The 72,089-nt window shown below is 37.2% G+C and overlaps 2 protein-coding genes, 1 non-coding gene and 1 pseudogene across 7 annotated transcripts in view; all 4 read right to left on the reverse strand.

The window, feature by feature from the left end:
- Positions 1-1,126: 1,126 nt before the first annotated feature.
- Positions 1,127-60,014, reverse strand: LOC132143406 (interferon-induced protein 44-like). Of its 4 annotated transcripts, none has more exons than XM_059553592.1 (7): positions 59,463-60,014; positions 59,300-59,333; positions 58,484-58,688; positions 1,975-2,121; positions 1,722-1,893; positions 1,410-1,510; positions 1,127-1,304 (listed from the first exon to the last, which is right to left on the reverse strand). In XM_059553592.1, exons 1-7 carry the CDS (start codon positions 59,518-59,520, stop codon positions 1,134-1,136), a joined length of 888 nt encoding a protein of 295 aa, XP_059409575.1. In that variant the 5' UTR covers positions 59,521-60,014; the 3' UTR covers positions 1,127-1,133. The 4 variants fall into 4 exon arrangements, with proteins under 4 accessions (XP_059409575.1, XP_059409574.1, XP_059409573.1 ...); XM_059553591.1 differs by lacking the exon at positions 1,975-2,121 and adding an exon at positions 58,194-58,340 and having other exon boundaries at positions 59,463-60,006; XM_059553590.1 differs by lacking the exons at positions 1,410-1,510; positions 1,722-1,893; positions 1,975-2,121 and adding exons at positions 57,531-57,631; positions 57,932-58,103; positions 58,194-58,340 and having other exon boundaries at positions 59,463-59,690.
- Positions 16,026-21,525, reverse strand: LOC132142992 (monocyte to macrophage differentiation factor 2-like; annotated as a pseudogene).
- On the reverse strand, positions 27,014-27,099 carry LOC132144359 (small nucleolar RNA SNORD60). The gene has a single exon (XR_009434350.1). It is a non-coding gene; the product is annotated as a small nucleolar RNA SNORD60 (small nucleolar RNA).
- Positions 60,015-69,777: 9,763 nt separating the features above from the next.
- The window catches only part of si:dkeyp-9d4.3 (caskin-1), a 43,294-nt gene continuing 40,982 nt past the window's right edge, over positions 69,778-72,089 (reverse strand). For both annotated transcript variants that reach the window (XM_059553595.1, XM_059553594.1), the window contains exons 19-21: positions 71,488-72,089; positions 70,342-71,167; positions 69,778-70,229 (exon numbers count right to left, since the gene is read on the reverse strand). The exon at positions 71,488-72,089 is cut by the window's right edge and continues 32 nt beyond it. In XM_059553595.1, the coding sequence (XP_059409578.1) occupies positions 70,133-70,229; positions 70,342-71,167; positions 71,488-72,089 (1,525 nt within the window). In that variant the 3' untranslated portion in view covers positions 69,778-70,132. The remainder of the gene's footprint in view (positions 70,230-70,341; positions 71,168-71,487) is intronic.

A 72,089-nucleotide genomic window follows, 5' to 3' on the forward strand; every position in this document is an offset into this window, starting at 1 on the left:
AGACTTGGCCTTGAGTGGGCAACCGATACTGCGATGGCCTGGTTCACCGCAGTAGAAGCACAGATGATTTTGTCGACGTCTTGCTCGTTCCTCCTCCGTCAATCGAGAAACGTTAAGTTGCATGGGTTCAACAGATGATTCTTCAACTGTGAGATGGCTGATAGGGGAATGATTATAAACTGTTCTGTCAGTACGTTGCTTGGGAGTCTGTCTCATGAGATTATCGATCTTGATGGTGAGATTAATAAGTTCTGAAAATGATAAATCCCCTCTACGACAGGCGAGTTCAGTTTGCAAATCAATATTGAGGCTGTTGTAAAAGGTAGCTTTAAGAGAGACATCATTCCATCCATTCCAAATCGAGGGCTTTTCCCGTGAGCAAAGTCATGAGAAATGCACATCTCTTCTCAGGTTCAAATCGATCCTGTTGAATCTCAAAATATAGTTTTACTTGTCGAATGAATCCTTTGCATTGTTCAGCAGAGCCATCAAACTTATTAGGAAGAGCAAAGCTTACCGTTGAAGGCGTGGGAGGAGGAAGAGATCGTACGTAGTGCGTCAGGTGTTCGTTGATTGATTGTAGCTTTGCAAGTTGTTCCTGATAATTCTTCAGAATCTCGCTTTGGTAAGCGAATGCGGCTTGTAAGTTGGAAACCTCCGCTGGATTCACGGTAGGCGAATTATTCTGTAATGAGGGCGCTGATGCAGCATTAGAATCCATATGCAGAAGTTTATTGCAAATATCCTACAACAAACACGTAGAAACAGGCAGAGGGTCGAGCAGTCCGATCTTACAACAATCCAAGGGATAATCCAAGAGACGTTAGTGAGAAGCCAGGCAGAGAAGTCAAACCTTGAGATCAGTCCACACAAGCAAACAATCCAGAAAGGGAAATCCGTGGAATCAATGGTCAGAGAACGAGGCAGAATCATACACATGCAGACAATCAGAATAACAGGTAAATGCTTGGTAAGGCAGGGTAAACTGGCAATACTTCGCGATGAGAAAGCACATGGTTCCAGCTTAAGTAGTCCAAAACAGGAAGTGAATGTAGAAGCAGCAGAGGGAGCGCTCAGTCAGTACTCGGGTGATGGCTCCCTCTGCTGGCTTGGCATTACATATTTATTTATTGTTAGAAGCTTTCACTATCCTCCAATCTATCATTGGCAATATGAACAATCTGTTCAATTGCTTTAAGTATCAGAACATCAACGTCATTGTTTGTGTCAATCTCATCATGGTAGTTCTTCACTGGGAAGATGTGGCTCATTGGCACACCCACTTTGGCACTGCACAACTCCATCTGGACAGGAACAAAAAGTTAGGTCAGAAAACTGTGCATGGCTTTTAGACAAAACCTGATCAACATGTGGAATATGTAAAAGTATATATTTATTATAGCACATACCTTCTCTTTGATCTTCTTACTTTTGTAGATCTTCCTAAGATCATTTTTGACCAGAGGACATGCGTCATCCACTTTAGTCATGACAATAACTTGAGGAATCCCTACAGCACATGAAGAGACAGTGTGGAAGTTCTATAACAAGTTTTTTTCTCTCTCTCTCTCTCTCAATAAAATTGAACAAATCTGCGGAAGCGTTTTTTGAAAGACATGTTTATATACACATAACTGAACCACATAATTTTCTTAATTAATTTTTTTTTCTTAATTTCCTTATCTTAATATACTGTAAACAATCAAGTGGAAAAGTTTTACCCTTTTCACTGATTTTCTGGCGGATGATCCTCAACTTGTCAATGAGACGATCATCTGTGAATTGGACTGTATCCGCAGCTATAACGTAAACCAGGCAGAAACACTGGTCGGAGAGGTTGGGTTCACGGATGTAATGTTGATCATTATAACCGAGTGCCTGCTCCTGGTTGAACTAAGATTGGAAATTCAGCAAAATATGTTTAATGTTTCATAGAAACATAGAATTTTTGCAATTAATGTAGTGCTTTATTACTTTATAGCCATCCTTGACATGTCCATACAAAGCATTAATGATATCTTCTGTTTGTGACCCAGCCAATATTTCAGGTTCCAAGCCCATGATGTCCTTGAAGATGAAGGGCAAAGTTTTTTTCCCACATCTGATGGAGAATCCTTTGAGCTACAAATCAAGACCAAATACACTTTTGAACAGTTTTGAAGAAATCCTCATAATATTAACTAAAATGCTTACAATGCCCAAGAGTGTGTTGGTGGCAAACGTACTATTCGTGTGAAACTATGACTGTAACCATCAGCTGCATTAACTAGTGCTCTAGAGGTGATCCGTCCTTGAAAGGCACTATCGACTGAGTTAATAAAGCTGGACTTTCCTGCTCCAATTTGTCCAGCTACCAGGATATTGATGTCCTTTACATTTTCATGACTTGTAGAGAAGTTTTTTAGTTTTTCTTTTAAGGCTTCTTTTTGTCTGTCAAAACAGTTGACTATAGAATTTCAGTGAAAGATGATTTGTTACACAGTACAGTAGTATTTGGCACAATAGAGTCTTATTTGGAATGGCATATTACTACAATACACTTTTTTGTGCTGCGGTTTTAGATAATTTAATCCTGAATTATGAACATTTCTTAATTTTACCATTGTTTATATAAGCAAATATACACTTTTTTGGAATTTGACCACAGTACATATCAACACTTCTATAAGTTGAAATAAAGAAATTATGAGAAGCTGTTATGTATTTGGGCCAGATTGTTATATTTGGTTATAAAGAAAAATTAACAATGTTCAGGTCAAAACTATTTTATGACAATAATGGCCATAAACCGCGTTTCCACCACAGGAACTTTAACCAGGAACTAGGGACTTTGTTTTTGGAAGAGTTCATTTGCAAAAACTCTATAACTCCATTTATTATTTTTAAAAATTCATAGGAATCATGCTTTTTCATTATGCATTCCAAATAATCTCAATCAAATTGCAGTAGGGTTATTTTGATTAAGATAAAAAATAACTTAAAAAAAAAACGAACACAAGAAAACAATAAAAATCATGATAAAAAAAAAATGTTGGCTAAACGTCTGATGCATATGGGATACAAAAGTGGAAAAACTTCATGAGTGTCAAAGTCGTCATCGGATTGGTTGAATTCTACAGGTTTTCCCATAGACATGGAATTTCCTCAAGGCGTATGTGTCGCATTTTTTAAAGTTCCACGTGGAAAAAAAGATACTGTGGTGCCAGATCCCCTCACGAAGGAAGAAAGCCTTAGTGTTTACAACTGTGACAACAAGCCCTTATCAGTATCAATTAAACACTGGATTTTCAAAAGTATGTGAAATATTTAGAGTTCGCAGCATAGAATCTTTAAAATACATTCGAGAGTTTTACAGAGTCTGTTATTGTGGTGACATTTCCACCAGTGTTAATTTTGGCAGCCATTTTTGAATTAGTCTTAGTCTTAGTCTTGGGACGAAAATGCTTAATAGTCTTAGTGACATTTTAGTCATTTGAGTCTTTCATAGTTTTAGTTGACAAAAAGTAATTTAATTTTTGTCAACTTTTAGTCACTACATTTAGTAGTAGTTTTAGCATGACTAAAAGACTTACATAGAAAGACTGAGATTAAACTAAATTTTATTTCACGCTCTCTATGCAATATATCAAATCATATATGAGGATAGAAACAGAAACAGAAAACAAACAAACAAACAAACCTAAATCAATAAATACAAAAAAGAAAAAGTAAGCTTTTACAATATAGGCCTATAACAGAAATTATCTAATAAATGATGCAAATACCTTGATTTGGGACTTTTCAGGTCTCATTATGTCTCTAAATATATTAGAAATTCCTCTTTAAAATCTACCAAATCAACAGAAGAGGAACAGTAGAAACATATTGTTTATTAGCACTTAATGTTTTTTCTGTGTCTCAAACAGGCTATAGGGGACATGTTTTACCTGTTGTGGACATGATACTATGCCAAATTATTTTTTCTTATTGATTGACTGATTGATTGATTGATCTTCTCTTGGTATCCTTAATTCTTATGTGATGTGTCCTATATGTAGTGTAATATGAAAATTTAGTGTAATCTCAGGGTTTAAAAGTATTTCAGTTTAGGTATGCACAAGTCTTTCAGGATATAGATGTTCAGAAAATATTTTCTTAAAGGGGGAATTAATGTTTAAGTCAAGATAAATGTAGCCTTTACATCCAACTGACTTTCAGTTTTTCTTTCTGGTAAATGTAGCCCGAGTTTATGGATTTGTTATGAGGAGCTTGTGTTTCTGGAAGGGGATTTCATTTGGCCTGAAAGTATGTGACAAAAATAGTGTGCAAAACAAAAAGTAAATTTATATATAGTACCAATGATTGTGGTGCAGTTACTTTTCGCCTACTGTGTTTTGAATACTATGAATTCTGATATACTACTTTTGTAGTCCTACTACTTTTTTGCCATACTTTATTTCATAATTTTATTTCAACTTATGATTTTAGATCAGGTTTTGACACTTTTTTTTTTTTTACTGTGTGAGGTTACAGCCATTATTTTTTAATGTGGTGTGAAACACTTGGGGTGGTATTCACACCTGCAATGTTTATTTATGGACCAAAGTACAGTAGAAGTATAAAGGAAAGTAATGTTTTATTAAATTATCTAATTGGGCAAGCTAAGATGGCTATATGATTGTCAAGGAAATGTAAATTGAATGATAGGGGCTCAGTTGATGAGTAGAGGGGATGCCAGACGACAGTGGACGGAGGGCCAGGTGGAAGGAAGGGCATTTGTGAGCCTCCGGGTTTACATGCTAGAACTTTGGAACGGGAGCCCTCTCCTCTTCGGTGTGGCACTGTCGCTGTGCCATACATAGCTCAACCTCACCGCTGTGCAGGGGGTCGGGGAGCTCCTCTCCATGCTCACACCGTCCTCACACTTGCTCACTCGCAGTGGGCACAGTTGCCGGCTCTTGCACTTGGTCTAATGGGTTTAGGTCTACGTCTGGGGCAATCCTCTGCTCAGTTGCTCGGCTTCATGCTGGCTCATTGATTGTGGTGAGAAATGGCTCTCCGCCAGTGGTGGGCTGGGCTCTGGGTTTAGAGTGGTAATGGCGAGATCCTCCTCGGAACTGACGGTAAGCAGGGATCCATTTCTCGCCAGTATCCACTCCACAAAGGCAGTGAAATCTGCTCGGGATCATCTTCAGACGATGGTGTATGCTAAGAGCCAGAACAGTCTTGTATGGTCCTCGTGCAATCTCTCCCCCTGCTCTGGTAGGAGGAGGAGATATTCTGAGCAAAGGAGGGCATCCATGAGGGGAACAACGGAAAGAAAAAATGGAGGAAAAACACGGAGGTTAAGGTCTTGGTTTAGGTCTTCTGTCACATTACGCTGTTCAGGAAGAACACGGGAGGCAGGAGGGAATGTTTAGCAGTCTTTAAAGGTCCCGTTCTTCGTGATCCCATGTTTTAAACTTTAGTTAGTGTGTAATGTTGTTGTTAGAGTATAAATAATATCTGTAAAATTCTAAAGCTCAAACTTCAATCCCAAGCGAGATATTTTATTTAACAGAATTCGCCACTCTAGTTCCTGCAGTAATGACGTCTCTAAAACAGTTTTTTGACTAACCTCCGCCTACAGGAATACACAAAAAAGGGGGCGTGGCCTTGTTGCGTTCCGACGGAGAAGAGGAAGAGCTGCGTTTGTGTTTGTCTCCATGTCGTTGAAACGCTGTTATTTTCATCTCTGAGTCCAATCACCTTTGTTTGGGCTTCCCAGGGACGCTGTACTTGGAGATTAATGGTTAATCCACATGTAAAACTATGTGAAGCACATTTTGCTGAGGACAGCAAGCTTCCTCAAACTCAATCAGTTTAATGCCGGATTCGCACAAAGATTATTCTTAAAAGATGGAGCAGTTCCCTCTTTGTCTGGAGAAGGCATTGTTTATGGACCACAACCGGTAACACTTAATAGTGTTACCCCCAATTTCCATCAGATGCGTAACGGCTCCGCTGCGTGACAGCTCCGTGTTCCGTCGTCCGTCAATACCCACCAGGTCCGTATTTGTTGCGTAATGGCTGCGGTCATGACTGACAGCTGACGTCACGATGCCCCATGTAATCTCGCGAATTCTGGTGTGATCGCGCGATATGTAGTTTCTATAAACAGAACTACCAAACCAGGAACAGTTTTCCATCCGAAGGAGTATAGGATAGAACTCTTTTCTTTTCTCTTTTCATTTCTTCATCCATCGTGTCAACGGGGTTAAAACTTCAACAAGCCTGTCTCCGCCCATTATGATGTTTTCAAGGTGTTGTATAGGGAAATATGAGCGCGGTGTATTTTATTTTGAAAATTAAACGGATCTTTTATTTTGTTTCTGGCTGTTCTGTTTTGTCACTCGACTTCCTGTCCTGCGTACTCTGCCCTGTAGTGCTGCGGAGCGCTCCGGCATCCGGCAAAAATAGAAGCTCTGCGTATCTGGTCCGGAGGGCTGCGGATCGCCGGAGTCGGAACGCAGCTGTTACGCATTCAGTGGAAATACACTCATTGACTTTAATGGAAACCTATTGACTCCGCCGCCGTGACGGAGCCGTAACGCAGCCGTTACGCATCTGGTGGAAATTGAGGGTTAGTGACATTTTAGTCATTTGAGTCTTTCATAGTTTTAGTTGACAAAAAGTCATTTAATTTTTGTCAACTTTTAGTCACTACATTTAGTAGTAGTTTTAGCATGACTAAAAGACTTACATAGAAAGACTGAGATTAAACTAAATTTTATTTCACGCTCTCTATGCAATATATCAAATCATATATAAGGATAGAAACAGAAACAGAAAACAAACAAACAAACAAACCTAAATCAATAAATACAAAAAAGAAAAAGTAAGCTTTTACAATATAGGCCTATAACAGAAATTATCTAATAAATGATGCAAATACCTTGATTTGGGACTTTTCAGGTCTCATTATGTCTCTAAATATATTAGAAATTCCTCTTTAAAATCTACCAAATCAACAGAAGAGGAACAGTAGAAACATATTGTTTATTAGCACTTAATGTTTTTTCTGTGTCTCAAACAGGCTATAGGGGACATGTTTTACCTGTTGTGGACATGATACTATGCCAAATTATTTTTTCTTATTGATTGACTGATTGATTGATTGATCTTCTCTTGGTATCCTTAATTCTTATGTGATGTGTCCTATATGTAGTGTAATATGAAAATTTAGTGTAATCTCAGGGTTTAAAAGTATTTCAGTTTAGGTATGCACAAGTCTTTCAGGATATAGATGTTCAGAAAATATTTTCTTAAAGGGGGAATTAATGTTTAAGTCAAGATAAATGTAGCCTTTACATCCAACTGACTTTCAGTTTTTCTTTCTGGTAAATGTAGCCCGAGTTAATGGATTTGTTATGAGGAGCTTGTGTTTCTGGATGGGGGTTTCATTTGGCCTGAAAGTATGTGACAAAAATAGTGTGCAAAACAGAAAGTAAATTTATATATAGTACCAATGATTGTGGTGCAGTTACTTTTCGCCTACTGTGTTTTGAATACTATGAATTCTGATATAGTACTTTTGTAGTCCTACTACTTTTTTGCCATACTTTATTTCATAATTTTATTTCAACTTATGATTTTAGATCAGGTTTTGCCGATAAACGAAAGATCAATGGCAAGAGATCTTTGGGTAAAGTACCTCCCCCAAATGCTGCTGGAGGACCCTGCACAGACCTCCTATTGATAAAAGAAATGCAGATTTGCAGTAGAGGAATGTGCATGGTATGATAGCCACAGACAGACACAGAAAAAATCTTGATCCAAATGCAGGGGAGGGTTGTCTGTTTTGTGGACCACTAGACACTTTTTTTTTTACTGTGTGAGGTTACAGCCATTATTTTTTAATGTGGTGTGAAACACTTGGGGTGGTATTCACACCTGCAATGTTTATTTATGGACCAAAGTACAGTAGAAGTATAAAGGAAAGTAATGTTTTATTAAATTATCTAATTGGGCAAGCTAAGATGGCTATATGATTGTCAAGGAAATGTAAATTGAATGATAGGGGCTCAGTTGATGAGTAGAGGGGATGCCAGACGACAGTGGACGGAGGGCCAGGTGGAAGGAAGGGCATTTGTGAGCCTCCGGGTTTACATGCTAGAACTTTGGAACGGGAGCCCTCTCCTCTTCGGTGTGGCACTGTTGCTGTGCCATACATAGCTCAACCTCAGCCGCTGTGCAGGGGGTCGGGGAGCTCCTCTCCATGCTCACACCGTCCTCACACTTGCTCACTCGCAGTGGGCAGTTGCCGGCTCTCGCACTTGGTCTAATGGGTTTAGGTCTACGTCTGGGGCAATCCTCTGCTCAGTTGCTCGGCTTCATGCTGGCTCATTGATTGTGGTGAGAAATGGCTCTCCGCCAGTGGTGGGCTGGGCTCTGGGTTGAGAGTGGTAATGGCGAGATCCTCCTCGGAACTGACGGTAAGCAGGGATCCATTTCTCGCCAGTATCCACTCCACAAAGGCAGTGAAATCTGCTCGGGATTATCTTCAGACGATGGTGTATGCTAAGAGCCAGAACAGTCTTGTATGGTCCTCGTGCAATCTCTCCCCCTGCTCTGGTAGGAGGTGGAGATATTCTGAGCAAAGGAGGGCATCCATGAGGGGAACAACGGAAAGAAAAAATGGAGGAAAAACACGGAGATTAAGGTCTTGGTTTAGGTCTTCTGTCACATTACGCTGTTCAGGAAGAACACGGCAGGAGGGAATGTTTAGCAGTCTTTAAAGGTCCCGTTCTTCGTGATCCCATGTTTTAAACTTTAGTTAGTGTGTAATGTTGTTGTTAGAGTATAAATAATATCTGTAAAATTCTAAAGCTCAAACTTCAATCCCAAGCGAGATATTTTATTTAACTGAATTCGCCACTCTAGTTCCTGCAGTAATGACGTCTCTAAAACAGTTTTTTGACTAACCTCCGCCTACAGGAATACACAAAAAAGGGGGCGTGGCCTTGTTGCGTTCCGACGGAGAAGAGGAAGAGCTGCGTTTGTGTTTGTCTCCATGTCGTCGAAACGCTGTTATTTTCATCTCTGAGTCCAATCACCTTTGTTTGGGCTTCCCAGGGACGCTGTACTTGGAGATTAATGGTTAATCCACATGTAAAACTATGTGAAGCACATTTTGCTGAGGACAGCAAGCTTCCTCAAACTCAATCAGTTTAATTCCGGATTCGCACAAAGATTATTCTTAAAAGATGGAGCAGTTCCCTCTTTGTCTGGAGAAGGCATTGTTTATGGACCACAACCGGTAAGTGTATTTTATTATTGAAGTTGGTGCGTTTAACAGTTTCTGTAACTTATTAAACAAAGGGCAACGCTGTTTAGCTTTGTTAACTACATTTTAGGGCTGTGCAAAAAAATCAAATGTGATTTTATGCGCATCTCGTCAGTAAAAACGCTCCTGTGATTATAAGTACATCTCCAGCATGTGCGTTCTTTTACTGTCTATGGTTCAGATCAGCATTGCCAGGTTTTCAAAACAAATCCTGCCAACTTGCTTCTCAAAACTAGTCTGAAACTAGCCCAATCGCGTTTCCAGGAGGGCAGCGCGCGCTCAGCTGCTGTCGAATCACAACACAGGAACCACTGGCACAATCAAAACTCGTTACGTATTTCTGAAGAAGGGACTTCATAGAACAAGGAAGACATCAGCCCGTTTTTATGACAGTGAAAACAGCAGTATATAGATAGGTGAATTGTGTGAAAAATACTGTGTTTTATACACGCGAAACATGAACACATGTTATATTGCACACTGTAAACACAATCAAAGCTTCAAAAAAGCACGAAAAACGGGACCTTTAATAAATGAAACCCTTGGAAACATCACAACAGGAGCTTGAGCACAAATCCTGACACATAGACTGTAAAAGAAGTAATTTTTCATTAGTAATTTTTCATTCAAATGTCTGGACATTTAGATTTATAGTTTTCATGTACACCATATTGCAAAAGCAATGAGAACACAGGAAATCAAACATTTATGCCATGCAAAGTACGATATGCATAAAATTAAATTTTGGCAGAAACTTGTTAGATTTGTTGATATACAATTAGACAAGTTCCTCTAAAATATTCCTAAAAGTTAATGTTCAAAGTTAGCAGGTTTACAGTGTAGCAGGACATAAGATTAAAATGCCAGTTTGTATTAGTGTCCTACTGTAGTTCAGTGTATATTTTTGGCTTGTATACTTGACTCTTGACTCTTAATACTGTGGTTCTTCAAACTCCAGCGTAATCTTGATTTGATGAGCTAAATTTAATAATTTCTGTTGATTGGGAACAACACTTAAAATAATTTAAAACAATGAATATACTAATACAGAAAAAAATCCTAGAATTGTGTAGCAAGGAAAGGAGATTGTGTTAGAAGTCTGGTGGAAAATTGCACCATTAAATGGCATGCATTACATTTACAATTTCATTGTGTATCTGTGTGTTTCATCAAAAAATTGCTTGTTACATCAATAAATTTAGAAAGCACTTTTCCAACATGTCTTACATTAGAAAAAAAAAAAAATCAAATTCATAGTGAAGTAAGCCAGATTTATTAGAATAACAGACTGGTAAACAAGCTACAGCAGAGTTGAAATGCAAAGAGAAGAAAATCACTTTCAACATGAGTTTCAAGATAGTGACAATAATGTAGTGCTTTATTACTTTATAGCCATCCTTGACAGGTCCAAAAAAGGATTGATGGTGTCTTCTGTTTGCGACCCAGCAAATACTTCACTTTCCAAGCCCATAATGGCCTTGAAAATGAAGGGTAACATTTTTTTCTCCCACTTCTGATGGTCAACCATCTGAGCTACAAACCACGACCAAATACACTGAACAAATTTCTAAACGCAACATTTTTGTTTTTGTCCATAAACCAGTCGGTATCTGGTGTGACCACCATTTGCCTCACGCAGTGCAACGCATTTCCTCCATATTGAGTTGATCAGGTTGTTAATTGTAGCCTGTGGAATGTTGGTCCACTCCTCTTCAATGGCTGTGTGAAGTTTCTGGATATTGACAGGAACTGGAACACGCTGTCGTATACACTAATCCAGAGCATCCCAAACATGCTCAATGGGTGACATGTCCGGGGAGTATGCTAGCCGTGTAAGAACTGGGAGGTTTTCAGCTTGCAGGAATTGTGTACAGATCCTTGCAACATAGGGTGATGAGGTGAGGTGATGGTTGACATCAGCAAACCGCTCTTACACACGATGTCATATTCTGTCTGCCATTTGCCCTGTACAGTGAAAACCCATTCCCTCCAGGATTTTGCAGAACATTTTTTTTTTTTTGCTGTCATGATCAACAAAATCATGATTTTGTTGCTGCTTTTCTCAAAATTTGTCATGATATTTGAGACATTTCTTATTGTTTTGCAGTGAAAATATACCACATACATTTTATGACTTTTCTTACTTCGAGAACCACTGTAGCTCTCCAGACTAACGTTTGACTATTAAGTACTACACTTTTAGCTTTTATGTTATTTTTACAATACATTTTACGACAACGCATTGTATTCATATTTTTGTTGTAAATGCAAATGCAAGATGGGAAATTTATGGACAGTCCTGTAATATTCTTGCTACCATAGGTAACTACACCGTAGAAGCATTATTTTACAACCACCGCATAGCACTGTGGGATCGCTGCTGTTTGAATTTTGAAATTATGTGGCCAACGGTACCAGAAGTATTTTAACATTTTTGGAAGAAGGAACATGTCTCAGGTATGTAACATAAATTCTGTTTTATAAGTCTGTTTCATTTGGTTTATTTCCATTGAATATTTTTTGATTTCTCTTGAACTGACCGCGGTGAGGTTAGTTAAAATGTTTTATCTAAATTAAAACCACTGGAGCTTTACCCAGAAACTAGGGGACTTTGGGCTGGTACTCGGTGTGTTTCCACCACAGCTACCATGATCTAAATAAAGTTCTGGGTTAAAAAAAACAAAAAACAAAACTCCTGCTCGCGAGGTAAAACTTGTTCAAAGGTCTGGAACTTTCAGAAGTGGCAAAGCAGTATTGTAATTCAACATATCCCTATTGCATCCATAAAATGCCTAGCCCTAGTCTAAATTAGCAAAAACCATACAGTACCATAACTTTGTCTCCCACCTGATAAAATTGGTACTGTCAAGTTCTGATCTATTTCTTGCGCAATTCCCCACTTGAAAAGGACAGTCCCTCCACATGAAGCTTTTAACTGGATTTCACTCAATAAACAGCCATGGGAACAGTTGTTTGTCTTGTTTGTCTTATTTACCATTCCTTGATAGCAATAAACATGTGGAAAACCTCAAAAGAGATGACAAATACAAGTTATTATTTGAGTTGACAGCAAAATTAAACAATTCTTCACATTCACCTCAGATAAACACAGTACTGTCATTATAAAATACAAGGTTTCCACTTTTAAGAAGTATTTTCATAGTAAAAAACTATTCTAAGGCATCATTGTAGCCACACAACTAGATATGCTTTACAAAACAAAATCAATTGGGATTTTAATTTTCAGAATGTTCTTATCTTTTAACCAAGTATCTTTAGCCAAATAATTTTAGACTATACATTTTTAACTGAATTAAGAACTTGGTTTATTAAGACTTCTACAAAGTTTAAATTACTTTTAACCATTTCAAACACATTCTTTGTCAAACAATGGATTTGGCTTTTCTTCCATTTCCTTTATACCCCAGAAACAACATTTGAATTTACAAATACCACTGCAAAAGTCCTATCAAATTCAACAAGAGTTAATAGTTTGTATTTTCCAGAGTACCATTAACACTGCACTGCTTAAGTCAGTCTAGCCAAACATGTCCAATATGGCGCTTACCGGCTGTCCTTCACAGTATTGTAGAAGGCTTGGTCTTGCACACCTTGTCACCTTGATGACAAAGATGGTTTCCTTGGTCTTGTGGTGCTTTAAATGCTCCTTTGACTGCGGTCTAAAGACAACAACAGAGCCAGGTACTGGCACGCTCAGATTACCTGTTAGATTTGTTCCATCTGGTTCACCACTGAGGAGCTCCCAGGCAGTTTGTCAGCACAGGTACTTTTGCCCATCATGCCAATATTGCCACTCATGCATGTATGTATGTAGTGCAGCTTTCTAGTGCTCATTTAGCTTTCATATTGTGTTAATGCATTTCAGGAGAGACACTAAGCACAGACAAGTGGATGTCTTTGGAAGGAACAATTGTGATGGGGCCCCACAACAACCTTCTGAATGGAGTGGCAGCGACCTTCACTGCCTACTATGTGTTTAACATACAGTATCCTGAAGGGGCCTCAAGGACTAAAGGTATGTTTAAACTGCTTGCCCACTAATAAAGAAAATAGATCCATCATTCTCATATGGGACATCTCATTGATCACTTTCTTTTTGTTCAGTATTGTTAGGCCCTATGATATACTCTTGATATACGCATTGATGTCAAAAGACAGGTTTCCATCCAATTCCTTTGCATCTTTTAAGTGCATTCGAAAAATTTGGCAAAGAAACCCTATAACTAGATAGCATTTCCATCAGCTGTGTTATGCAAATTAGAAATGGACATGAAAGTTTTCATGAAAAGCTGTGGGTTCAAAACGTAAGGGGCAACTTATAACACCTGATACAATTGCAACAAATGTGAATCTCTGTCGCATTTAATAGCGAGTAAATCCACATAAAAGTTTTTATTCAGATTAGAATATTTTATGTGAATTTGAACCATTTGCAGTAAGGATTTTTTTTTTTTCAAATGGTTAAAATGTGCAATAAAAAGCTGGATGGAGACAAAGCTATTGCTATTAAGTGTCTAACCTAGAGTTGGTATTGCCCTGCAGGACATTTATGTAAACACAGAAAAGTCAGACAGACAGCGGTTTAACATTACAATGTTCATTAATTAAGTACATTTTAGGGGTTAAAGGGGTCATATGATGCGATTACATTTTTCCTTTCTCTTTGGAGTGTTACAAGCTCTTGGTGAATGAAGAAAATCTTTAAAGTTTCAAAAAGTAAAGTCTTAAATCCAAAGAGATATTCTTTATAAAAGATAAGAATCAACCACACCCTCCTAAAATGGCTCGTTCTAACACACCCTCACATCTCTACCTCAACATGAGGGTAAGTTATTAATGACATAATTTTGCTATTTGGGTGAACTATCCCTTTAAGCTGTTAACTTTTTAATGTGGCTGACACTCCCTCTGAGTTAAAACAAACCAATATCCCAGAGTAATTAATTTACTCAAACAGTACACTGACTGAACTGCTGTGAAGAGAGAAATGAAGATGAACACCGAGCCGAGTCAGATAACGAACAAATGGCTGACTCATTCTCGAGAATGAGGTGTGAGTTATTAAATACTAAATGTGTGTATATTTATTATGTATATATAAACACACATACACATATATATGAAGGAAAAATTAATTATATACATGTATTAATATATTTACATACAATTATTTTTTAAAAAAAGTCACAACCGCCTTTTTTCTAATCCTGTGTTGGAAACAAGCTTCCATAAAAAAAGAGCAGCCTGGACATTCTGCTAAACAGAAGAAAGATAAAAATGCAGGTAAGGAACTGAACAGGTGTGTGAGTAAATGCTGACAGGTTTCAGTTTTGGGTGCATTGTTTCTTTAATGACTCTCAGGTGAATCTGACTAAAGTGAGTACATCAGTATTCTCTCAAAATCTAGTTTTAAACCTTTAAATGATGAAGGCAAATAGCTGATGTTTTTAATAGTCTTAATAGTCATACACTATTAAGTTCTCATATAAAATAAACTGTAATACAACATCTAAAGCAGCTGTAAACTGAAATGAATAAATAACAACTAAAATAAAACACTTTATTTGCACTGAAATGGAATGCAGTAAAACAGGCAAAATTCTCAATGCTGTAAAAAAGTGAGCTATTTTCCACCCTTAAAATTATTTGTTGGTGTAATCCTTTGATGCAGTCATGGTGATTAAGTCATTTAAGATTAATTAAAATGTTAAATAATAATTTGACTTGATTAAAATCAATAAATAAATGTTACCACATGAAACACATTTTAAAATCACACACACACACACACACAAAAGCACAACCATAAATGTAATTTTATTAATAAGATTCGGGAGGAGCGCGTCAGATACTTAGCCTAATCAACACAGGTGGTCCATAATCAAGTAATCAATCCCATAGTATAAATATCGCTGACTTACCTCTATCCATTGACGGTTTATCAGCATCCCTCCTCCACCCCATCTCCTCACTTCAAGTTCACTTTATAAATAGACGGGGATTCCCGAGCTCTGAGCCCTTCCCCGGACAGAACGCCAAATACGCATTCCATACCTCAGCTAATTATATGTAAGCGTGAACTATTGAATATGAGAGTCTGAACTTTTCCATTAAACCATGAAATCAGGTGACCAATCCAGGCAACAGTCCCTGGACATAGTCATCAAGCACTTGTGGCATTTTCCCAAAGACATTGCATATCCAAAAATGCAACAGACCAGCAATAGACTAGAAGCATGGAGAATTGATACTGTGTACAGTAATATGAAATGTATTCATATTTCTGACAGAAATGAGACAATCTCCACACTGGCAGTGGCAGAATTAGTGGAATAATACAAAGTCGGTTTAAAGACACTACATAAAAATCTTTAAACGGTTTTCAAGTAATTACTATCCAGGATAAATGTTTTTACAAATGTCTGGCAGTGATTTTACCTTCAAATTGTAAACCTTAATGTAATATGTCTATAGTTTTTTAGAAACTTTCTTGTTTTGGATCCACACGGCCTCAGGTTCAAAATTACCCCTGCTGCCTGCAGACTCACAAAGGCTAGTTGTAATTTCTGTTGTATGTGCTAATTAAAGATCTATTAATAAGTGACAAGAATGTCATACTGGTTGGCCGTACTGGCTGGTTGATTGACAGGTGTGTACAGGTTCTTCCAGATGGCATAGTAATGGATGCCTGCTCCCATTGCATATAGCGTGAGCAAAGGGCACTATTCCATCACTTTTAAAGAACACTATGCCCAACACATAACACCCGCCACCAACCGAGAGCTCACACAGACCTGACCTGTCTGCCTATAAAGAAAACAGACATTTCATTGATTTCTAATTAGTCTTTCATATCAATTTCCATTAACAAGTGTTCATTTTCTTACCATAGAGAGGATGACAAGAGCAGGATAAACACCCATTGCTACTTAACAGATCAGCTGTACAGCTTTAAACCTGTAACACGAAGGACGCAAGCAGGGGCGTAGCACCAAATTCTGGGCCCTGTATACTCTCAATGTCAGTGGGCCCCCTACACATGCCATTGTACGATGCGGGTTAGCAAAATGAAAATTAAATTTTGAATGAAATTTTTTTTTTAATTATTTGAACATAAACAAGTATAAATAGTGTTTAAATCTATAATCAAATCAGATTATACTAAAGACTGGTTTTTTCATTCACCACCTCAATTAATGCATTTGGCCTACTTGTGCTCAAATACCTTTAAACCTTAGGCTACATCGGGTTCGTTTGTGTACTAACATTTTGATCCATGATACTGATGCAAGTTTTAAATTAAAAACATTTATTTTTGAACAGGAGAACACGAGACAACTGTACCCTCAGAAACCAATCAAATAAGCTAAGTCTGCCTTAATGAAAAAAAAAAATGTTAACTATAAAGGAATAACCTTTCAGTTTTGTAAATTCCCATTAATTCCCTTATATTCCTGTTAACTCCCATGGAAATTTTCCAACCCTATTCATTGGCTTTGATAACATCATGAATTTATTGAGCATTGACTATAGCTTTTAAGCACAGCACTGTTTGTTTCTGAAACTGGTTAATGTTGGCCACCTGATGTTAGGCCTGGCCGATAATTTACTTACAGCAACAAGCAGCCTGGTTGACAAACTAAGCTAAAGATTTAACATTAGCATGCATACATTAGCAGCAGCTGTCTGGAGTTGACTACGTTAACTTTAATTGGATGTAGGTGCATAACAAGCAAACTCAGTTCACCTTTTGGAAAGAAAGCAGTCATCAGCTGCTTCCCCTCATTCTGCCTCCTTTCTTTTTCCTTCCTTCCTTCCTGTCTTTCTTTTTTTTTTTGAAAGCCCGATTTGGGCTTTTTTTGCGCAGCATGATCAGGCTCCCAGGCTGTAGACCGCTCAAGACTCACTGCGTTACTTGTTTGCCGCCGGCTGCACCATTTGGGGGGGGGGGGGGGTTGGGGGGGGGGTCCAGAGTGTCTGGCACTGAGTTCATTCTCTCAGTTGGTGTTATCAATATATTTTGAAATTAATAATGACATCAATTGGAGGGCCCAATTAATTCGAATCAGGCTACAAAAAAATTTACAAAAAAAATAAATAAATAATTGATGGGATTTCAAAGGGCCCTCTCCCTAGACGGGGCCCTGGGTAGTCAGGTCCACTTTTCCCCCCACTACCACACCCATGGACGCAAGAAACATGTTCACCTTTAACACAGAAAATGTTCAAGGTGTTTTTGCATCTTTATGCAGCATGCATTTCAAATTATATATATTCGAGATTTTTCTAATGATTCGATCATGTTTAAGGGAATATTTCACCTAAAAATGAAAACTGCTGAAAATGTACTCCCCCAGCACTGCAGAGGATCATGTTAAATTTCTCCTAACCTGTTACAATCTACATATTGGATAGATTGAGAGTGACTACATTTTCAGCGAATTTTCATTTTTGTGTGGACTAATTCTTTATTTCACTTTTCAAAATAACAAAAGCAGTCAAAAGTCATTTTAATAAACAAACAAACAAAAAAAGTCAAAAAATATTATCTAACTTACAATTTGCAAAGTGGAAATGTGGTTTGGGCATAAAATTATTTCTTCAAAATCAATCATACATTTGAAAAACAGCTGAGAACTGAGCAAATAGCTGTAACTGGTTCAAAGAAAGACGGGAATTAGGTCATATTAGGTCATACGAGACTTCTTCACCTTGCAAATGGTTGTCAAAAGTTAAAAAAATATATATCAAAAGCACATCATATTTTGTAGAAAAATGTAAGGTGCCAAGCCAAAATAAGACACTAGTTTAGGAATCAGCACCTCTAAATTATAAAGAAACGTATTTGATTTAATTCAACAAATGTGACGCAGGGTACTGTGATCAACAAAATAGAAAGATCGATGCTATTTCTTACAAAATAAATCTAGAACTTCGAAATTAACACTTTTAAATCATTATTAATGATAACCTTAATACTCTTAGCACATGCATACCTTTCATGTAAGAAGAAAACATAGGCAGTTCCTCCAGAGGCCATCACCCAGACCACCCAACGCATGTGGGCAGCCCATGGACCAAGATCCCACAGTGTCAGCCTGCCATAAATACATTAGATTCTTCATTAAAGGTATTGTGAACATCAAACTATCTGTGAAAGTCTCACAGTTTATTTTTCAGGATATATAAATCATAAATGCACTGTACAGTATGTAAATTTGGATGAAGTTTGCCAAATAAATAAATAAAAGTAATATTGACATTTATAACTCAAATATATGCAGCTTTGTATCAAGTTAAAATGACTAAAACCCAAAGCATCGAAAATGCTGTTTATTTAACTAAATATGTGGAAATTGTTATAAACTGTATCAGTTTAACATTGCTCAGAAAATTATCTAAATTTCTAAAAAAAAAAATCTGTTTGGCTTTACATAATATTTGAAATAAAATAAATACATCTAAATACACTGTTGTAAGTTTAAGCAGCCAATTGTTTTTTACAACATTATTGGTGATCCAACATTTTTCTGTGGAATCAGAATCTTTGGCACCATCACTATTTCAGCTAAAATCTCCCCATTCACACATCTTAGTGGAAACAAACTGAAAACCCTCGGCCAACGCTCTTTACATTGTTATCCATCTCCACACCCGAAACTCAGTGTTAATTTATGAAAGCTATACACAAATCCATTAATCCCCAATCCAGACTCTAAACCAATTTCTCAAATTGCTGCAGAAACAACAATCACTATTGACATATTCTCACCAAGGTGTGTAGGACGGTGCAATGAGGAAATAGATCACCATCCTGTCACACATGTGGAAACAATTCTCAACCAATCTAAAAAATAAAGTAACAGAAATTCAATTTGGATTGGATTATCATTTAGGCCTGAAAGATGATGAGATTGCAAGTACATGTAGACATTTGCAGCTACACAAGCTTAATTTCAAGAAATTAAACAAGACATACACTTGTAACTCGTTAGACAGATATTCAAGTTCACAGTATGTACACAAACTGAAAATGAACTGAACCTCAAAAAGTTTTAGATCATACTCTTACCGGAGATGAGATTTTTTTCCAGGAGATAGTATGGAAAACTGTGGATATGATGAAAAGGCTTGATAGTCCTGCCCCATAGAGCCATGCTGAAATCTCCTCCCAGTGTTCATCAGATAAGAGGTACAACAAGATCCCACCCACAATGCTGGGAATGATCCAGAGCTGAGAATAAAATACAGTCACAGATCATGATCTCCTGTGTGAACTGTAGAGGAAATGATTTCAATATAATTGTAGATACATAATTATGATTAAAGGAATAGTTCACCCAAAAATGAAAATTTGCTTAAAATTTACTAACCCACAGGCCATCAATTTTATTTTAGTTTTATATTTCTGTATAATTTCCAGATTTTTCCACAAAATCCTAGAAACTCAAAAAATTTTAGAAAGTTTCCAGAAATTTCCCATAATGTTCTGCCTCTTTGCAACCATGTAGATACAGTAAGTTGTTTCTTCATCTGAACAGATTTTGAGAAAATTGGCATTACATCACTTGCTCACTATTGGATTCTCTGCAGTAAATGGGTGCCATCAGAATGAAAGTCCAAACAGCTGATTGAAACATAATAATCCACACCATTCCAATTAAAAATGTCGTTAAAAGTACAGGTTGTAGGACCTGCCACTAGAGGGCGCACTACCAAAACAATAACAATCGCGTGGTTTGATGATGCTAAGAAAGAGCATGGAATGATGGGATTTGTTGTCTTCTACCCAACCGCTGATGGCCATCAATCAGACAGAAAGATAAATAATGGATTTAATTGATTACTGTTTAGTCAGATTATATGAAAACGATTACAAATATTCAACAAATATATACACTTGTGTACAGTACATTCAAACACAATAATTGGGCATACATAGCAAACATGAGTTCAACGATTTGCGCGAGTGGATTACATACAAAGTCAATGCAAAGACGCGATCAGACTATGGATCAGACGCCATGTCCCGGGTTTGGCGTGTATTGCCCATAATAATAATCTTGTTGATTGTTATAATAGCATACGTTTTCTGTAAAGATACAAATCAGAACAACTCACCTGTCGAGTAAAACACAAGCGAGATCTCTTTCTAGTTGAAGCTTGCCGCGAAGCTCTCTCATCTAGAAAATGCAACACTGATATTGATCCTCGCTCTTTCTCTCCTCTTGTCCCAAACTCTTCTTGGGTCATTTGGTTGGCCCGTATGCTTACGTTTACGGGAGCTGTCCTTGTCGACAGAACCAGCGGCAGATGGTAAACAGTAATTATGTTCCATAAATAAGTAACACAATCCACCATAAAATGTGCAAGAAGTAAATAAGGAACTGCTTGAAGTAAGCTAGTGGTTTGCTGGACGCTAAACACTACTTCCGCATTTGTCCACAACACTGTTGTCATGTGGTTGCTTTGTCAGTAAAGGCGTTAACAAAGGGCAACTAATGTCATTGACAGGCGACTGCACTGCCCCCATGTCACTGTTTAGAATGGGAATTTTCTCATGATTTTCAAGTAGTTGAAAACATTAACCCTTCAAGCAGATACGCGTTTTGAGTCATTTTCTCCTGATAACCCCGAAAAGAACTTAAATTACACTTTCAGTTTTAATCGTACAGATAAGAGCATATTGTTAGTAATCAGCTGGACAAAATATATAACACTAGCCTAGTGGTATTTTTATATTTTACTGCAAAGATATTACAAATTGTACCTTTAAGTAATAAACTGTGTTTGTAAGAAACAAATCCATCAAGACGTTTCAATTTTACATCTATGTCTCTGTCCAAATTATAAGTCCATAATCCTGTTGTCCTCTCACATCATAACATATTAGAACTGCTTTTAGACTGGACAAGAGTTGTGTGGATTACTTAGTTATTTTGTCTTCTGATGGCAACCCTTTCATTGCAGAGGATCCATTGGTGAGCAAGTGATGTGATGCATTTTTCCAAATCTATACATTTAAAGAAACAAACTCATCTACACTTTGGATGGCCTGAGGGGCGAGTACGTTTTAATTTTTGTGTGAATTATTCCTTTAAGACTGTAAACACACAACTCACCGCATGTGTGGCACAGTTAGCAGCGTGCTCATATTCTGTTGGCTGATATCTCTTATTAGAGGGTGCACGATTGTTCATTAATCTAAAAAATGAAAATAAAAAAGAGCTAGAAAATACAGAATGAAGTAATGCTAAGTAAAATTTAAAAAACTAATGCAAAACTTACTATCAATCACCATCCTAAAGCATACTTAAAAGGACAAAGTGTGGCTCCTGAAATTTGTGATTGAATGTAGTTTAAATAAATCAGTTTTTTTTTTATTGGTAATTTCAATTAAAATCTTTCTGATAAATTCTAAAGTTTCCAGGGGATTGATGTACATACATATTCAACTGATGTATGAAAGAAAAAAAAATGTATGCATTTTTGCATTGCTGTATGTATTGTTTCAATGTAATTGCTAATTAACTAGTCACTATGTAGGTCAAAATATCATGTGACTGACAATAACTTTTGTTGTTGGCTGGAAGAGGCTATAACCACAGCAGTGGAGTCTTTCACCCTTACAAACATCTCTGCTCAGTGCTGATGTCACTGTTGTCATGGAAACAGACTGTGATGAAAAGAGAATGAGGCTGTGTGTGGTTTCTTTTTCTTCTTTTATACCACAGAGTGACACTTTGAATTCAGGACCACAATTTTACGTTACAGTGTTTATGCCAAATAAAGAAACTTTAGTAAAATAAAGATTCCTAGAAATGTGATGCAAAAATAGGTAATGATAGGTAAAAATTGATAGCCTGAACGCACTAAGTCGATTTGGATAAAAGCGTCTGTGTAATGCGTTAAATCTCCATAATCATCGGGAAGAAGGAGGCGGGAACCGGTGGAAAATCAAAATGAAACTTTAATTACAAAATAAACACAAAACAGCGCACCAGCCCCTCACGGACGACTGATGCACACAAAATAAAACCAAAACCTAAAATAAAGCCCAGGCCTGGTCCTCTCTCTTCCTTCACTGTCGTTGCTCCAGTTTTATATCCTTCCATCTCCTCCGTGGGCCTCGAGACCGGCGGGTCAAACAGGCGTAGCTCATCTCCAATCACTCCACCGGCCTCGCTCCCACGTCCCTCGGGCCCGCCCCACTCGTCACAGTCTGCTAAATGCATAAATTGAATTTTAATTTTTTTATTCAAAATGGACAATTCTGCTGTAGGAATTTATTACAAATAACTCCACTTTAATTACTAGAATGATTAGTTCATAATGTTCCTGAATGTCAGTCTCACGTGTTCATGATTAGAAGGGTTAAATATTAAAAAGAGTTTGGAATAGCTATTTGCAAAAACCAAAAAAAAAAAATAACAGTAGTAGTGAGCACACAGCTGCATGATAACGTTAAACAATATAGACTGATACTGCAATTAGGTCAAACGGAACTGATTTGACTTCTAATATGGTTGCTTCTCTTAATGACTAGGTCTAGTTCAACACATCTGTCCTAATTTCTATTGTTAGCAACCCAAATAACATGGCCTAAATTTGTTCTAGTATTAATTAATACTGGTCACTCAGTCAACAAGTGCTGAAACTTATGGACCCCACAAAAAGACAGTTGAGTTAATCTTTTATGTTGGCTTAATGTTTTCTGACAATCACTTGAGGAGTTTCTAGAACAAGAAAATGTCTAAATGGATTCAATCCAAATGTATGTACCGTATATTGCCTTTTCCAAATATCAATAATAGGCGAATCTGATTCACTCTATCGGGTCTGTATTATTATTTTTTTTTTATTAAAATCATATTTTGGGCAGTTTTTCAATTTTTTTCCCGCAAGAATATCAGGCTTTTAAGTAGATTGACAGTTTTACTTTAAAAAAAAAAACACATCAAAACCAATAAATAAATCAAGGAAAGTCACGTCGTCAAGCCATGAAGACATTAACTGAGCCTAAACGATGTTCATTTGAAAGCATTTGCGCCAGTCCAGCATCACTCAGTGTCTCTTCCCATAAGCACATCCTCACGAAGCCAGGAATAATTAACGATCTGATCCAGATGTCGACTGCACGTACACGGTTACGGTATTGAATCCTCGAGAGCTTTATCTCAGCCTCCACGTTCACGGTCGAATTTGAACCATAGTAGCAATTGTTCGTTAATACACATCAAAAATCCATCTTTTTCTACCACTCCGTATAACATCAGTCAGACAACACACCAATCTGTTCAGGGAACGTAGCGATTTTTTAAATTGATAATCCACGATGCTCGTTTATAGGAAATTACAATCGTATGAACATAATAGTTCCCAGATTCGACACATGTACGTTTAATGACAAATACATTACGAGACAACATAAAGCATTCTTTGTTGCAGCTGGATATCATGCACAACGCCAGAATGAGAGACAATAACTACGGCGTTATTTCCCTGTCAAATGTCGAGAGCGCATAATTGTAGCGCGTAAGTACATTAATATAATGCGCGAGCGTGAATCTTGGCAACAACCAGTGCCGGCCCGTCCAACAGGCGATATAGGCGGTCGCCTGGGACCCCTCTTTGATTTCAGGGCCCCGCGAATGTTGTCACGCATTCTTAATAGTTTTTTTTTTCAAATGATCACATTTAGTATGAATAATCATGTGTCCAAATTGATAAACAGAGGTTGTTACAGGTAATAAAATATACACTTAAATATTGAAATTGTATTTTATTTGCTCTCTTCTCACTGTTTTTACACCAGTGGGCTCAATTTTTTTTTATCTCGCCTAGGGCCCCACAACCCTTCGGGCCGGCACTGGCAACAACAACGAATCAGAAATAGGCTTCAACGACTGACCAATGAAAACGCGACATCGTACATGGAATCTTATTGGTTGATATTGAACCGCACATGGAACACATGGAATAAGTTCACTGAAGTTCAATCAAGACGATACATTTGACATATTTAACATCAAAACAAATAAAACTGGTTACCTGAGATCGTCGATTCGGCGGATCCATCTTGGCTCGTCTTGACTGAACGTCAGTGAATTTTTGCCATGTTATCATTGATGATCAGCTGACTTTCCAAGACCACATTGCTAAAACTGTCCGATTCTGCAGATTTGCTTTATTCAACATCAAGAAGATCAAGCCCTTTCTTTCAGAACATGCTGCACAACTCCTTGTTCAAGCTCTTGTTCTGTCCAGGCTGGACTATTGCAACGCCCTCTTGGCAGGTCTTCCAAACAGTTCTATAAAACCTTTACAATTAATCCAGAACGCAGCAGCAAGATTAATTTAACTAACTAATAACTAACACAAAAGAATACACGTAACACCTCTGTTTATCAATTTGCACTGGCTTCCAGTAGCTGCTCGAATAAAATTCAAGGCATTGATGTTTGCCTACAAAACTACCACTGGCTCTACACCCATTTACCTAAATTTGTTACTTCAGACTTATGTGCCCTCTAGAATCTTTTGTTCTGGAAGTGAACGTCGCTTGATTGTGCCATCCCAAAGAAGCACAGTCACTTTTACAGTCTTTAAAATTAAATGTTCCCTCCTGGTGGAATGACCTCCCCAACTCAATCCGAGCAGCGGAGTCCTTAGCCATCTTCAAGAATCGACTTAAAACCAATCTGTTCTATCTTTATTTCACCCTCTAACACTCACTATTCTAATTCTATTCTTAAAAAAAATCTAACTACTTTTCTAATATTTTTGTTTTCTATTTTCTTTTCATTTATTATGCAGTTGTGTGTGTATGTATGTATGTGTGTGTATGTATGTATATATATATATATGTACAGTATATTTACATTTATTCATTTAGCTGACGCTTTTATCCAAAGCGACTTACAATTGCTATATATATGTCAGAGGTCGCACGCCTCTGGAGCAACTAGGGGTTAAGGCCCAATCTCATTTCTCTGTCTTACCCCTTCCCCTTACCACTTTGTCTGCGTCTTCCCCTTGCTTCTCGATACCGAGTGAAGGGGGGTAGGGGTAGAGCGTTTCCACTAAGAAATGAGACGCCACTCGATTGCCGTTTGCGTCATCTTCCCTTGCCACTATCTGGCTGCTACGTCAACAGAGGCGACAAGCATTGACATAAACAAACGAAGATGCCGTCGTCTCAGGTTGTGATGTCGATTTCCTGGGCTCTCTTTATCTTTGCACGCTTGTGTGCCATCAATCAAAGACACCGTAGAAGAAGATTGTGTCCACCGGTCAAATCAATCAAGGAATAACGAGTAATGTCACGAAAATTCACTTCACACTAATTTCACCTAAAAAACATAATATGAAGTGTCATGTCAAGGATACAGATAAAAATTAACGTTAGCTTAGCTCGACAAATATAGCTGCTAGCTAGCGGTTAACTAGCGATTCAAAACAAAAACATTACAATTAAAATCGCTTAAACATTGTATTAAAGTATCCTAAAACACGAGTGTCATAATTATAATGTCAATTAAACTGATGAAAATACATTTGTGCGACTCCTTCACAGTACGACGCTCAGCCATAAAAAAAGCTTGATGTTGGCACTTCTTGAAAAAATTATACGTTGTTACCCCTCTCTTTCAAGTGTGGTCCTCCGCAAACTTCGTTTCAAGGGCAATGTAGCCCTTCGCCTTGGCCCTAGCCCTTGATCAGAATGAGAATTGAGACGCCACTTCCCCTCACATGAACGCGCAAAACCGAGGGGGAGGGGTAAGGGTAAGGGCTAAGACAGAGAAATGAGACGCAGCCTAAGTGTCTTGCTCAGGGACACATTGGTGTCACACAGTGGATTCGAACCCGGGTCTCTCACACCAAAGTCATGTGTCTTATCGATGTGTCTACGCCAACACCACCCAACACCAACACCAGTATATATATGTATAATGTGTATATATATATGTATATATATGTGTGTATATACATGTATATATATGTGTGTATATATATATATATATATATATACATATACATTTACATGTATAATACACACACATATACATATATATACACACATACATATATATACACATATATACACATATATACACACACATATACACATGTGTGTGTATGTATATATATATATATATATATATATATATATATATATATATATATATATATATATATACATGCTTGTGTGTGTGTGTGTGTGTGTGTGTAAAGACTTCTAACACAGCTTGCTCTATCCTTTTTTTTTATTCACCTGCTAAAAACAAGTCACTACCAGGGTATCATACATACACCGGATTATTGGATTGAAAAAAAAAAGTGGGTAGAAAAGTGAAAGGGTCTCACCTCTCACAAAGACATCTTCCCAGTTGGGAACTTCATGCTTACCATCAGTGAAAGCTGACAGACACAAAAGGAACATTAGTAATGAGCATCAAACCTTAAAATGCAAGACACCACAAGTCAAAGTTTAAAAATTTTGACCAACAAACTTCCATGTATATTGTTGGGAGTTGTTAAGTGGGATTCAATTGCACACAAAATGGGCGGTGCTTATTCACGTTTGGACATCACATGGTAGCCCAATTCAAAAGTTATAGAACCACAATACATTAACTATGGCGATATATATTGTATCAAACTCACAAAAGCACATGTTAATTAAAAGAGCCTCAGACTAGAAATTATAATCAGCTGCTGTAATACAGCGTTCATACGAGGTGTCAGAAAAGTATTAGAAGTCATCAGCGGCTCCAAGTCACATTTACTCAAGACCGAGTTTATGGACCAAGCTTAATTCAATCAATCTCATCAATTGTTTAATATGCAGTTCATGTGTAAATCCAACTCAAGCATCTCAAACTAAGATCTTGAGGGAGATCCGGCAGTTTAACGTAACCACACGCAACAAACAGATCTTAAATTTAGAAATCAATAGTAAATCGTTACAGTAAATTATCATAGCCTTCTTAAGCGAGCGTTGAGGTTTGAAAACTAAACTGAAAGCAATGGAAGAGTGCTTACACGCTCGTAATCATAAAGCGACTTTCTGAAGAAGAGGGCATGTTGTAGCGCTGCATTCTCCTCAAACAAAAGTTCGCTGAACAAAAAGGGAAGGCTAGTTTTGTCCCATGGTTTTTATAAGAAGTCTTCTTTGTGACCTCCACCAGCGTATCAAAGACGCGTTCAAAGCTCATGTATGCCCTCTGCTGGTTGGCTTGAATCCCAAAATAACAAGTAACCAGTAACAAGCAACTTCTCTCGCCATTTGTTCCATATATTTATATGGCTTTTTATTCTATTACATTTTCTATTACATAACTATTAACGTATATATGATATTCAGCCTTTGTTGTGGAAATCTGTTTGTAGCCAAATTCCTTGACACTTCTGTGTGTGGTGGCTCTTGATGCCTTGACACCAGCCTCAGTGCATTCCTTGTGAAGTTCTCAAAAATTCTTGAATCCAGTTTGCTTGACAATCCTCGTTAGGCTGCGGTTCTCTTTTTCGTTCCACTCAACTTTCTTTTAACATGGATACAGCACTCTGTGAACAGCCAGCTTATTGGCAATGAATTTTTGTGACTTACACTCCTTGTGCAGGGGGTCAATGATTGTCAGAGACCATTTTTTTCAGGTGTTTTGTGTTGAATAGCTGACTGGCATGTCATCATATTCTAATTTGTTGAGATCGTGAATTGGTGGGTTTTTGTTAAATGTGAGCCAAAATCATCACAATTAAAAGAACCAAAAACTTAAACTACTTCAGCCTGTGTGCATTGAATTTATTAAATACATGAGTTTCACAATTTGAGTTGAATTAAATAAATGAACTTTCCTCGACATTCTAACTTATTGAGAAGCACCTGTATTTGTGAACATTTTTGAGACCCAAGTGTGGGTCAACATTTCTGGGTCTTTTGTCAAATACATGCAGCTATAGGCAAATACCTACGTTTTGAGGTAAAATCTGATCCCTATCATCTGAATAATCTAGTGCTCTAGAGGAGATCCGTCCCAGAAAGGCGCTATCGATTGAGTTAATAAAGCTGGACTTTCCTGCTCGAATTGGTCCAGCTACCAGGATCTTGATTTCCTTTACATGTGGATGACTCGGACAGAAGTTTTCCAGCTTTTCTTTAAGGTCTTCTTTCTGTCTGTTAAAATAAAACACATGTTTCGTTATTTTGTTATGTCTGGAATAGAATCACCATATTCTGCTTACTTTAATGAAATAATTTATCACTTATTTCCTATAAGAAGTAACAATGATTCATCATGCTATACCTGACTTATCTAAATGATCCATTAAACAATTATTTCCCCCCTCAGGCTATGCACCTGAACAATAAATTCTTCATCTCTAAATAGCTTGTTTGCACATTTATAATTCTTATAATAAAGAATAAATCTTGCACATTTTTTTCCTTTATTTTTATCACCATATAGTATTTTTGTTTTACTTTTTAATTTGTATTTTCTTTATTATTATTATTATTATTATTATTATTATTATTATTATACAGTAACTTACCCCCAGTCAAATTTCCTCCATGGTTTATCCAGTTCTTTGGAAAAATATGTAGGTCATATATAACAGTTAACAACAGTTACATAATAGCATGACTCTGAGAATATATATGTGTATAGATATTTAAAAATAAAATGTGGTAAAAAAGATCCTCTCACCTGGATTTTGTGGGTGTGGTGATGGTGGCCGTGACACTGGTGTTGACTCTGATGATCCCATTTTTTTTTCTCTTCAATATATTTATAGACGGTTTCACCGGGCGCACGCACCTGGCCCTAAGTTAACTTCCAGTCTGTGTTGTGCTGTGCCTTCTACAAACGTAGTTAAAGTCAAGGTGATGAGTAGACTGAAGTTGGGATCAGGTGGTTGTGCTGTGGAATGTGTTTCCCATACATTTATTTATATTTGGAGACTCGCCACGATTTTAAAACTGATAGATTTTCAAAAAGGCTTCGTTGAATAAACATGAGTAATGTTACGTACTGCACGTTTAATAATAATAATAATTCCTTACATTTATATGTTTAAATATCAAAACGAGGCACGGGTGTTTTTATGTCACTATATCTGAAGGAAGACTTGCATGTTATATGCCTGATAACGCAGCGTTTGTAAGCGTAGCTCTGCTTTGTTTACAGCTGTTACTGGGGAAACCTCTATTTCTCTGGCTTTATGCATCTCCTGCTCGGAAATAATTAATTTGCATTTTCATTAAGCCTGATTTATGCAGCAAATATATATTGTTTCTTATAAAAAAAAAAAAAATCTACTCTAGAGGCAGGGCCGTATTAAGAAAGTGTGGTGCCCCTGGGTACTATACCTCAAAAGGCAACCCCCCCCCCCCCCCCCAGACATAATTAAGGTGATTTCTCAAATGTATTTTATTAACTTGTCCAACTACCGTGTTTTTCGGACTATAAGTCGCACCTAAGTATAAGTCGCGTCAGTCCAAAAATATGTCATGACAAGGAAAAAAACATATATAAGTCGCACTGGACTATAAGTCACATTTATTTAGAACCAAGAAACAAGAGAAAACATGGTAACACTTTAGAATACTGTTTCTTACTTACTACATAACTAATAAGGGATTATTGAAGAACTATCAGGTGATTATTCATTAACACTTAACCCACTGTTAAAGGTGCCATCTGTCATATCTGGCAAAAAAACCAAGTCAAACTCCACATTCCATACCAGATGGGGGCAGTATGCCTCAATAAAGTGAATTGGTCTACTCTAGAGTAACAAATGAGAAACGGCATAGTCTCTATGCTCCGCCCCTGCCTTCACAACAACCCTAGAGCATAGCCGAAGCCTATAAGACAGCGGTTCTCAATTGCAGTCCTCGCACCCCACTGCTCTGCACATTTTGAACGTTTCTCTTAGAGCTTCAGACATTTGTTCTATTCGAATATAAGTGCCCTGCGAAGTGGACATCACAGGATATTCAGCCATGATTCCAGTTCGAAGTGAACGTAGCTATATGTTCCAATCAAAGTGCATTGAAGTGTGCAAGACGTGGATTTAAATTGTATTGATTTATAGAGGTATATGATGTCACAGTTGTCCATGTTTAAAGACGCTGCACAGCACAAATCAGTGAATGAATGTTTTGATGTGAGGTAAACTTCAACAGATTTCCCCTGCTCAGAGAGTACGGAGCAATGAACATTTGAAAAACAGTTCATGCACGGAGTTCATTTCTAACGAGCTGATTATCTGAATCAGGTGTGTTAACAAAGAGAAACGTGCAAAATATGCAGAGCAGTCGCACGCGAGGACTGGAATTGAAAATCGCTGCTATAAGAGGACGTTTTGCCTCCAGAGGAACGTTGGGTGATGACAAGTGATTTTGAAACATGACATCTTCAAGCTACTCACCTTCACCTTTACCAGTGAATATGTTCATATTCGTTTTGTTCATATTACATTGAGTTGTAAATACACATTATTGGAATTAAATTAATTTGACAGACAGCATTCTGTCAACATCATTGGTCAACATCAGACAGCTGATGTTGACCAAGCTAGCGCCAACCAACGTAACCAGAGCTGCCAACTCTCAAGCATTCACCGTGAGACACACGCAATTGACTCTTTTCACACGCTTTCACGCCACACATCAATTTTCTCACGTACAAAAAAACCACGAAGCAAAGAGGACACAGAGACCAACAGACTAGACAGAGCAGGTTACTTATGATATAAAAAAATGAGTAAGTTATAATTAGTTAATTATCAAACGCAGCTACGGTTAGCCATCGCTAACATTAGCACGTTTATAGAACAGCCTTCGATACATTTCTATGTTATAACTTCCCGAAAAAAAATACACAAACATATAAAACAAACTTCTAGCGAAATACTAACAGCATCTAACTTACCAATCCAAAAGAAATGTTGCAAGTTCGGTGTCGGACCTCATTTCTTTCAAGTCCATCAGTTGTCTCCAGCGATTGAAAGCAGTGCCGATGTTTACTCTGGTTCGGCTCCTTTTCTTATCGGATTTGATTTGTGATTCCGAGCGCGGTTGTTTCCCTGTAGCGGGTGGTGGTCTCTTGCCAAGGGCTTAACTCATCCTTCCGCTCTCTTCCCTGAACTGAGTGGTAGTGGGCTGTACTTTCCACATGATTGACATCAGGTTAGATTACGCCCACAAGCCGTGCGAGTTATTCGTGTATTGCAGGTTGGCTGGTGGTTATGTTGCCCGCATACCGCCTCCCATGGCCGAAACTGGTATTACGACACCTGTCGGGCTGGGGCTAGTAATGCTACTGCTAATTAAGGTTGATATCTCTGCAGCACTATAACTTTACATTTTTTTTAATGACATCATCGCCCTTATTTCTTCTCATACTTTTGATGCGTGTAGGTCATTTTTTGAATATTTTTAGCTGAATTTTTGCACATGGCACCTTTAACTACTAGAAGATGTGTTAATTAATCAGTATGTAATATAATTTTATGATTATCTTAAGTAACAGTTAGATAATCAATAACTAATGTATTCTGTCATACCTCCTTAAGAACTACTATTAATTATCTACTAGTTAGGGTTCAAGAAAAATAACTATGAAGTAACTACTAATGAACAGTTTTACAGAATTACATTGAATTGTGACCCTTTCATATTAAAGTTATTAGCAATATTAGTAGTAGTATGGAAATGCAATATTAATAAATGCAATACATTTTATAGAGGTTTTGCCTATGTAGTAAATTGTTTTGTGAGTATAGAGGTTTGAAATCTTGAGATATGCAATGGCTTACACTAATAACTGTCTAATATTATACCAAGCAGCTAATCCCATTTGTAGTGTCCATTGTCAGCCCAGCAACACGGTTCAATAAATCCACTTCAGAAACGTTGTTGAAATAAAAGATGAAAATGTCCGTTTTTATTCCTTGGTTTCAAATTTACAAAAAAAAAAAAAAAAAATGAGCTGACTAATACACTTATTCTATAGTTGCTAATGAAATAAAAGATTACTAATAAAAGTATCTAGAAGTTAGCAGTTAGCAGGTAAGAAAACCGTTCGCTTCCACAGCTTTCAAGATCTGAATAACATAATGAGAATCAACGTAATATTTGGACTTTTCTTAAAGAGGCAGTACACTATTTTACAAATATGTACCAAATCCTATAAACACATGAATTCTAAGATGCTTTTAACCTTTTAAGTAGTATTTAACATTTTAACCATTACATGAACTTCTAAATGAAATTATTTACTTTTTTAACATCAATTCTTATTCACATTACTATGAATTGTACTTTGGCCTCTACATACCCGGCCCCTAATTGCCTTTTATCCTAGAAGCAATTATAACTTTAAATGTCTTTCTTTTGAGTAAAACTCAGTTACAGTCCTTCTCATACTGCTTCCTGAAGTAAGCAGAGTTTAGTTATCGGCCTCTCAAGTTCATTCGTCTTTGTTTTGACTCGAACCTTGCGGACCACTCCATGCTCGTCCTCCATAGTCTTAACGATTCTTCCCATCACCCATGATCCCCTGGGGGCTGATTCATCGACAATCAAGACTACATCTCCTGGGATGAAGTTCCATGATGGATGGTTCCATTTCTGTCTCTTCTGGAGTTGAGGCAGATATTCCTTGGTCCAGCGCTTCCAGAATAGATCGCTCATATACTGTACTTGCCTCCATCTTTTACGCGCATAAGTATCATCCTTATTGAAGAGTCCTGGTGGTAAGTTGGGGTTAGTCTTGAGCAGGAGTAAGTGTTGTGGGGTAAGAGCTTCCAGATCATTAATATCATTGGAAGGCATGGTAATAGGCCTACTATTCAGAATGGCTTCACATTCACAGAAGAACGTCTGAAGACCTTCCTCATCCAAATTTTGTTCTCTCAGTGTAGCACCCATGATTTTCCTGATGGAGCGGATAATTCTCTCCCACACCCCTCCATGGTGGGATCCGGATGGTGGATTGAATAACCATCTGATGTCACGTTGGAGCAAGCTGTTCTCGATTTGTGAAGTATTCCACTCCTTTATTGCCTTTCTGAGCTCATGATCAGCTCCAACAAAGTTGGTCCCATTATCAGATCTCATCTCCTTTACCTGACCTCTTCTTGCAATGAAACGACGCAGAGCTTGAATAAAGGAGTCTGTTTCCAATGATGTTGCCATTTCTACAACCCGAATTCAGGAAAAGTTGGGACGTTTTTTAAATTTTAATAAAATGAAAACTAAAGGAATTTCAAATCACATGAGCCAATATTTTATTCACAATAGAACATAGATAACGTAGCAAATGTTTAAACTGAGAAATTTTACACTTTTATCCACTTAATTAGCTCATTTAAAATTTAATGCCTGCTACAGGTCTCAAAAAAGTTGGCACGGGGGCAACAAATGGCTAAAAAAGCAAGCAGTTTTGAAAAGATTCAGCTGGGAGAACATCTAGTGATTAATTAAGTTAATTGATATCAGGTCTGTAACATGATTAGCTATAAAAGCTTTGTCTTAGAGAATCAGAGTCTCTCAGAAGTAAAGATGGGCAGAGGCTCTCCAATCTGTGAAAGACTGCAGAAAATTTTTTTGAAAACTTTAAAAACAATGTTCCTCAACGTCAAATTGCAAAGGCTTTGCAAATCTCATCATCTACAGTGCATAACATCATCAAAAGATTCAGAGAAACTGGAGAAATCTCTGTGCATAAGGGAAAAGGCCGGAGACCTTTATTGGATGCCCGTGGTCTTCGGGCTCTCAGACGACACTGCATCACTCATCGGCATGATTGTGTCAATGACATTACTAAATGGGCCCAGGAATACTTTCAGAAACCACTGTCGGTAAACACAATCCGCCGTGCCATCAGCAGATGCCAACTAAAGCTCTATCATGCAAAAAGGAAGCCATATGTGAACATGGTCCAGAAGCGCCGTCGTGTCCTGTGGGCCAAGGCTCATTTAAAATGGACTATTTCAAAGTGGAATAGTGTTTTATGGTCAGACGAGTCCAAATTTGACATTCTTGTTGGAAATCACGGACGCCGTGTCCTCCGAGCTAAAGAGGAGGGAGACCTTCCAGCATGTTATCAGCGTTCAGTTCAAAAGCCAGCAACTCTGATGGTATGGGGGTGCATAAGTGCATACGGTATGGGCAGCTTGCATGTTTTGGAAGGCTCTGTGAATGCTGAAAGGTATATAAAGGTTTTAGAGCAACATATGCTTCCCTCCAAACAACGTCTATTTCAGGGAAGGCCTTGTTTATTTCAGCAGGACAATGCAAAACCACATACTGCAGCTATAACCAGTGTTGGGAAGGTTACTTTGGAAATGTAATAGGTTACAGATTACAAGTTATCCTATTTAAAATGTAATAGTAGTGTAACTTTTTTAATTACTTTAATAAAGTAATGTAACTAATTACTTTTGAGTACATTTTGATTACTTTTATACATTTCTAATGAATGTTAATTTGCAACTGTTAATCATCTTCAACCATTTTACACCATGCAGGTTTAACCTTAAAGTAGTGCTCAATACTGTCAGACTTTCACCATCCTTCATCACCTGAATTAAGATGATCAAATTTGAACACATCCACCACACAATCAGACTTTATTACTGCCTTTTACTTAGAGATTGATCTGAAGTTCAAAGCAGATTTAAAATCAAAAGAAATAGTTTATAGATACTGTTTTTGAAACCAAATCTTTGCAACTACAGGCATCTAACTGCATCTAACAATGGTTTGGGGCAAAATAGTTAATAAAAAAATAAAAGCATATACATCAACTCAAATACGGTTATCTAATAAGCATGTGTCCTATTTTGTGTACTAAACTCCTGAAACATTGGTGTCTTTTTGAAACACTGCTGTCTCTTTGTATATGATATGATGATAGTTTCTCAAAATAAGTAAAAAATGCTCATGAAGTGACTTTTCTAGAGATTAATTTCCATGAGGGGCGGACTGGGAAAAAAAATACGCTGGGAAATCTCACACTCATACACCACATTTTTTTTTGGACCTGACATGAAAAAGATTTGAATCCTTAGGTTGGGGGACTTTAATTAATGGGCAACGTAATTAAGAGTTCTCTCCTGAACTGCACCTTCACTTCCATTATCCACCCATCTCTCTCATGACTTTAATACTGAAGATTTTTATTTGACCATGTTTTGTAAGTGCAATTTTGTTTTTTTGGCAAATGAATTACCACTTGTATTTATTTTTACTACAAATTCCATGGTTAAACTACGGTTATTGCCATACCATAGGCATTAATTTTCCTAAAGGTTGTGTTTTTGTATGCACTAGCTCCCCCTAAACCTATGATAAAATATGATGATTTGTCTGCTAACTTACTACTGTAACATTACAATAGATAATAATGACGTCGTTTATACAGTATTTTGAGTGATTGCGAGCAATGTGCTGCTGCTGCTGCTTGACTAAGTAAACAAAGACAAAACTACAATAGCATATTTACAGATGAAACTGACCTGCACCTGAAACCCTGAACAGAAGTGTCGCTTCTCTGCTCCAGCTGTGCGCTTACACAGTTCACTCCGGTCTCTCTCTCTCGCATTGATTACTCTGAGTCTGATCCAAACCGTTTGGCGGAGGCGCAGAGAGCGCACGAGCCCAACCATTGCCAGTCACGACTAACCGATTCATGATTTATTAGAGATTTAATTATCGAATGGCGGATTCGGAAATAATCGCTTTAGTATATTCGGCCTGCAATTATACAATAACAATATTAAAGTAGAGGGCCAAATCGTCTGCCAGGCCACCGGGAATAGTCCCGGTTCTCCCTATGTCCAGTCAGCGCCTGATTTCCACAGACACGCAGAATGTGCAGGATTCATATTCAGTCTTTTTGCGGCTTAATATTCACAGATATCAGTCCATATCGGGTTTTGATTCAAGTGTACTGACCTACTTTTGATTTATTCGTCCAAAATGTGGCATATTGCGTCCGCGTTATAGGCTGAATTCCATTTTTATGACTGGATTCTACGAATGTGTTTTCCGCGTCTCGGAGATTATGGGCCATATGTCTTAGTGCAATTTGGGAAAGAAATAAACTGTATTTGGATGTGTGTAAATATTCAAATGTAATCCTCTTTGTAATCGTTACAATTTTCATAAGTAACTGTAATTTAATTACTCATTTTTTCTTAGTAACTGTAACTGATTACTGTTACATTTATTTTGTAATTAAATTACGTAACGCCGTTACATGTAACTAGTTACTCCCCAACACTGGCTATAACAACAGCATGGCTTCGTCGTAGAAGAGTCCGGGTGCTAACCTGGCCTGCCTGCAGTCCAGATCTTTCACCTATAGAGAACATTTGGCGCATCATTAAACGAAAAATACGTCAAAGACGACCACGAACTCTTCAGCAGCTGGAAATCTATATAAAGCAAGAATGGGACCAAATTTCAACAGCAAAACTCCAGCAACTCATAGCCTCAATGCCCAGACGTCTTCAAACTGTTTTGAAAAGAAAAGGAGATGCTACACCATGGTAAACATGCCCCGTCCCAACTATTTTGAGACCTGTAGCAGAAATCAAAATTGAAATGAGCTCATTTTGTGCATAAAATTGTAAACTTTCTCAGTTTAAACATTTGCTATGTTATCTATGTTCTATTGTGAATAAAATATTGGCTCATGTGATTTGAAAGTCTTTTAGTTTTCATTTTATTAAAATTTAAAAAACGTCCCAACTTTTCCGGAATTCGGGTTGTATGTGGACCGCACGACATGCAAGGCAGGTAAATATCACCCCATATCTTTTTACAGATGATCTTCCACGTTCCACTTCCACTCCAGTTCTGGTGAAGGGTGGTTCGTCTGGTACAACTGTTTCTTGGTAAATCCGCCATCATTTGTGTGCCTGATGCATCATGTTGTCTTCGACAGGTAGTACACCGTGACAGCATTCTTCTGATTGACGAGAGAGCATCGATAATCCAGTACTTTTGACGTACATGAGACAAGACATGATTACGTCCACTGTGTCCCAGCCGCTCATGTGAATCTTGGAGAATCAGATCAGCCACACGATGGTTCTTAGGCAGAATTATCGGGTGCCTGGCTTCGGCTGGCATGGATGCCCGACTGAGCCACCCTCCAACTCGAAGGATTCCCTCTTCAAGTTGTGGATTCAGTCTGAAGATTTGACTACTCTTCTTGATGGAGTCCTTTCTACGAAGAGCAGATATCTCTTCTTGGAAACTACTTTGCTGACAATGGCTGATGATATCCGTCTCAGTCGCAGATTGTCCACAGTAAGGTAAGTCTGTTTGAGACTCTTTTTATAGCTCAACATCTCCCTGTCCACCCGTTGTTGATCACTGTACAATCCATTCATCTCCTTTCTCTTCCTTGACAGGTTTACCAGGGTTCCTTTGAGTCATGTGAGCCACGCCACAGCCTTCTTGAGGTGTATCCATGAAGAATAGTATCCAATTAGTTGTTGCATTGCATCAGTGCTTTCTTCTGCTGTTGTAGCATTGACAAGTATGCCTTTTTTGACCTCAGGATCTTCAGCCGTGAGCTCTTCTAGGCAATCGTGCTTGTCTGACCATTCCCTTTCAGGTTTACTGAGGAAGACAGGCCCTGCAATCCAAACTTCGTTCTTCATGAAGACACTAACCTTTTGTCCCCTGGAGGCGCAATCAGCAGGATTCAACTGAGTGTTGACGTAGCTCCATTGCTGCACTTTTGATGCTTGCAAGATTATGGCAATCCTGTTCGCCACAAATGTCTTAAATCTGATGTTCTCATTTGCTAAGTACTTGAGTACGGCAGTACTGTCGGTCCAAAACCTGGAATCTGACAGTGGCAACTGTAGTTCTTTCTTCAGCATGACATCTACCTTCACAGCTAAGGCAGCCGCCGTCAGCTCCATCCGCGGGATAGTTGGTGGTTTGAGAGGGGCAACCCTTGCCTTTCCCAAGACAAATGAGCAGAGTATTTGATTGCTACTGTTCTTCTGGACTAAGTAAGTAACAGTACCGTAGCCTGTTTCGCACGCGTCACAAAACTGATGCAACCAAGCTTGCACTGTTTTCCCAAACTCAGGTGTCTTAAAGCACCGATCCACTCCAAAGTCAGTAAGCTGTTGAAGTTCTTCAGTCCACTCTGTCCATTGTTGTGCGAAATGTTCTGGCACAGTGTCATCCCAGCCTGTTCTTAGTCTACACAATTCTTGCAGGATGTTTCTAGCAGGCAGTATGATTGGCGACAACATTCCCAGTGGGTCGTAGACTGAACTCATCGTAGACAGGATTCCTCTCCTGGTGAGAGGCTTCTGCTCTATATGCACATGGAACTTTGCTCTCTTGATGGCGAGTGAATCCTGGTCAAGATCGAGATCTTTGACTTCTGTTGCCCGGTCCTCAAGTGGAATGTTTAACAACACATTTCGATTGTTCATCGTCCATTTTGTCAGTCTAAACCCTCCTGTTTGACAAATGGCCTTCAAGTCTTGTAGTAGTCTGACTGCTTCTTGTTCAGTGGCAACTGCTCTCAAACAATCGTCTACATAAAAATTATTTAAGACTGTATCCACAACTACTGCACCAAACATGTTCTTGTTGTCCTCGGCACACCTTCTCAACGCATAACTCGCGCAGCTTGGTGAGGAGGTGGGCAGCATCTTCTGGTGGGAGTTTGACCTGGTGGAACATCGATTCCACATCCGCCATGATTGCGACTCGCTCTTGACGGAATCTAGTCAAGACACCAACCAGACTGCTTTTCATGGCCCTTGTAGTAATTGTTCATTGAGTGTGGTTCCTTGATATGAAGCGCCGCAGTCAAATACCACTCGCATTTTATGCTTCTTAGGGTGGTAGACACCATGATGCGGAATAAACCACACCTTTCCATCACTCCGTTTTAGTTCTTCATCTGGAACCTTTACAGCGTAGCCCTTTTTTATCACATCATTCATGAAGCTGACATAGTCCTCTTTGAACGTTTGATTTCTCTGTAGCTTCTTTTTCATGTTGAGCACTCGTTGCTCTGCCATTGCTCTGTTGTTGGGCATTTTCACGTCCTTGTTCTTCAACGGAAGACCAATAGAGTAGTGGCCATTGACCAGCTTTGCCTATTTGGAAACTCTGTCCATAAACAGTTGGTCTTCCTTAGACATTTCTAACTGCTCTCCTTGAGCATTCTCAGGAAAATCATACTTGAGTTGCTGAGTCCATATGTCTTCGAGTCGAGCCACTGAGATCCGATTCATCTGTATCTGCGGGTATCCATTATTTGTCCAGCTTCTGATGTTCTCAAGCAGCGGTCCATTTACTGTCCATCCCAAAGCTGTGTGTACTTCATACGGCCCATCCTTGACACTGCAGATTACCTCTTCTGGCTCCAAAGCCTTTGCCACATCAGTCCCAATGAGAAGACCGATATCTGCGTTTATTGATGGAATTCGTACACCTCGTAGATGTGACCACCTATCCACGTCTTCTTGGGTTGGAATGTTCTCTTTACTTGCGGGGATAACCTTTTGTGCGAAAACACCTGTAAGCTCGATGAAGTCATCACCTTCTAAGCTACCCACTTCTAGTTCTGATACAGCTTTGCATGAGACTGTCTTTTGGTCTCCCATAGTAGTGAGTAAGATGTTCACATTTTTTCCTTGCAGGTGAAGGTTGTTCGCAAGCTTGTAAGTGCAGAAGGAGCTATTACTCCCTGGGTCCATGAATGCATAACAAGTCAGAACCTTGTTGCCTTTCTTTGCCTTTACCCTCACAGGAACAATGGCGAGGACACTACCGGTACCCCCGACCCCAGTCTGAGCATGCTTCCCCTGCATCCACGAATCCACTGACAACGGTTTGCTCTTCCTTTAGAGACTCCTCTTTTGGCTCCTCCTGTGATGCCTCTTCCTTTGGTAAGTCTTTAAATGTCTGCTTTATGTGTAAGAGCGTAGGGTGTGTCGCTAAACATATCTGAGAGCTCTTCTTTTCTTCACAGGCGATACTCATGTGTCCTCCTATAAGACAACTGAAACAAAGTCCTTTACTCTTAAGGAATTCAAGCTTTTCTTTGTGAAGCTTTCTTTGGAGTTTCTTGCACTGTTCCATGGTATGATCTCCCCGACAGAAGATACAAGGTTTCATGAAGGCTTTGTCCATGTTTGTTCCCTTCTCCTGAGCTTTCTTGTTTCGGGCACCAGCAGCATCCTTCTCAGCTTTCTGTTCTTTTACTTCAGTGGCTAGTGTAGTGATGTTTTTCTTTCCACTTAACCTTTCAGTCTGGCGCTTTGTTTGTCCTGAGATTTCACCAAACACAGGGTGTGCTGCTATTTCAGCCTGTGTGTTGACAAATGACACTACATCTTTCAGGGTAGCCCTGATCTGGATCCATATGAAAACAGCTACGCACTAAGTCATTAGGCTGCCCATTTGTGTGCTGTTCTAGATAGTAAAGCCGATCTTTGCTGTTTTCAGTCTTGCTTTCTATGCGGTGCTCAAAGGCTCTAATGAAGAGACGATATTCTAATGGATCTCCCTTGAAAACTGGAATGTTCGGTGATGGCAATGTAGATAGCCTTTGCTGCTTTATTAGGCTTTCAGTGATGTTGTTTTGCCGTTGCATGACGGTAACCAGATTATCTGTGTGATTATCTGAAGTGACAGAAGCTTGTATCGCATCTGTACCTCTTCCACTAGTGTGCCTATGCCAAGTTCCACTGCTAGCTACACTTCTCTTACTGTGGCTGACATCATGCTTCCTTGGCGCAGACATCAATATTTCCACCTTACTGCCTTTGGTTCTACTTGACACCCCTGAACTTTCATATTTTCTTAACACGGCTAATCGTGCATCAGTTGCAGCGAGCCCTGCTTGTAGCTCCAACTGTTCTTTTTCAACCTTGAGCTTTAGTTCATGCTCCTCTAAAGTCTGTCTTTTTCTCAATGTAGCTGACTTGACTAATAGAGCAGCTCTCTCTAATTCGACCTTTAAGCGCTCAGCACGAGCTGACGATGTTGCAGAAGTAGCAGAAACAGACTTAGATTTTCTAGACTTACTGGATGTGACTGACACACTATCTTCAGGATGTATCAGCTCACTAATCTTGTTAGCCTCTTCTCTGCGTAGTATTGCATTCTGTATCCATGCGATCACTTCTTGAACAAATTCTCTGTGCTCATTATTTCTTGGCTCAAACCAATCCCTTTGATCTGTGTTCAAATTCTCTACGCATTCCATCTGGCAGAATATGTCTTTAACGTCATCATTTATTTTACTGAATTCCTTCATCAGTGTTTCATACTTGACCAACAACTCCTTTGCTATGATTTCCACATTTGCATCATCATCCATTAAACCATGCAATTTGTTCTTTTTCTCAGTAAGTTGTCCTAGTATGGCTTTTCTGGAGCTTATTTTCGTTTGCAGATTATACTCCAATGCTTTAAGCGTTGGCTTAACCACTCGTTTTTTCTCACTTAGGCTTACCGTGGCTTCTGTTCCTGTCTCCGTCATGATTGCTTTGATAGTCAGTCTGTTTTTTTACAGGTTCCACTTGCAACAGTCGCCCAGCAGCAACGACGAACTCCTTGAGGCGTTAACAATCCACTTAGCACTCACCAGCCACGAGTACAGCACATGATCAGGCTAGTCGAGAAAGTTAGCCCTTCATTGAACTTTCATTCATGTTCCACTTTCCACAAACCTCTCCAAAGGCTCGTTGTCCAATGTCAAGCAGGTTTTCTTACTAATATAGAGGTTTGAAATATTGAGATATGCAATGGCTTACACTAATAACTGTCTAATATTATACCAAGCAGCTAATCCCATTTGTAGTGTCCATTGTCAGCCCAGCAACACGGTTCAATAAATCCACTTCAGAAAAGTTGTTGAAATAAAAGATGAAAATCTCCGGTTTTATTCCTTGGTTTCAAATTTACAAAAAAAGAAAATATGAGCTGACTAATACACTTATTCTATAGTTGCTAATGAAATAAAAGATTACTAATAAAAGTATCTAGAAGTTAACAGTTAGCAGGTAAGAAAACCGTTCGCTTCCACAGCTCTCAAGATCTGAATAACATAATGAGAATCAACATAATATTTGGACTTTTCTTAAAGAGGCAGTACACTATTTTACAAATATGTACCAAATCCTATAAACACATGAATTCTAAGATGCTTTTAACCTATTAAGTAGAATTTAACATTTTAAACATTACATGAACTTCTAAATGAAATTATTTACCTTTTTAACATCAATTCTTATTCACATTACTATGAATTGTACTTTGGCCTCTACAGTGAGTGTGTTTTGTAAGAAATCAGCTTTCAACAGGAACCCCACCCAGTGCCTTGCGATAACTTATCTTAGTTTTTATATTTTATATACAGTACTGTATGTGTGCCTCCTCAGCATATACCACATTACCATTAATTCAATTTCTGTATGTAAGGCAAAGTCTGAGGAAAAGTGAAAATACAGGTATCCAATTTGTAATTAATAAAGAATTATAAAATAATTATGCAGGATTTATTTTGAACCTGAAACATTAGGCCTATTCTGAAAGTGAAAATATTGGGAGCTCATTAATAATTAATAAAGAATTATCAGATAATTCCTGAAGAATTACTAAGAATCTGAAACAGTATTCTAAAGTGAAAACATAGGGAACCCATTATGGAAGCATATGGGTAGCATTATTCAATTTGGGATGTAATATTCAAAATGACAATGCAAAATGTAAAATGACAATGCATTTCTGTATTTACATTTACATTTTCCAATACATTTGTGCAACGTTTGGTGCAAAATGAAAATGAAAATTAAATTACATGATTTTCATTTGCCATTTCATACACCAGTTTTAATATGTAAAATGAATACTAATTTTAACACTTTATAAGTTGCAAAATTAAAATGAAAATGTATTACAGAAATGATAAGATATGTATAACATGTTCTAGCAAAAACTGTGGCAAAATGATCATTTAAATGCTATTTTTCTTAAATGCATTAACACTCACAGTCAAGACACTTACGATTGCATTTTCATTCAGTGTCCCGCAATGAATGTAGCAAAATTCAATGCACACATTGAAAATGCATTCCGAGCCGATCACGTCTCCGCCCTCTCACGCCATGTCAATCACAGCATGAACAAGGATGGGGCTTGCAGAAGGTCAGAAACTCAAATCTCAAAAAGAGGATTCAAGTGAGAGAACATGGACAAGACAGTTGGCCCGTGTACGTTTTGATCATTTCGGTTTATGGCTTCAATATTTCATTCGCACTTGTGAGCAGAGCTGAAACGCTGCTTTCATCTGATTGGTCAAATCGCTCCACCTTCAGCTCGGTCTTTCGATTATTTCAGGCAGAATAAGAGTCAGTGCGAGTGAAGCACTGTAATGTCTGAAACCACCGCTCACTGTTAATTAGCATAATATTTGAATCAGATGTAGCTGGGCACATAATACGTGCTGCTGCGACCTGCAAATTATTTCTAGGTTGTAGTATTGTATGAATATTGTCCTACTGATAAATACAGTGCAAATAGTTCTCTCTCTTTGGATAAAAGTGAAGTGGAAATAAAAATCAATAATAGACTGAACAGTTCCATGTCTGTAACATTTACCACTCTCATATTTTAAGTCATAAGGCACTAGGTATGTGTGTGTGACATTAATAAATAATTGTAAAAATTAATATAGTTACATTTCTAAATAAAAATAGTAAAATCAGCTCTGCTGCTCAGTGCTCGCGGCTGTAGACGGTAATGTTTTTTCTTGGTTCTGAATAAATGCGATTTAATAGTCCAAGGCGACTTATATATGTTTTTTTCCTCGTCATGACGTATTTTTGGACTGATGCAACTTATACCGAAAAATATGGGTAACATTATTATTATTATTTATTATGAGAGTAATTGACACAGACTAGAACTTTAATGTTTCACCAAATTCAGCTCAGATCTTCAGACTCTTCAGTCTGTCTCGTGTTGCTGTATAACTGGCCAGACTTACCTTCCCAAAAAATCCTATTTTATTTTATTTAATAAATTTAACTATATTTATTTCCACTTCACTGTTATCCAAGGAGACATAACTATTTGCACTGTTTTTATGTGGGACAATATTAATACAATACTATAACCTAGAAATAATTTAATTTAACTGGCCAGACTTACCTTCCCAAGAAATCCTTTTTTATTTTATTTCATAAATTTAACTATATTTCTTTCAACTTCACTGTTATCCAAGGAGACAGAACTATTTGCACTATTTTTATCAGTGGGACAATATTTATACAATACAGTATACAACCTAGAAATAATTTAACGGGGTCTCTTGCAAGTCGCAGCAGCACGAATTATGTGCCCAGCTACATCTGATTCAAATATTATGCTAATTAACAGTGAGTGTAGTTTCAGACATTACAGTGCTTCACTCGCTTATTCTGTTTCGCACGCACTCTTATTCTGCCTGAAAGAATGAAAAGACCGAGCTGAAGCTGGAGCGATTCGACCAATCAGATGAAAGCAGCGTTTCAGCTCCGCACACAAGTTCGAATGAAATATTGAAGCCATAAACCGAAATGATCAAAACATACACGGGCCAACTGTCTTGTCCATGTTCTCCCACTTGAATCCTCTTCTTGAGATTTGACTCTCTGACCTTCTGCAAGCCCCGCCTTGTTCACGCAGTGATTGACATGGCGGGAGGGGGCGGAGACGTGATCTTAAATAATCTAACGTAAAGTGTGAATGTATATGAATTCCCATGTATTAATATTAAAATCGTGGCCTTAATGATTTAAATCTGTTGTATTTGTCATATCAATACATGTTTTAGTGAATTTATTGAAAGCAGTTTACTCATCTACTTAATAGGAAATAACATTTCTGTGCATGCTGCAAACTCGTTTCGGGGATTACATAATGTTAAACGAGACTACACTTTGAAACCTTAAAATGAATACAATTTATGTAATTGTTTAACCATTTTGTAATATTTTGCTGTGCGATTTTCTCCTATCCAATGACTGCCATTACAACCATAGATACACAAAAGCACAGCATACAATTACAAATCACATCCATTTTATTTGTTTGCTGTACTCCATATCTTTAGAATCCAAATGTTTGCAAGGAACATATCCAAATTCAGCCCTTTATCAATCGATCTTCTTCTTCATTCTCAGCAACAGCCACCGTCACAGTCAAAGCCCGCGCTCGTTATGATTCGAATTTGAAAATAGCACCAGTGCGCCACCCTCGAGAAACGTTACGACATGGTTTATGGCACTGATATCGAACTCTCATTGGTTCTCACCTTATTCGTCACAGATTGCGACATGCCGTGTTTCAGTTGATAGACAACATTTGAAATCAGTACTGCGCCAGTGTGCTTTCACGGAGAGAAGATTTATAATTTCACGGATTAATAAAATAAATTCTGCTCTGTACCTTATAAAAACTATTACCTCCAGAGAGGACTGCGACTGGAACTCATTATCATTTGAACTACTTTTGCTACCACTTTTGATATTTTCGCAAAGAATAAATGATTAATGTTACATTTGTTTGTCTGTTATTTGTTTATTTATAACAGTAACGTTATGTAGTTTTAAGAAATGGTTATGGGTAGGTTTAGGGGTAGGTGTAGGATTAACGTTAGTGGCTCAAAATAACGTTTTAATGTTATATTTTTACTAAAATTGTGTTTTATTATGTTTTATTCTTTTAACATTCTGTATAAAATGGGTAGGTTTAGGTTCGGGTGGGGTTTAGGGATCTTACATTTATTAAAAAAAATTATAAAAAGGGGAAAAAATAATAATAATCCGATACTCATTGAAAAGCAGCTTCATGAGCTTCTATGGATAACTGACTGGTCAGAGAAAACGCTCTATCTGTACGTATTTGAGGTTGTTTTTACGTAAATTTAGTTACGTATCGAACCTGTAATTACGTCCAGATAATACGTAAACGACACTGTAAATGCGTAAAGGCACATACGTATTGGACAGTTTTAATTTAGGTCTAAATATGTACGTTTTGATTGTGAGATCAGGCTGAATTATTAGATAATTCCTCAAGAATTACTTAGAATCTGAAACAGTATTCTAAAGTGAAAACACAGGGAAGCCATTAGTAATTAATAAAGAATTATCAAATAATTCCTGAAGAATTACTTAGAATCTGAAACAGTATTCTAAAGTGAAAACATAGGGAAGCCATTAGTAATTAATAAAGAATTATCAAATAATTCCTGAAGAATTACTTAGAATCTGAAACAGTATTCTAAAGTAAAAAAAAAAAAAGGGAACCCATTAGTAATTAATAAAGAATTATCAGATAATTTTGCAGGACTTAAAGAATTCTAAAGTGAACCTATTAGTAAATAATAATAAACTACATCATTTTGACTAAGAACAACCTATAAAAGTAATCATAAACTTTGTAAAATACTCTCATCTGTTTATTTCAGATTAGAACATTTCTTAATACAGCATATTTTATTCCATTTTAACATGTATACTGCCCACATTTGAACTAATTTAACAAACCTTTCATAATCAAAAGTTAAACATTTAGAAGCAAACAAAATCCATATTTCATTTCCATTATAGGCTAATAAGTGGGCTGTAACAAAGTTGCTACTGTTGTAGTACTTTGTACTTGTCCTTTTACTCAAGTAATTTTGAGAATGAATAGACCTACTTATAATTTTACTGGCGTAATATTTTATTGGGGTATCTGTACTTTTACTCAAGTACTTGATTTGTGGGACACAGACTGATTATTATAGTGTTTTTTTTGCATATAACTGTTCATTAGTAGTTACTTCATAGTTATTTTTCTTCAACACTAACTAATAGATAATTAATAGTAGTTCTTCAGGAGGTATGACAGAATATATTAGTTACTGATTAGCTAACTGTTACTTAACACAATCATAAAATTATATTACATACTGATTAGTTAACACATCTTTCTTAGTAGTTGACAGTAGTGAGTTAAGTGTTAATGAATAATCACCTGTTAGTTCTTCAATAATTCCTTATTAGTTATGAAGTAAGTAAAAATCAGTATTCTAAAGTGTTACCGAAAACATTACCGTCTACAGCCGCGAGAGGGCGCTCTGTGTTTTCAGTGGTAGACTACAGACTACTACGGTAATAATAATAACTAGAATTAAAAGTTAGTGAACTAACTTTGATGTTGGCTTGGCCATCTTGGCCATGGGGCAAAAGAGCCACAGTACTTGTGTGCCCAACATTCTTGAATTGCCCCGCTGCAAAAAAAAAAAAAAAAAACATAAAAAAATACACCTGCAACAGTCGTTTTCCATGGTCCCTTGCGGTTTTCCTTTTTAATAAAAAGCCTAGGCTATGATAACAGCTAGGACAGGGTTGTCTAGCTGAATGCGAAATAAGTCATGCAAAAACTATAATCTCCTAAATACCATTCAATTTGATCTTATTTTAATAGTACTGACAACATATTTAATTATCACACAGTACTGAAAAATTAAAGAAGGGAAACTATATATAGTATACTTCGGCGAGTCAAGAGCTAAACAAAAAGTCCTGTTTCATTACAAAATACTGTACCTTTTATAAACTTTATACTATCACCACAAAATTTTAATTTATATTTATTTAAAAAATAAATATTTCATAAAACTGAAACTTAAATATATTATTTCTATAGGCTATACAAAAAAGAAAAGAAAAAAGACTAAATAATAAGGCTGAATAAGCTGATCTATAGCATGTTAAATGGTGGTTGCCTGTCTATGAATGGTAGACCCCTCTAAGCTCACAGAAGTGGTTTTACCCAAGTCCTCAGCAGCCAATGACATTGACCCGTTCAAACTGATTTTTAATGCGTACTTCACGTGTTTTTCATGTGTATTTAACTTTTATTTTTATCATGTGAAATACACGTTAAATATGCGCTGATTTTTCACGTGTTGTCTACACTGGCTGGCTGATGAAGCGCTCATTTCTCTCTCGTCTTTCTCTCTGTTCTTTGGCGAGAGACATAATTTATGAATGAGATCTGACCCGGTAATAATAACATATGTTGGTTTAGCCTGTCAGTGTGAATGAAATGTGTATTTATTTGTCCGATCTCGCCCCGAAACGCGGCTGTCATGTGACTTTTTTTTCCGCGATGTCAAATATTGCATTTTGCACACATACACGGCTCAAAACCCCCTGGATTTTGCTCTTGTTGTGTTCAAATGGGTGGATTGTGTGCATTCGGAGTAATATTGTATTTTAAGAAGCTCTTAAAAATATATATAAATGACTTTACCATGTTGTGCAGCGCCGATCAATCTATGTGACTTTCAGCCTGACAGAGAAAATCTCACAAGCACATATAAAAACTCATTTCCATGTGTATAATATATTTTTCTAATTGTTTTGTGCCGTTTTGCTGGAGTGTTTTAATGTGAAAGGCTGTAAATCCTCTATGTGGAAGTGTTCAGAGAAATACATCGCGAGCTCGCGCTGTGACCTTCAGCCTGACAGAGAAAATCTCACAAGCACATATAAACACTCATTTTCATGTGTGTAATATATTCTTCTAATTGTTTTGTGCCATTTCGCTGCATTGTTTTAATGTGAAAGGCTGTAAATTCTCTATGTGGACTAAAAGTGTTCAGAGAAATACATCGCGAGCTCACGGCCAGTTGGGTGCCGCGAATCAGTGGCGTCATGCAAATTCAAAGTGAGGGGGCACGTGCCCCATCAGATTTTTCCTCCCTGATAATTTTTTTGTCACAACTTTATTCTTATTATGCTCCATAATATACCAGAGCCTATAACGACTCAAATGTATTATTCTGGATGTGTAATAAATCGGTCAGCAAGCATCAGCCCGCCTCTTTTTCCTAATATGGTGTCTGTGTATCAAATTTAGAGCGCGTAGCGCTTCAGAATATTTGCTGTGTATATGTTCAAGGCAAGCAACTTACTCATCTCGCACGTTGAGCTGGCAGGCAATGTTTTACAGATGGTATTGAAGTGGTAAGTGGGCAAAGCAACAAATCGGCATTGAATTATCTCTCTCATGTGCTCATAACTTCCGTTATTATTATCAGTTCACTTTACTTGCTCATGATTCGCAAGTACCGTATTTTCCGGATTATAAATCGCTCCGGAGTATAAGTTGCATCAGCCAAAAAATGCGTCATGAAGAGGAAAAAGACATATATAAGTCGCATTTATTTAGAAATTTATTTCACAAAATCCAAGACCAAGAACAGACATTTAATCCGGAAAGGCAAGTTATTCAACTACACAGCAACGTTAGCACACAGAATAACAGGCTGAATAGGTGTCCGGTGTGTTAACGTAACACATTAACAGCTATTCAGCTACGCAATAGCATAAAGAACATATACCTGGGAGGCTGAATAGTCTAAATTAACATAACGTTAAGCCAGTGAGTCCAACAAGCAAGTTACCAGTAAACAAGTTCACTAAGCTCCCGCGATTTTCTTCATCCTTCCTTGGTGTCGATTCTGAACAATCGACACCAAGGAATTTGATACATAATATAAACATTCTATAAGACATCAAATATATATATATATATACCAATTTGATACATAATATAAACATTCTATAAGACATCAAATATATATATATATATAGCCTATATGACCACTAACACATGTTAAAATGAGCAGAACACTGAATTCTATTTGGTACCTACAGGTCATGATGCAGAGAAATATTTTGTCATTTTTTCAAAAGAAAAGGCCAGAAAGTCACAGCCCTAGTGTATCCTGTCAAGAAACTGAGAGGGCAGGTAAGCAATTTGTGGGATTTAGTGAGAATTCCTATTTAGTGGTAAGGGAAGAATAAGTATTGATTTGATGAATGAAAAAAAGTCAGCATTTTTTAGTAGCCTATATGTAAGAAGCTTCATATGATTTAATTTCAGTTTTTCAGTCAGACAGCCAAGGCTGTGAGGATTCTGCTCAGATTCTGAGTGTCACACAAAGCCATGAGATTGAAGGTGATTATGTCAGGGGGAAAGTCAAGGCTGTTCTTTGTGACAATTTGATACATAATATAAGCATTCTATAAGACATCAAATTATTAAGCATTGTCTACTTTGCAGAAGCAGATGCTGATTTTGTCATCCCAGTTGAGCGTTTGGCAAGGGACAGGTACATAAGGAAAGGACCTATTCACAGGGAGGAAGACAGATATCCAAAAACTTTACATGGAAGCAAACTCAGAAGTTTCAGCAAGTCATGGTTTGAGAAGTATCAGTGGTTAGAATACCACAAAACAAATGATTCTGCTTTTTGTTTTCCATGTCAAGTTTTTGGACACAGTACACACCATGACAAGTTTTCTGCTGAAGGGTTTAGGGATTGGAAGACTGCTTTGGAGACAGGGAAAGGCTTTGACTTCATGCCCACATTGAATTGGCCAAGAAAAACCCTAAAGGTGTGCCCAGTTACCTTTCTGCACAGAGTCAGAATGAAATGATTGGCTGCATTGCAAAAGAAGTCAGAGGGAAAATAATAGATGAAGTGAAGGAAGCAAAATTCTTTTCTGTGTGCCTCGACACAACTCCAGACTCAGCTAAACAGGATCAGTTGTCGGTCATTCTTCATTTTGTTGACAAAACAGCCAATATTTAGGAGTGCCTAATTGACATGGTGCACGTGAAAGAGACAACTGGTATTGGTCTTGCCAGGACTCTTGTGGAGACAATGGAGAAATACAACCTTGAAGTCAGCAATATCAGAGGACAGGGATATGATGGTTGTGCTGCCATGTCAGGAATATATAGGGGCGTACAAGCGATCATGAAACAGACCAATGACAAGGCATATTTCGTGCATTGCTATGCCAATCGTATGAACCTTGTTGTAGTTGATATGTGTTGTAAAAATATACCCTCCCGCAACTTCTTTGGTCTCATTGAACAGCTCTACGTGTTCATGGAAGGTTCCACCAAAAGACATAGCTTGTTCATTGATGTACAAAAAAGAGTTGATGGGAAATGACCCCGGGAGACCCAAGACACTGAAGTCCTTGAGTACAACAAGATGGGCAGCACGAATTGACAACTGCAGAGCACTTCTCATTACCATAGATTCTGTGGTGGAGACGTTGGATCTGATTCAGACAAGTGTTGCATTTGACAGGGACACATCAGGAACTGCAATGGCACTGAGAAGAGCCATTGATTTTGAATTCTGTTTCCATCTGGTGGCCTTAAGTAGAATTCTGTCGGTGACAGGTACACTTTCAAAATACCTTCAGGGTGAAGACATGGACATCTGCACAGCTATAGATCTTGTGAATGATTTCAAAATGGAGTTGTCTGTCTTGAGGAGGGATGAAGTTTTTAATGAGATGTGGAATGAAGCAGAAATGGTGGCATCAAAGATTGATGTTGAATGGGTGGAAAGAAGGCAACGAAATGTTTCAAGGAGACTGGATGACAACTGGCAAAGCCAGACACAGATCAATCAAAAAGAGGAGGTGTAGGTAAATTTTTACTTTGCCACTCTTGACCTCTGCATTCAGAGCATAACTGAAAGGTTTAGCATTGAGAACCAACCTCTTCTCAAACACACAGCCTGCCTCACAAGACCATCTTTAGAGAAGATCCCAAACCTGAAACAGCTGTGTGCATACTGCGAAGGGGATGTAAATTCAAATCAAGCTGAAATAGAATACAAACTCCTGATACACAGATTAAATAGAGAAAACACACCGGCCCTGCAAGATGTTGGCTATTTATCAGTTCCTGCTTCAGAATGGTCTTGTTGAAGCATATCCTGAAATTAGCAAAATGTACCAGCTCATTATCACTCTGCCAGTCACATCATGCAGCAATGAAAGATGCTTCTCTGCGCTAAAATTCATAAAGAACAGATTGCGTACCACAATGTTGCAGGAAAGAATGGCTGATCTGATGGTTATTGCTGTTGAGGCAGAGAGGACCCAAGATGTGAACTTAGAGAGAGTGAGGGATTCCTTTTGGAGCCTTGCAGACAGACGTTAGGGTAGGCATAAAAGTCCTCTAATTTGTGGTTTTATCATCTGTGTTTTAAGTTATTGGCATTGTGTATAGTCATATTTGTAAATTGATGCACCTGTAATTGTTGAGTGAAGAAGTTAAGATTGCACTATTTAAGAAAAGGGGCAGTATTGCATATCCTAATGTAGAAGTGAATGCCATTTTCAATATGTTTAACCATAACAGCACAAATAATTGACTTGAGCACTTCTGTATAAACATACAGGGCTGGCCCTACCACCAGACGTCCCAGAGGAATGGACTTTACCATGACCTTCACCCACCTGAGAAATGGTTTTGCAACAGTTGTTACCCAGAATCATAAATCCAATGGCTAGCTATAGCCCTTCTGTCTGGTTCATAGGTTAAATGTACAAGTTACAAGTTACTAGCTTTTCTGTTAGCTCATAAATTACTCTTTACAAGTTCCTTATTTAAAATATAATAATGTAACTATTGTAAAATATAACAGTGTAACTACAGTATTTCAATGATTTTACTAAAGTAATGTTACATATTAAATTTGATTTGATTACTTTTTTTTACATTTCTGTCAAATATTAATCATTTTCAAATAAACGGGGTAGTGTTAACCTTATTCAGCACTGAAATCTGTCAAACTTCTTTCAAAGTCCTTCATCACATATTAATATTAATATTAAAATAACTTAATTTCAGAGCACCACAAAGTCAGACCTCAGCACCTTTATGTACCTTTAATGTAAGATCGTTCTTAGGCCACATACCAATTGAAAATCATAAAAACTGCAATGGTACTGTTTTTAAATCATGTGTAGGGTTGCTGCTAGCTCCGTTAAGGTATTTCTGTCCCTCCCAAACAGCATTGAAATGGTATGTTTAGCAGCCAGTATTTAAAAAAATTCAGGGGGAGAAACCCCCTGACCCCTCCTAACATGATCCATATCACCCGTCAGAAAACAATTGCAACGTCTCAGATTGTGCCCCCCCAGAATTATGGCTTGCATGACGCCCCTGCCGCGAATATATCATGTTATTACTTTAAACAGTTCAGAAACATCTGAATTTAGCTCTTGGTGTGTTCTAACGGGTAGATTGCGTGCAATCGCCGATATAATTTAATTTAAAAAGGTCTTAAATAAGAATAAATTCGCTCGTTGTGAGCTCCGTGGAGACAATGCCTGAGCTGACCAGCCGTGATTCTTCTCTCGTCTTTCTGACTGCTCTCTGCCCAGAAATCAATTATTAATGAGCCCTGACCCCTGTAATAATCAGATATGTTGGTTTAGCTTGTCAGTTTGAAGGAAATTGTATTATTTACTTGTATTTTTAACCGGTTTAAAAGTGAAATTAAACCCGACTCCTCCCCTAAATCTCTCTCGGCTATTGCAACTGTAGGGGCGCAATTTTTCTCAGACAATGTAAGTCTATGGGTAATGTATTAAACATTTAAAAATTAATTTTAAAAAAAACTTTAAGTCTGATCACTCTGAAAAGATATAGCAACAACCACTGCTCTATCCCGCAGGTGTCTGCCGAGTTTGGGGATTGTGGCTTTAAAGCCCTAGGAGGAGTAGCGTTTAGAATTTTTTAGTCTCAGAAAAATAATAAGAAGAAGAAGGAGAAGTTTAAATAGCATAACAGTATGTTGGCTTTGCCAAGCCAACATAATAAAAATAAGAAGTTTAAATAGCATAACAGTATATTGGCTTGTTGCCAAGCCAACATAATAAAAAGAAGTTTAAATAGCATAACAGTATGTTGGCTTGTTGCCAAGCCAACATAATAAAAATAAGAAGTTTAAATAACATAACAGTATGTTGGCTTGTTGCCAAGCCAACATAATAAAAATAAGAAGTTTAAATAGCATAACAGTATGTTGGCTTGTTGCCAAGTCAAAATAATGATTTGTTTATATACTACAAACACTTGTTATCACATAATAAGGCAGAATCGTTTCTATACTGTAATAAATGCTAGGTGAATTAGCACTGCATTGTTCTTACACTTTATCAACTGCTGGAGATTTTTTTGGACTTGAAAAAAACAAAACCAAAAACAAATGTTTTCATACAGCGATAATTGGATGCTGTTGCCCATATTAGGAATTTCCTGTTATGACTTTGTTATGAGAGTGGGGTAAGATTAGCCATTTTCCTATTCATTTTAAATGCATCTATTACAAAGAGTTCTAAAAATATGTTTTCTTATAAAAAAATAAAAATAAAAAAATAAAAAGTGTTCCCATGGCTCAGTTTGCCTGGGGATTGGGATAAGTTGACATGAGTTAAGTCAGTGGGTAAGATAAACACATAATGTGAAAACCAAACCAACCATTACACCAATGTGAAATAAATAATAATTAAAAAAGTAATTTAATAATTTCTTCCAAACAGTCATGTTTCTGTCGAATTCATTAAACAGGAGCAAGACAACACACAGATAGTCCAAGATCCTGACAAATTTAAATACATGTGTTTGTAATTAAATACCTTTGGAAAACATCAAATGTATTTTTTTTTAAATACATTTAATCTTAGTATTTTTGTATTTTGAAAATAAAAAAAATACTAAGATGAAATGAATTTAAATGCAAAAAGGTAGCCTATTTCTGCCCATCCCTGCTTAATAATAATAATAATAAGAAGAAGAATGTTACAGACCTACATTAATTGGAAATGCTAAGCAGCACGGAGAGTTTATTGTGGGGCCCCACCAGTGCATGTCCTGTGTGCCCGTCCGCTATGCCATTGTGTGGAAATAGTTATGGTTAATAATTAAATTATGTGGAAATAATGTCGGCACTTTATCTATTGTAAAAAAAATGATTAGAATTTACAATGTTTTCCTGCCAGTTGGCACTGAGAGTGACTGACACATAATGGTCAGAAAAAAAAAGAGACTAAGTAGTGTAAAAAAAAAAAAAAAAGGAAAAAAAATATAAAAAATCCCTAATACCTCTCTTTTCAGTGCGCTCATATTGTCTTAATTTGTAAATGTAATATTTAGCACTTGGCATTAGAAGTTATATTAGTAATAACTGGCATATGAGAAGTTTTATACCACAGACTAAAATAAAAAATGTGCCTTTTTCGAAGTTGCTGTATATTAAAAACACAAGGTGTCTGAATTTGCATTCTATTTAGATAGCTGAAGCTCATAGACATTCATTAGTTTCACTCAGGTTAATTAGTTTTTTTTAGCACCCCCTCTGAACTCTGAACGCTCGTCACTATATATATATATATATATATATATATATAGTGACGAGCGTCCCGGGAACAGATCAGCGTTGCCCTGGAAACGGACACCTTGCACCTGCAGAGCCTCATCACGAGCTGATCGACCACACCTGAAGCTTGTTCGCCACCGGCCAGATAAGCCGTGTTCGACAGCACGACGAGGAGACTGATACCTCCAATGCGGCTGAGACCTAACCTGTGTTTACTCCTCTCTCTCTGGGAGAAGTGGGAGAGCGAGCGGCGCCGTTTCCCTGGAGGGTGGTCCAGCAGGGACAACGCGCGCCGGAGGGCCTCCTTCAGCCCATGAGCAGGCCGACGGGCCCTGGTCCCTGGGATGAGCCGATGCCCACGGAACCTACTTAATTAAAAAAAGGAATAAATATATAAAAAAATCCCTAATTCCTCTCTTTTCAGTGCGCTCATATTGTCTTAATTTGTAAATGTAATATTTAGCACTTGGCATTAGATATTATATTAGTAATAACTGGCATAAGAGAAGTTTAATACCACAGAAGAACTAAAATAAAAAATTTGCCTTTTTCGAAGTTGCTGTATATTAAAAACACAAGGTGTCTGAATTTGCATTCTATTTAGATAGCTGAAGCTCATAGACGTTCATTAGTTTCACTCAGGTTATTCTCAATTAGTTTTTTTTAGCACCCCCTCTGAACTTTTAAGCCCCTTCTTAACACCAAGCCTCTTGTTTTCTATTATCTTTCCTTTAAGATGCAGTGAAGAAATTTTGTTTAAAAATATTTTACAAGTGGATAAAAAAAAATTTCTGCCAGAACCACTTTGTCATTTTTGTGTAACCGACATTCAAGAAAGCCATCTTGTGCCATGTGAAAAGAAAATAATACAACAGACCACATAGGTTTTGTTCAGGTTGGTGTAGCACTTTAAAAGTATTCATTATAATAATAATACGAAAAATTATTACATAAATTAATACGGTTAATGCAAATAATTTTTCAGCTTGGAACCTGCATTTAAAAAAAAAAAAAAAAACAGACATCATAATTTGCAGTAGATATTTATTGCTGCTGTTTAGCCACTGTTTGAAAGTGATGTGACATACAGCCAGTATGGTGACCCATACTCAGAATTCATGCTCTGCATTTAACCCATCCAAAGTGCACACGCATGCATGCATGCACACACATGAAGATGAAGGTGGAGAAGGTGGGGAGAGGACTGTACATTTACTCCCCACACCTACAATTCCTGCTAGCCCAAGACTCAAACTCACAACCTTTTTTGGATTGCGAGTCTGACTCTCTAACCATTAGGCCCCAACTTCCAAAGTATTACAGCAGGCTACTAGTTTGTGCCATATATACTTGGGAAATCACAGTAGCCACTGGAATAGAGATTCATTCAAAGACAAATTTTGCAATTGTCAAGATTATCTGCTGAAATAAGATGCACATGCGGGTCAAAGCCGAAGAATTTACGTTTACATTAAAGCATTTAGCAGGTGCTTTTATCCAAAGCATCTTACATTAGATGCTCATGGTGAGCAAAGCAAAGTTTATTAGAAAACTACAATGAGAATTGCAGAAATTACTTTATTTTTCTCAGTAGCTATCAATATCCTCCAATCTATCATCGGCAAGCTGAACAATCTGTTCAAGAGCCTTTAGTAACAGAACGTCGGTGTCATCATCTGTGTCGATCTCATTGTGGTAGTTCTTCACAGGGAATATGTTTGTCAGTGGCACACCTACTTTAACACTGCACAACTCCATCTATACAGAAACAGAATGTGATAATATAAGAAAATCTGAAAAATAGACATGACTATGGATCAGATCAACCTAGGCTATTATGTAAAAGTCACTGCAAGTGTCACATGTACAGTATGTCTTTGAATGATATCACACACCTTCTCCTTGATTTTCTTGCTAGTGTACATCTTCCTCAGATTTTTTTGGACCAGTGGACATGCTTCATCCATTTTAGTCATGACAACCACTTGAGGAATCCCTACAGGAAATGTAGAGGCAATGTAAAAGTTAAATATTTTTCAAAAAATTGAGCATATGTGTGGCAAAGTTTGTTGAAAGGTGTATATGTCTAGGCTATAAATGATCCATATACTGGGCCATGGGCAATGTAAGCAATCAAGCTTGAGAGTTACTTGTTCTTTTCTTTCAACTTGTATGTGATGTTTTCCGCTTACACAATGACAAAACATTTTACACAAACCCAACCCACTATCATTATACTGACTCCTCTCTCCAATGTAATGTAATGTATGTGAGTTCATTTAGGGGGAAGTTTTACCCCTTTCACTGATTCTCTGGCGGATGATCTTCAGCTTGTCAATAAGACGATCATCTGTGTATTGCAATATATTTGCTGGTAGGACGTAAACCAGGCAGAAAGACTGGTCGGAGAGGTTGGGGTCATGGTTGAATTGCTGATCCTTAAAAGTGAGTGGCTTTTCTTCGTTGAACTAAGTTTGGAAATTCAGTAAAATTAATCATCAGATATATTACACACATACAAATCAGTTATTTGATAAATTCATGAATAGGTTTATTACTTTATAGCCGTCCTTCACATGACCATACACAGCATTGATGATATCTTCTGTTTGCGATCCTTCAAATGCTTCAGGTTCCAATCCCATGATGTCTTTGAAGATAAATGGCAATGTTTTTTTCCCACTTCTGATGGAGAATCCTTTGAGCTGCAAATGATGACCAAATATATTTGTGAACATTTTTTAAGAAATCCTCATACGATTAGACAAATTCTTACAATGCCCAAGTTTGGGTCAACATTTTTGGGTCTTTTGTAAAAGACATGCAGCTATAGGTGGCGAATACCTACATTTTTAGTGAAACTTTGACTGTCACCACCAGATGTATCAACTAGTGCTCTAGAGGAGATCCGTCCCAGAAAGGCGCTATCAACTGAGTTAATAAAGCTGGACTTTCCTGCTCCGATCGGTCCAGCTAACAGGATCTTGATGTCCTTTACATCTGGATGACTTGGACAGAAGTTTTCAAGCTTTTTTTTTAGGTCTTCTTTCTGTCTGTTAAAAGAAAACACATATGTTTTGTTATGTGGTACAATTGAGTCATATTGTCTACAACGTATGTCTGGAATAGAATATAACCATACTTTGTTTCCTTTAATGAAATTATGTAACACAAATTTCCCATAAGAATTAACAATACAATTATGAACTTATGTTTAGGTAATTTTAGGTCATTAGACGATATTTAGATCTATTTGTTTAAATGTTCATATTCCACAATTGTTATACGCATAGGCATATGCAAATTTTGGAACTTCACTACAGTAAAAATCTATACTTACCTCTTTTTTTATACTTTACATTTTGTGCTTACAACTAAATTGGTAAATATTAGTTTATTTCCTTATAACACATTGGCTGATGCATCATCATCCTGCACATAACTATATATATACATTATATCTAAATAATCCACATGAGAACAGTTATTTTCCCCCTCAGGCTATGCGCCTGAACAATACATAACACATCTCAGGATTCTACATCTGTAAATAGCTTATTTGCACATTCATAATTCTTATAATAATGAATATTTTATATTTTTTATCACCATATGGTATTTTATTCTTCATAATTATTATTCTTATACAGTATTTGTAACTTACCCCCAGTCAAATTTCCTCCATGGTTTATCCAGTTCTTGGGAAAAAAATATGTAGGTCATATACATGTATAGCAGTTAACAACAATTATAGAGTAGCATGTCTCTCTGAGAATAAATGTGTATAGATATTTAAAAATAAAAAGTGGTAATAAAGATCCTCTCACCTGGATTTGGTGGTGGTGGTGATGGTGGCCGTGGCACTGTAGACTCTGATGATCCCATTTTTCTCTCTTCAATATATTTATATCAGCTCTATCCTTGAGCACATCTGATTTGTCTCAGCAGAAGATACTAAAATCAGACCCACACCAGAACTGTTATATATGCATCCGTTTTATTTTCACTTTCATTTTTGCAAGCATTATGCAACGTTTGCAGCAAAATTCAAATCCCACCCCACCCCAACATGATCTAGCTCTTTTCAGTTATCCAAGATGTCGGTTACACATTGGTATGCATAGTATACACTCCCAAATGCACATTGGTGCAGAATTTTTTTTTTCATTGCTTTGATGTATCCGTTAGGTGCAAATTATTTTTGTTGTTGTTGTTTTTGCAACACATTATGTTGCAGCCTTATGCTAACATGCTCTACGTTATCTTTTCCCTCTTCAGTCTACACTCCATACCCCATAACCACAAAGTTAAAACCAAAGCAAATAGAGTGGTCCATATACTCATTGTCTGTTTGCTTTGGGTCTGTTTACTTAAACTTTATGTCCAGTTTGAAGTCCTACATTCCCTGAACAGAATATGTCTGTAATTTGTTGTGTCCAGTTCCTGCTTCTCAAAAAAAAAAAAAAAAACACCACAGCATAAAGGAAATTCGTACAGGTTCGGAGCAATTTGACATTGGGTTTTTTGAATGTACATTCCCTGTATGTTAGAATTTTGGTTTTGTACTACACAAACATGTTAACTGCAATTTAATCAAAATACTGACTAACGGAAATATTAAGACATCAGAATAAAATTAATTGTGTAATTTTCTGCTGTTAGACATACTATATATATATATATATATATATATATATATATATATATATATATATATATATATATATATATATAGTACAATATATATACCACAAAAGCTGCATTTAGCAGAATCAGAAACACATAACGCTCAACAAATACACAAGATAAGAGTACATTTCCTTTAAACAGAAGCTGTTCACAACAAGTTTACAAGATGAGGCTGCATTTCCTGTAAATTGAAACTGAAAGAGATTTGGATGTGACATATTCCTGTCCCATGCAGTTCATTAAAATCCAGATGGGCTCACAAAATAAAAAAATAACATTGACCTTAGTGGAAAAAAATGTATACTTAAGTACAATTTATTAATATTTACTTTAATATAACTAAATATATTTGTGGCACATTATAAATAAATTGGCACTGACATATCATACTAACTGCCCTTTTGAAAGGAAAATATATTTACCAATATATTTCTAAAAATATATTGTGATATATTGTAATATATTATTTTCCCTTTTTATTTTCTAATATATTATATATTTGAATACATTAAATAATATATTGATGATACATATATTATATAATATATTGCAAAATATACAAATGATTGCGGCTTTCAATATATTGCAATATATTGGAAAAAATAAATATTAAATCCCATATATAAGAATATATGCCTAATATATTACATTATATTTTCCAATATATTGCAATATATTTTAGGTTCATAAGGGTGTTTAGCACGCAACTTCATAACCCCAGTGGCATGCATATGCTCACTCAGACCAACAATTATTGTTGATAAGGGATAAATGAAACAACTCATCTTATGATTCTGTAGCTGTATGAAGGCCATATAATGTATGTCTGTGGGGATTGTTTGTATTGCATGTTGTCATATCACTTAAGTAAACAAGGCTGCTACTAAGACTATGGCACAAGAAACAATATGAAATAATGTGTATTGATATTTATTTGTTTGTTCCTTCACTCATTAAAAGTGTCTTAAGTATTTTAATAATGTAATTTTTACATTGGCCTAAATATAGACTACAGCATGTTCAGTGAAGGGGGCTTGATAAGTCTCTCCTACCCTTATATTTTCATGAGCTCTGAAATTCACCAACAATCGGTTTCACTGTACTTTGGAAATGCAGAACTGAAAACTGCAGAAATGCTGTACTGAACTCGGTAGAGTGCACAATATTGGGAATATGTGTTGTAGATTTGGGCTGAAGAATATTTCTGAAGAAATCTTTAGAGTCTAGAAAGTAACTCCTACTTAGGACACAAGTCTCACCATGTGTTTCAAATCTGAGAATGATGAAAATACTTTTTATTATTATTTATTTATTTATTTATTTATTTAGGCATTGTATTACAAAAACTGTTGTAAGGAAGCAATCCACTGGAGCGTGGTGAACCCAAGTGCAGTTCCTTTAGAATCCAAACGTGAGAGGGAGCACAAACAATAAACAAGGACTTGACTTGACTGGACCACTCACCGACAGCAGGGTTACATAAATTCAATACATGACAAGAGACAATGGCAACAAGAGGGCTACTTATAGCAAACAATAAGGGTCACATGACACAAACCAACCAATGGGAAACAAGGCGTATGACTAAAGCGACCAATGAGCTACCAGAACTGATAATCACATGACAAGACAATAACAAATCACAACATAACACATACACAATGCAGAAATACATAAGGAATCACATGACTAAACAGGGACCAAGACTAAACTCCAAAATAAAAGATCTGTAAACATGAACATAAAACAAAACCCATGTTAAATACCAAATTAATCTACAAAGCTTATAGTTTTAGATGGATTGCAGAAGAGGAAGTTCTATTGAGTGGGATCATAAATGTAGTATTGAGCCCGACAGTAGTGTCACCTATATCACTGTGGCTTTTCTCTTTACTAATATTAATCTTCATTTGAAAAAAAAAGGTTTAATGATAAAAATAGGGTGATAACTAAGGATGCAATTGTTCTGCAGTATCCTGAGCAGAATTATAGGTCATTGATTACAGTTTTCACTGATGGATATAAAGATCTGAAAATAGGTCGAGTTTCAGCAGCAGTATTATCAAGTTAAAACTGGTAAAAGGATATCTGACCAAGTAGGAGTTTACACAACAGAGACGGCAGCAATATTGTTAGCTAGCAGGTGGATAGAGGATTCTCAACCAGTAAATGTGGTGATATGCTCAGATTCTTTCTCAGCATTATCAAATCTAATTAGTAAAAGACACTCAAGACAATATACTCTAAATACAATTATGTTAAGGGTGTGCAGCATAAATACATTGGGAAGCAAGATATTTTTCCTTTGGGTTCCAGCACATGTGGGAGTAGATGGAAATGAGCAAGTGGATAATCTATCAAAGGAGGCACTGAAATTATGAAACTAAATATTCCACTTTGTAAAGAAGAAGTTGTGGCTATAATTAGAACGGCTATAGAAGGCAAATGGCAAAATCAGTGAAATGGGGAGGAAAGAGGAAGACCTCTTTATCAGATTCAAAATAAAATTGGTGATGAAAGAGGAAGTTGTGTCAGTAGAACAGAGGACACAATAATTACCAGACTTTGCCTTGGGCATACAGCTCTTTATTAAACAAACACGAGTCTCTGAATTAATATGTGGATTAGCAGAAACTGTAGAGCATGTATTAATATATTGCATTACTGTAATGAGTAGTCCACTGAAGGCAAGCATAGATTAACCAAAGTGCAGTTCACTTACAAGGTGCAATCCAAACAATAAATAAAAACTTGACGAGGTATGAACAGACTTGAACAGACTTGACTCACCAACAGCAGGTAAATTTTAAAGGATGTACGGCTGTAAAATATGAAGATAGCCTATTGAACAAAGTTTATTTTTAGGGGTAAGAATTTCACTTCACTCTCTCTATTTAGCACAGAATAGCTTCTGGTTCATTTATGAACATAAAACAGAACCTAGTTTTTTGTGATTTTTAATTTGTGTTCTAAAAATTTACAACAACATGGTGCACTAAAGATTATTGTGCAATCTAGAGATATGTGAGGTGGTCATGAGTACAGATAAAACACATTGTATCAACAATGTTGCCAAAACTGCATCTGACATCACAATTAGTAACTGAATAAGAGTAAATGATACTGAGTGTGTAAATTAATAATTTACTAATGTAACAGTTAAGCAAATCGTGTTCTAACTGTACTCTGTCTAGTCTTTACATTACATCTATGCTAGGTTCTAATATGAACCTTGTACCACAGCAAAGGTTCTTAAAATAACTGCCAAATAACCAGTGGATCTTTATAGAACCTTTAAGTTCAACTTTGAACCTTTTAGATAGCTAGAAGTTCATTTTTGCACTTAAAGGTTCAATCTCTTCTAAGAGTGTACATACATTAATATATGACACATGACACATTAATACATGAGACAATGGCAAAGACATGGCTACTTATACGGACACATGACAAGAACAAACCAATGGGAAACAAGACACATGACTAAAGCAACCAATGAGCAAACAGAACTGATAATCACATGACAAGACAATAACCAATGAGAACATGACACATACACAAGGCAAAGATACATGAGGGCAGGGCCGTCGCAAGTGGGGTGAAAGGTGGTGAGGATTATAGGGGCCCACGGATGAGTGAGGGCCCCCGGCGATCTCAACCACCTGGCTGAGGCTAGCCTAAAACGACGATCAGGACAGTTGACAGGCCACTGCTGCGTGTCGTCACGAAAGCTTATCATTTTCATATGTTTTTAAGCCTGGCCACTTTCCAATTTAAACATTCAAAAGAGTTTAAATCATTCAAACACAAGACGCGGAAAATCTGAACTGGTTACTCGCGCGCTGTGTTCAGTGCGCACACATCTCACAGTCTCAGAGCCGCGTCTCACAGACAGCGACACTGAACTGAGCTCTCCTTTGCGAAGTTCTCCTCGAACTTCCTCCTGCACCTGAATGAACAAATAGAAAAATCGCAATTTAAACAAACCAACCAAAAATTATTCAGACACCATATATTATAAAAAAAAAAAAAAAAAGTTTTAATAGTAGGTGCAGGACACTATAATTAATTTAGGTAAGTGAGTATAGCAAAATAAAGCGAACTGTGACATATTATACCTCCAAAAAAAACTTCATACAGTGGACAACTAGTGAAAGTGATAGAGAAAAAAATGGGACCAAAAATTATTCAGACACTCTGACCTCATGTTTTGCTTATGTGTGTTTTTTTTCTTTAATTGCTAATGGAACCTTTTCACACCACAGACTGAACATAATTAAGCATTGCTTGGTAATTGTTCAACAAAGTATTGATAGTTGTGTAAATATTGCCCTACTAACAGTTGTCTGAAGTTTGGTTTGATTGTCATCCATTACATATATTTCTATCAAAGTTATCTGATATTATCAAGATGAATTTGTTCTGACAGTTCAACTCTGATTTCTTATCATATTTTATTACCATTTTATAAACTAGAGCAAATAAACTGTGATAATTAAGAAATGTTTAAGGTGTCTGAATACATTTTGGTTTGACAGTTAATTTAATTTTTACAGTGAAGACTATGCAGTGCTATTTTATATTTAATTATTTGTTTTCTGTACCTGGACACCTACAAACATGAAACAACTTAAACATTGTGCAATGAGCACAAATAAATAAATAGAATGAACATATAAATAAACAGTTTCAAACAGGGCCCACTGGTACAACCTGCACCGGGGCCCGCAAACCCCAGCTACGGCCCTGCATGAGGGCAAGGGAAGCATGACACAAACAGCATAAATCAAACTACAAAATAAAAGACATGAAAACAATGTACAAGAAACAAAACCCAAAACAGACCTTACAATTACTTATCAAAATGAAAAGATCATTCTGCTGAAAGAGTTAAAACAAATGGGGATAGAGATATTACCCTTAAAAAACTTGCTTTTTAAAGTTATAGAGTATATAAAGCATTAATTAAATATTTAAGAAAGGTGCATCTGTTTAAGAGGATTTAAAAGCCAATTTATTATTAGTAGGGGTGTCCCCGACTAAGGATTTTCATAGTCGAATCAGGATTTTCGAATCTTGCTGATATTCGACTGATAGTCGAATCATATGTTTGGGGGCGGGGCAAACTACATGGAGTCAAGTCAGACATCCGACAGCCATAATTACTGATGTTAACACAAACAGGGAAAATGTGTAACAAATGCCTCGCAGATACAAACGGGAGTAAATAATGTTTTCATGTTTTGATTAAAATATAGTTAACACTAAACGTCAGCGAAACCCTAACAATTAACGATTTTTACAATAGTGCTCTCATTATAAAATTAGCCTATATGACAGTAGTTATTAATGTTCTGCATTTTTGTGTTGAGCTGCGTGCGCTGAAGATGACCAGAGTGAGCATTTGATAGCAAGTTTTTAATCAATGGGATTAAACTCATAATTTAATGTAGAATACGCTTCATTATTTAGACAACACAACATAACATTAATATTGAGACAGGCTATCTGCAAAAAGAGCCCGAATGCACTTGGAACGTGTCTGCGCGGCTCTGAATGCGAACTCGTTCTTCACGAAACAATGTGCAGAAACACAGCAGCTAAACTCAAAAAATTCACAGCGTTTTATTATAATGGTCTTTTCATTATAATGGTATGGATGTGACAGTCCAATTATAGTTATTAATATTCTGCAATGTAGTTTGAGCTGCTCGCACTGTGCGCTGAAGAGATATCAGCGTAGTACTACAATGAAGCGCTTGACTGAACCAAACACATTTTATATCAGTGAATACACCGGATGAAATGTTTTGAAATCACTTGTTCCCTACCTGATCGAAAAAATCCAGTCTCTGCCTGTGTCAGTTTGAGTCTTGATAAAGTTTTAAATCCCTGCCGCCAATATGCTCCTCTGTCAGTCACTTTAAAATATTAATTTGAAGCTTCTTATTTTCAGATTCTTATTCACGGCTTTATCATAATAGGCTGCATATTAACTTATTGGGAGAAAACCGCAAGTTCTATGTGAAATCAGACATTTGAGCTCCCCCTTATAGTCAGAATGGCATAATCATAACAGCCCGCGAATATTCGACTGTTAGATTGGTAGTGGAATCAGGCTCCTCGAATCGAAGCATCGAATCGTCGACTATTCGGGGTCACCCCTAATTATTAGTGGTCCTTTTTTTCTTTCATCTTAGTCTTTCTTCCTGTTCCATCAGTGAACCTTTTTGTTTATTTGCCAACCACTATAAAAAGCCAGAAGCAGAAGAAGATCTTTCCGCAGCACAATGAGGTCCCAGCCTATGAGCGTTATCAACTCCACGGGGATGCTCGGGGAAACCTGGCTGAAGAGGTCGATGATCATCTGCTTTATGTTCTCTGCTGCTTTCTCCAGAATACCAGCGACGCGAAGATTCCATCTTCTTTTGTAAGCATCCAGATCATTACACCTGTCACAAAGTTCGACATTATCTTTCTCCGATCTTACGATTTTCTTTTCCAGATCTTCAGTTGTCTCATTCAAAAGTTTCTGCCTGTTCACTGCGGAACTTAGTGGGTTCCGAAGATGAACGGACGTCTTATGGGTTTGGAACGACATGAGGGTGAGTCATTAATGACACAATTTTCATTTTTGGGTGAACTAACCCTTAAACGATGCCACAGAAGAACCTTTTTGTCTAAATGGTTCCATAAAGAACCTTTAACATCTGAACCTTTCGGTTTTACAGGTTCTTTGTGGCAAAAGAAGGTTCTTCAGATGACAAAAACATAAGAAAGAGATGGTTCTTTAAAGAACATCTGACTGACTGGTTCTTTGTGGAACCAAAAATGTTTTTTCTATGGGATCGCTTGAAGAACCTTTTAAAGCATCTTAATTTTTAATAGTGTATGATATGGTTAATTTAAATAAATAAATAAAATAAAATCTAAACAAGACAAAAGCATTTATATATAAAACACAAAGGTTTTTTTTTTTTTTTTTTTTTTTTTGTTAAATGTCACAAAGTCTTAGAAATTTCAGTGCATAGATATTTTAACAGAAAAAAAGCAGCATTTCATTTTTAAAATGTAAAGAATTTCATTTCAACAAGTTACAAATAGTTTTATAGCAGTTAATAATAATCATATTGCAGTCTTATTACTTGTTTGCATGAAAAATAAAGCAAATATTTTTTTTCAACACAAATTACAGGTATATGAAATACATTCTCTAATGGCCATTTTTGTTCAATAAATAATCATTTATAATATTGGCATACCCAGGGCCCTAGTGCGGATTGTACCATTGGGCCCTGTTTGAAATTGTTTAATTTTTATGTTCATTCTATTAATTTATTTATACTATTCATACAATGTTAATTTTATTTATTTTTTTTCAAGTTTGTAGGTGTCCAGGTACAGAAACCAAATAATCAAATGTGAAATATCAACTATCAATGCTTTGTTGATCAATTACCAAGCACTGTTTAATTTTGTTCAGTCTGTGGTGGTAAAAAGGTTGCATTAGCAATTAAAGGAAAAAAAACACTAGAGCAAAACATGGTCAGGTCAAAGTGTCTGAATAATTTTCTATTAATTTTACTGGTAGTCCAGAATTTGATGGTAATATGTCAAAGTTGACCTTTTTTTTTTTTGCTATACTCACTTACATAAATGAATCAAGCGTCCTGTTGAATGGGATTGTTTCAAGATGATGAAAACACAAATAAAATACAGCAACAATGGAGAGTTGTTGTTCTAATATTTCATGGCTGTTTGACATATTCTTGCTTGTCCAAACTTACCCGATGCCATTTCTATCGATTGTGATTCTCCCATTGTTTATCATATTTTTTTATTCGTATGATAAAGGACCAGTGTAAATTCAACAGAGGCAATAACTACTGTATAAGAAGAATTGCTAAAAACTGCATATTATAAACTACCTCAAAAGTTTAATAACATTCCTTAATATTTAAAAAAAAAAACTGTGATTATATTCATAACAATTTATTGAATTCCATATATTCACAATGCTTTTTACATGGAAGAGGTCTTTTATGATTTTTTTTTTCACCAGGGTCAGACAAGCACATTTGCCATTTGAATGTTTACACAACATAACAATGATTATTACACAGTTTTACACTGTAAAAGATTTCTTACTCCAACATCTATTTCCATTGACTTTGCAGGGTCATAATCAAGGACAACACTGTCATGATTGTCGAAAATGTTCAATTCTGTTGTATCTCAGTTGTCTGATGTTAAAGTATCACTTATAAAGCTAAAATTAATAACATGGTGCATGGATAAAAAATATTGCTCTGTAGTCTTATACATCTTGTGATGACATAGTCTTATATTATCTAATTTTAGCCACTTTGTATAGAATATGCAACTTCTCCTGTCAGCAAGCCTTTTTTTGTTTTGTTTGCATGACAAAACAGGAATAATTGCACTGTCCAAGAGATTAACACACACTCAAACCTTACAAATAAAATACTGTGGTGGTACTATAGTATCAGATGGTAATACAACAGTACTCTATGATTACCATAAACATACAGTAGAATTAAAATGATCATCCAAGCTACTTCAAAAATACCATGGTATCATGCCCAAAAACATGGCACATTTTTTTGTAAGAGAAGCCAAACATCTCTTTACATACAGTTCCTAATTCTCTCACTCTCAAACTGACCTCCCCTCCAAACACACAAACAAACACACATAAACACTAATTAGAGCACATTAGGAATGAGCAGGTGTCTGTAGCATTCCATATTGATGCATTCCATACTCTAGACTATCAATGATAACTATAAACTATATGTCATATATACACTACTCTTTTCAGCATCTTATTCTGAATTCTGTCTATATCTATGTATTATACCTTGGGCAGTGTGGGATTTGTCAATGCAAGAACTACACTACACAGTCAAACATTCACACACACTGACAACAACAACAACAATAGCAACAACAATAATAACATACATAAAGATTACAATATACCTTTTCAAGTCCAAAGCTTTTCTTCATTATACTTCAAGGGAACAAAGAAATCTTGGACAAAATAGTCCTGAAATGTCTAAATATCTTCAGGATCATAAATGGGGTTGTGCTCTTCATGTACTTAGTCCAAACCAAGTGTTTAGTAAATTTTTCAGCTGAAGACCACAAGGTGAAATTCAAAGTTCCCCTTTACAATGTGGACCAGCTCTCAGCAGAGATGTGGAAAAGAACAACACATTTTCCTTACATCATAAAAGAGAATATGACTTACCTTTAGTGCTCTTACCACTGCCATCAAGAGAAATATTAATCGATATTCAACTCTCACCCAACATTTAGTACACACATATACACACACTCATACATATTAGCATTTCTCTGCTCAAATAATATATATATATATATATATATATATATATATATATATATATATATATATATATATATATATATATATATATATATATATAAGCTTGTCACATAGTCTCTCTTAATTTTGTGCTTATATCTGAAAGCAGCATGACAGCAGGTCAGGATACATACTTGCAGTACCTACTCTGGCCACTACAGGAAAGGCTGGTGGAGAATGAAAGGGATTTGAGAAAAACATTAGTCAACAATTAGACTTTTTCATAGAGATGCTCAGTTGTAGTTTGATTTTTAAACATGTCAGAATGGAAAAGATTTGTTTGCCGTATTGATTTTCCAATCCTGGTGAGATGGCATCCTGGTTGTCCTCACTGAGAAACTTCAAGAAGCTTAAGTGTGTCACACTCCCTGTGGAATCTGGTATACCTTTGGGCTTTTAATCTAACATGGCCTCTAACTGATCCGCAAGATCATCAAACATGCTGCCAATGTCATCGAGAATGTTGCCTGTGCTCTTGTTGTCGACAATGGAGCTGAAAAGGTAAAGAAAGAGAAACTAGAGTAGACAGAATGGAAGGGATTTTAACAAGCACTATCATCAGAATAAAGATGATTTGAAGACAATGATTTGTTTAGTGTTTGTACCTGTCATCCTTCTTAATCTTCTCCTCCACTACTTCCAGAGCAGCAGCCAGGGATGCACTGGTCTCCTCCAGTCTGAGTTGTACCATGTCTCCCAATGCAGGTCCTCCTGTTTCAGCAACCTTCAGTAACCCTTGGCTTTCCCCCTCTGTCTTTTCTTCTCCATCCTGTGGTTCACCCTCTACTTGTGTCTGTCTGGCTACACCTACCTTCCTCCTTCTCATTACCACTGGTCCTGCTCCCTCCCCTGTATCTGAAATCAGGCTTTGTTCACCTTGAAACATTTGATCCACCTGTATCAGACCTGTCCTTTCCATTCTTGCAATTCCAACTTCCTCTACTCTTCCATCCCTCCTGCCGTCATCTTCCTCTCTTTGTTTCTCTACTTCTCTTAGCTTCTTTTGCACATCCACTCCAGGCAGTTCTACTTCCAGAGGGCTTGGGATGTCCACTGAGAGACCAGCCATGGAAGACCTCGGGGGCTTCACTGGAGCTGATCCTGAACCTGGTGTAGAAGGTGTTTGTGGGGTTTGAGGTGTCTGAGGAGTCTGAGGAGTCTGTGGGCTCTGAGCTGGAGACGTTGCTGCACGTGGGGAAAGCATGCTCCCATCCATTGGTTTTGGGGTGACTGGACTCAAAATCTGTGGTGGATGCTCCAGTTGCTCAGATGGAGCTTGGGTGAAGGAGGCACTGGATGGACTGAGAACATCTGCTTGAGGAGAGCAAGGAGTTCCTATTGTATGGATTGGTTTTATTTTTACCGGTTTGGGCAGTGTAGGAGGCGGACTTGGCTTGGGAGATACTGGAGGTGGGACTTTCTTAACCTCCACTATATAAAAAACAAACAAACAAAAACATAATATAAAACTTGTCCAAATAATTTAAAATCAAGTCTTTTTACTAGGTTAAACATAAATCAGGAAGGTGTCTGGCATCTGACTATTAAATGTGAGATAAAAGCTATGCAGAGATCTGATTTCCTTGAGCAACTGTGAAGAAATACCCATGAACTTGCATGGATGAATTTCTATTTTTGCTTGCTATGCTGGTTTATAATTACTTGCTAGTTTGCTACAAACAAACCAGTTTGCAGGACAGAGGGTGAGAAAAAAATTAGAAAATTAATTATCTATTAGATTGCATTGTTACCTGGGCTATGTTGACCTTCTGGTCCAGGTAAGGGAACCCTCCTTGTAGGAGTTGGGGGATCTGGATTTCGAAGGCCCATTCCTGGTTTAGGTGAAACTGGGGGTCTTAGTATTTGTCTGGGAAGAGAGCCAAAGCCATCATGATGCAGTTCTTCCTCCCTACCACCATCTCCAACACAAGTTTCTGATACAGGCCTTCTCCGAAAGTTCTCTGTCCCATTTCCATCAGTGCCATTACTCTGTGGTGGAGCCAATGCTTTGGGTCTTCGCTTTATAGTATTTGTGTCTGACCAGTTAAAATGTTCACCATCTGAGTGATGTGGTGGTCGTGGTCTTCTCAAAGTTGCTGTGGCATCCATTCGTGACCACTCCTCTTGTGGCAGAGAGGAAACTTCTGATTCCAAATGAGTGATCATGGAACGTGGACGAGGTTCAGGGGCCTGTTTAACTGGTTGGGTTTCACGGGGTGCTGGTCTATGATGTGCAGAGTCCTGCATGACTCGGTTCATCTCTTCCTCTCGTTCATCATCATCAGGCTGTTTATGAGAGTCATAAAATTCACTGATTGTGCGGCGGCGACTATCTACGTCAGAATTCAGAACT

Source organism: Carassius carassius, chromosome 7, assembly GCF_963082965.1.
Source record: "Carassius carassius chromosome 7, fCarCar2.1, whole genome shotgun sequence".
Taxonomy (NCBI): Eukaryota; Metazoa; Chordata; class Actinopteri; order Cypriniformes; family Cyprinidae; genus Carassius; species Carassius carassius.

Excerpts from the sequence above, each read along its gene's own strand:
- LOC132143406 (XM_059553592.1), bottom strand. The coding sequence starts at position 59,520 with ATGGGATCATCAGAGTCTACAGTGCCACGGCCACCATCACCACCACCA. Across the intron at positions 58,689-59,299 it reads TGGAGGAAATTTGACTGGGG|ACAGAAAGAAGACCTAAAAA; the intron begins GTAAGTTACAAA and ends TTCTTTTAACAG. Across the intron at positions 1,511-1,721 it reads CCAGAAAATCAGTGAAAAGG|GGATTCCTCAAGTTATTGTC; the intron begins GTAAAACTTTTC and ends CATGTGCTGTAG.